The 72,089-nt window shown below is 43.9% G+C and overlaps 1 long non-coding RNA gene across 1 annotated transcript; it reads left to right on the forward strand.

Moving 5' to 3' along the window:
* The first annotated feature begins 7,703 nt into the window (after positions 1-7,703).
* Positions 7,704-23,426, forward strand: LOC131485779 (uncharacterized). The gene is made up of 2 exons (XR_009249011.1): positions 7,704-7,801; positions 22,914-23,426. It is a non-coding gene; the product is annotated as an uncharacterized LOC131485779 (long non-coding RNA).
* Positions 23,427-72,089: the final 48,663 nt, after the last annotated feature.

Consider the following 72,089-nt stretch of genomic DNA (forward strand, 5'->3'; position numbering starts at 1 on the left):
GTGATCTTCCCTAGTTAGAGGGCTGACCCCCTCATGCCAGTAATACTGTCATATTTTTTTTCCTAAAGCCTCTTTCTGCCCTCAGCCTTTCTGTTCTCCAACCCATACTTTAATCTATTTTCAGTGTCTTGATGGAAGCTGTCCTGTTAGGACTGGGCAGTGAAAGGTGAGTAGAACTTTATCTGGTGGAAATTGGATGCTATTTTGGTTAGACTTTTATTAAATAATGTTTGGTCCATGGACCAGAAGCTTTACCAACATTTGGGAGCTTACTAGAAATGCCAAATCTCAGATCTCACCTCAGATCTAAGGAATCAGAATATGCATATTAATATGTCTAGGTAATTCATAGGCCCTATTAAAATTTGAGAAGCACCAACATCAAGTGAACAGGATGAGAAAGAACTGAGACTTTTCAGGGAAATATGAAGAGAATTATTTAGCCATATGGGAAGGGAAAGTAAAGATTTGAGAGCTAGAACTCTGTGCAAGGTCCAGGTCATTATTTTGTGCATGTTAACTTCCATACCCTAGGAGGTATTGTATTCCTTGAAGAACTAGGAGCATCTAGAAAGAGATTATTATACCCATTTGAACATGGGAGAAACTGAGGCTTACAGAGATTAAATCATTTGCTCAAGATCCCATGGATAAGTGGAGGGATAGTAGGGTCAGGACTTGAACCCAGACTTCTAAACTGCATGGTTCCAGCTGCCTCAGTTCAATGGATATAGCCCCTCTCCTAAACACCAAACTTTATACAGCCATGTTCTCAAACTTGAGTACATCAGAATTATCTGGAGGCCTGGTTAAAACCAGATAGCTAGGCTTTCCCTCTGGGGTTTCTGATTCACAGGATCTCAGGCTGAGGCTGAGAATTTGCATTTCTAACAAGTTTCCAGGTAATACAGATGCTGCTCATCTGGGGACCACCCTTTGAGAACTGCTGATCCAGAGAACTTCCCTTCATGCTGCATGGACTAATCCAAGACTCCCTTGCAGCAGATCCAAGGCCTAGGGCTGGGTCAGCAGGCTCTCTCTCCGGAGGGATTAACAGTGATATCTGCAGCCAGTAGTCAAGGTGGGCATCGTTAATGGGATGATTATTTCCACTCTAGTTGTAGCTCAGGGCGATGACCAAGCATGTTAGAGTTCCCTAGAGAAATAGCACCAATGGGATAGATAGATTTATTATAAGGAATTGGCTCACATGATTATGGAGGCTGAGAAGTCCTGAAGTCTACACTCTGCACATTGGGAGAGTTGGTGGGGTGGTATCATCCAGTCCAAAGGCCAGCAGACTGGATAGTCAAGAAGAGGCAGTGTTTCAGTTTGAGTCTCAAGGCAAGAAAAGACCAAAGTCCCAGCTCAAGGTAGGCAGGCAGGAGGTATTTATTCTTATTTGAAGGGGAATCAGCCTATTCTATTCAAACTTTTGGCTGATTGGATGAGGCTCACCCACATTGGGGAGGGCAATTTGCTTTACTTGATTCTACTTGATTCAGATGTCAATCTTATTCAAAAACATCCTCACAGACACACACAAAGAATAATGTTTCAGCAAATATGTGGGTACCATATAGCCCCTTTAAGTTGGCACATAAAATTCACTGTCACATACAGAAACAAGGCCTCAACCCAGAGCCAAGAGCATCATGCCTTGTAATTCAAGGCCCAGAGTGGGGCAGAACTTCTTACAAAGACCTTGGGTATGAGTTCAGCCATTCCCCAGGTGGCCTGAGGTCTTTGCCCCATTTCTCAGAGGGGAATCTGGTGTGGCTACTTCTATCTCAATGGAGAAGTTGTTAAATATGGTAACCCCAATATGGTAACAAATTGGATCTTCTTGGTAATATTTCACTGGATTTGTGATTTGCCCAATCCTGTCTTATGACCATAGACTCTAGAACCACAGCATGCTAGGGAATGGGGAGAAAGGGAATATACAGTTGTTGTTTGCTACCTGTCATTGGCCTGCACATCTCAGTTCATGTAATCCTTAGAACTTTCCAGTATAGACAAGATCACTTCCCTTTTGCAAAGGATGCAAGATTCATTGTATTTTCTGGATTAACACATTCCCTGCACTAAAAGATAGGCCTACTGAAGCCCACGTGATGTGGGTTTGGAGTGGTGGGGGTCCAGAGCCAAAGGCCAAGAAAGAATTCTTCTTGAGACATCTTTGGTGCAAAAACGTAATTTTATTAAAGCATGGGGACAGGACCTGTGGGCAGAAGGGACTGCACAGGGGGTTGTGAGAAGTGACTGGTTATATACTGTAGAGTTGGGGGAGGGAAGTTTCCAAAAGGACATTCATATGCTAAAGAGACTCAGAAGATACTGGAGGCCTAGCTGTTATCAAACTAAGGTTATTGTTTTCCACGAGTAGGGTATTAGCATTAGGAAGGTAGGGAGTTCCTGGAGAAGTGTTATACTCTGTATTTGCCTCAAGTATTTGTCAATGGGCTGCAGGTTATGAAGAAATTTAATTTTACCTACCATTTCCTTTTTGCCTTTGTTCCCCCACATCACTGTGGAGGGGAGGGTGATGTTAGGGTTCCAGGAAACTGAGTCTATGGGTTTTGGTGGTTAGGCTATTGATAAGATTGCCTTTTTTTTGTTTTGTAAATCATTAAGGCAGTTGCAAACTGATGCAGACTCCTGTCCTACATGATTGTGATTTCTATCAGTTAAGTGTTGGTTTTTCCCTTTTCTTTGTTCTTGGGCAGCCAGGAGTGCCTGAGAAACGTCACACATAACCCACCTGGGGAGGGGGTGTGTAGGGGGTGTCAGCTTGCCTTATGTTCCCTCATCACCTATATAGCGCCAGCCGTAGGGTGTACTATCTCCAGTTGAGAGGCCCTCAAGGAACTTCTCACTCTATTTTCAGTTAACAGATGGTAGCAACAGAGGTCTGGAGAGCAAAAGTGTGCTGTCTGGAGTTGCATTTGGAGTGGAGGTAGAGCCAGCCAGAGAGCCATTTTTCTTGACTTGGGGTCTGGCCCTTATCTGCTATATGAACTCCTGTGGACCCCTGTGGACTTTGGGGTCCCTAAATATTTACAAAGCAACATTTCTCAAGGACTTAGAAGTTTTTCAAGGCCACACATATTAACAGACTATAGCAATAAGAGCCAGTAATGATCGTGTACTTATGACGGGCACTGTTAAATCGTGTGACTTGGAGGGACTCATCTAATCCTTGCAGCAGGGCTATTGGGTTGTCCTGTGCTGGCTCACTAGATGGATAGAGAGATCAGCTACAGTTCTTGCTCTTCTGGGTTTCAAAGTGTAGTGGTGGTGTGGTGGAGCCCCTCCCTAAGGAATGTGGTAGAGGCCTTCTTAGAACAAAGGAAGGCAATGCGCAACATGGCCCAATCACCTCCTATACACGTATGCATAATTGACATGATTCTGTAACTTGGACTGTGTCCAATCAGACTATATGTGTCACCCTATATGGGAGACAAAGAAGTAGAAATTGCATAAAAGGCTACGCCCTGCTGTGCTCAGGACTCAGCAGTTTTGGAGTCTTAGCCTGCTGAGTCCCTGCCGGCACGAATAAAGCTGCTTCCTGGAAAGAAGAGTCTCCATGTCCGTCTCTCTGTGTGAGAATCCTGCTACACTGGAGACCCAGCAAGCACACAGAAGTCTGTATTTAAACACAAGTAATACTAATAGGAAAACTTAGGTGAGGATTTGCTAACTTGTTGAATTGTCATTTGGATTATTCGATTTTTCACAGCCACATTATGACATAAGGAGTATTTTTTTTTTTTTTAACAAATGAGGAAACCCAAGCTTGAAAGAGCTGGTGTATCTTTGAAGGAGAAGGGTTTTCAAAGGAGTTGAGCACAAGTCATTGGGATTCCAGAGCTCTACTCTAAATCTCCTCTTCTATCGTACTGTGTTATGCGTGAATGTGGGTGCCCACCTTGCACAAGCAAGAACATCCCTCTTGGTTTGTGGTGAAAATAAAGGCCAAGGGCAAGAATGATATTAACCCAGCCTGAGAATGTTGTGGTCTTTCAAGTACATTGTTTCAAAAGAAGCCAAGTTCAGTCTTGGATGGGCCACACTCTGATGTGCTCATTATAAATTAGCTTTTATCTGCTCATTAAAGCCGGGTCTGTTCTGGGCAGTCCTCTGTTAAATCCATTCCTGTTCCTTTATTCTCTGGCAAGCAGCACTGACAGCATTTCTTTTTAAAAATATTTTGTAAATCAGAGCCTTACACTGAACTGATTTAGCCATCACATCTCATTACATATTAGACACCCTTGGTCTTCTTCCCATCCTTTCCTGTGGTTTCTGAGTGGGGGTATCCTCCTCCTCAATCAATGAACTCCTCTAGCTGGACCCTGTATCCCACGGATTACAGACGATTAAATGAGATAATGCATATGGCATGGCTTTAAAACCATAAAGGGCCGCACAGACGCGAAGGGTTATTATTATGAGCCTTTCCTGTTAATGAGTATTAACGAGCTAAGACTGCAGATTCTTAATGCTACAGAGACCTAGTATTAACCATATGGAAGCCTAATTTTCAAAGAGAATTAGAATGAACTGGGAGAAGAGGCAGAAAAAAAACTTGGATTCGATTCCTTCTGCTTGTTCTCAGTATCTTCACTGCAATATGCATGGAACTAAACAGTTGTGTGTTTACATAATGGTTTGTCTTTGTTTTTACTAATTGCTTTAGGATATCTACCCCCACATTATTCTGCATTTTCATGGCCCTCTTGAAAGGGACCTGGATTTTCTCTGACAGTTAAGTAGCATTTCTAATTTGAGCTTTGGGGTACATGGATGCTGGAATTGAGAGGACACATCAGAACTCAGCCTATTGCAAGTTTTTGGAAGTCAAGGATCCCTTGGAGACCTCCAACTGAGCTGAGACTTGAGGTTCCATGTAACGTTCTTGCACAGAGCATGGCAAAAAAGCCAGCAGTTAAATGTTGAATTATCATCATTATCCATTTTGAGTCTCTGACAGACACATAGGCAGGGTTTCAGATCACAAAGAGACTCAAAGGGCATGTTCCAAATTCAGGTCATTTTTTTCTGGACAGTAGGGAACCACCAAAGGTTCTTGAATAGAGAGCGGGTGTTGAGCATTTTGGGGGTTTTAAGTGGCAGCTGGTATACATAACTGGAGGGGGTATGTATGACAACTAGAGTCAGGAAACAGGAAGCAGTTCCAATAATCTAAGAGAGCACTGATGGATAGGGTCCTGAAGCAGGCAGGAGAAATGGACTGGAGAAGCAGGTTGAACCATTAGAGATTTTTGTATAGTTAGACTGGACAGGACTTGATGATTCATCAGCTATAGAGGATGAGGGAGGCTGAGGGCTCTTTTTTTTAAAAAAAATTTTGTTTATTTTTAATATATATAGAGAGAGACAGAGTGTGAGTGGGGGAGGGGCAGAGAGAGAGGGAGACACAGAATCCCAAACACGCTCCAGGCTCTGAGCTGTCAGCACAGAGCCTGATGTGGGGCTCGAACCCATGGACCAAGAAATCATGACCTGAGCCAAAGTCAGATGCTTAAATGACTGAGCCACACACCCAGGCGTCGCAGGAGAGTGAGGGCTCTTAAGAGTCTAGGTGATCCACAGGTTTCTGGTTTAGGTCACTGGGTAGATAGAGCCAATCAATATGGATACAGGAGGAAGGGCTATTTTGGGGGGAAAACGATGACTTATATATACAGAGCCAGAGCCTCCATTCCAGTGGTTGGCATGACTGTTGGGTTTCAGGACTATTTCAGGATAATTCTGCCTTATAGGTAATTGTAGCTAATTGTGCCCCAGAGACCCAAACAGAATATGACCAAGCAAAATGGAATTATAAAATTAGAAGAATCTCTTCTCCATGTTTTCCAGAAGTTAGACTTTGCCAATTTCTCCAACCGGGGAAAAATTTCAAGCTCTGAATATAACTTGTTTCCTTTTTAATGAGTCCCAGTGTAGACATATTGCGCATGAACACAGGCACCCGGAGAAGCAAGTGTATGGAGTGCGGAGTGGGGGGGGGGGTGGGTGCACACAGGGAGCTTGAGCGCCTTGGAGGAGAAGGGGAGTAGGGCAGAAAGAGGGAAGTGTGGTGGGTGGGGAACAAGGCAGGTTACAAGTGCTGTGCTGAGGTACAGAGGGACCCTCAGAGGGCTCATTGAAGAGATTTTGAGGAAGGGGCAGGCCAATTGAGTGGAAACTAACAGGAGCTGGTGGAACACAGAAGGTCTTTAGTGGGAGCAGTTGCCAGTACCCAAGAGAGAGCTGTAGCTTTAGGAGAGGGCTATCTGCCAGGGGCCGTGGCCTTGAGTAAGAGAATACAGCCATGGCCCACTCTGGTCCAGCAGGGAGGGAACTGGAAAATGAGTACCTTGACTTTTCTTTACTTCTACCCTTCTGTCTCCTGCCTATGTCTCCCATTGTTCAAGCCCAGCCAAAACTAGAGAGAGAGTTTGGTGATAGAGTCCATAGAGATCATTCATTCTCTAGGGATTCATGGCAGAGTAGAGAGTTGGGGGCAGGGGTGGGTAAGCAGAGAATATCCCCCACAAGACCCAAGATCAGACCTCTTCCCTTACTTGATCTTCTTGGTCTTCTAAACCAAACTATGAAAGCTTATCTTGTTTTTGAACACTTTTTGTAGCCCCAGCTCTTTGGGGCTTTAGATTCCCCATCCATTTTTACCAGTTAGTATCACCCTCATGCCAGCCACCCTTTGGTGATATGCCAAGTTTTCATCTTTGCTTGACCTTCAAAAACCCACAGTCCCTGGGGAGATCCCTATCTATACATGTTCTACCTCTCTCTCCAGGGCCGCAAATGATCAGACTGGGGCTCTGAGAACTGCCCATCTTCTCTGTCACAGCCTACGCCAATCTTTGTCTGGACTTTCTGAAAGCTTCTTTAACTTTTAGGGTATGTGTCCAACCTTTTCTTGGCCATTAGGAACTCTGAGCTGATATGGTCACTTTCCCTCAAGGCTCCTGTCACTTACACTTTGCCAACTGGTTCCTCTTTGCTGGTAATAATTAGGGCTGGAGAAGCAGGTCTCCTGGGAGGTGGGATAGTGAGAAAGAGAAGCCAAGAGCTTTTTCAATTCTCTGTTCTTAAATGAGATGTGAAGCAAGTTAAGCTTCTGTCACTTCTAGAGCTGGTCTGAACTGGCCCCTGCCTGAGCTCTGTTGCAGTCCCTGAAGTCCTGTCTTAATTTCAGCCAAACCACAGTACCTGCTCTCAGACTTCCTGAAAGCTATCACAACCTGTCCACCCATGTGCTCAAATCATAGGAACTCCCAATATTGCTTCTTTGCAGCCCATAGTCATTGTGAGAACCCAGACCAGTTCCAAACATCAACCACCTAACCACCATATCCTTAACCATTTCCTTCAGGCTTACTAATCCCTGGTGGACAAAGAATATGATATACCCCCACTCCCCAAGACATCCATGGCCTAATCCCTGGAATCTATGCATGTTACCTAACATGGCAAAAAGGGACTTTATAGAGTGATTAAATTAAGGATCTTGAGATCAGGAGATAATCCTGGATTATCCAGATAGGCCCAATGTCATCACAAGGGTCTTTATAAAGGGAGGCAGAAGGATCACAATCAGAGAAGGTGATGTGATAATGGGAGCAGAGGTTGGAATGCTGGCATTGTTGGCAGAGCCTCAAGCCAAGGAATGTGAGCAGCCTCTAGAAGCTGGAAGAAGCAAAGGAAGGATACTTTCCTGGAGCTTCCAGAAATAGCAGAGTCTGGCTGACACCTTGATTTTAGTCCTGTAAGACTTTTGACATCCATTAACTGCTGTTGGAGATAGATTTTCAGACTTTTGACCACCATTAACTGTAGGAGATAGATTTATGTTGTACTACTAAATTTATGGTAATTTGTTATAGCAGCAATAGGAAACTAATACACATGACCACTCACAGTGTGGTCTATGACATCACCATCACCTGGGAGCTCTTCAGAAACAAAGAACCTCAGACCTACCAATCAGTATTTGCAGTTCAATATCAAATCCAGGTGATTTCAGTGCATATTACTATGTATGCTGTAATCTTTTCCCGGGGTCCCTGCCTACAGATTTACCTCCGGTTGAAATCAGTCCAGATTTGGTAGGACCCAGCCCAAGGGAAGGAAATAGGTTTGCTGAGAGACAGAAGCAAAAATGAGCCCATTCTCCCGTTTTATTGTCCAGATAAAAGCTTAGACTTTTATTTAAGTCTAGCCAATAGAGGACCTGAATTTTGAAAATCATTTTAACTTTTTAATTTATCTTTTAAATGTCTTACTCTTTTTTCATGGTTCTGAGGTTAGGGTAGAAGTAAATCTTTGATTCTGGAATTATTGCCATCAATCATTAACCTATCCTCAGTGCATTTGTTAAGGGACCAGCTGTATTACCAGCCCTGACTAAACAATGAGCAAGAGGCAGCAGAATTTTACAGGAATGATAAAGTAGGACTTATTTCAGCTGTGAAAATTAGAACTGGCTGCCCAGCTGGCCCCAGTGTGAATTCTGATTCCCACTCTGGCTGTGGTCTAGATAGGTAGATGGATCCAGATCCATCAATGGCTATGGAACAAAGGGGGAAAATACCCACACATTATGGGAGGCCAGTACCAGATCAGAATATGATATGCTTCCGTGGAATATCTGTGTGAAATGTAACAAATATCTCTCAAGACAAGAAGGTTGTTCTATTCATTTTTTGGCAAGTATAAGAAGCTATCATCCTGCAGTCTCGAAGGAAGGATAGAGACCCTTCCGTAGATAGTGGTTGGGAGTAATTTTCCTGCTGCCCCACTGAATGGGGGCATCTGGTTCCAGACCCAGCCCCTCCTAATTTTATTTCCATTTGCCTGTTGAACTTGGAACTCTTGGTCTTGGATTGCTAAGATATCCTGAATTCTCCACCGAAGTTCTCTTAAGAGGGAAACATTGATAAAAATCCTGGAGAACCATGAGTGTGAGTTCTCTTCTCCCCAAGATGTTGCTATAACAAGAGATCCCTGTTGATAGTCAGCCAGCATCACACTGGTTATCTTCTTGATCCTACATGGGAGGGAGAGCCTCAGCCCTTTGAGTGAGTCTCTGGGTTGAAACAGGTTTCCATAATAATTGACACCAAATGAGCACATAGGTAGAGCTTTTTGTCTTTCAAATTTGAAACCCACATTAGGTAATTAATTCTAACTAGAGGCTGACAATTGCATGTATCACAGTGAGCATGTAATAAGTGGGATTTTCCCTTTGTGTCTTGATGAGTTAATTAACAAAAATGGGCCTGGGAACTTATTTCCAGGCCTACGACCCATCTAGGCACTAGAAGGTACTCCTTTCCTGGAAAATAATTTTGGTGTTGTGGGAAGCTTGAATGGTGGCCCTATAGGAAGCCCACCCGTTGACAACTATGCCCTGATGTGTTATTCCACAAACATGTAGTGAACTCATACATTGGCTAAGAATTGGCCTAGGTGCTCAAGGAGACACCATCCCCACTCTTTAGAATCTCAAAGTCTAGTTGGGGAAGTGCAAATAAACCAACAGAATCTAATGGCATCTTAGCCAAAGCAGTAAGACAAGAAAAAAGAAACATACAAATATTAGGAAGGTTCAAAATGTCATTATCTGTACAGATTAATTTTTTTAAGAATATAATTTATTGTCAAATTGGTTTCCATACAACACCCAGTGCTCATCCCAACAAGTGCCCTCCTCCATGCCCATCACCCACTTTCCCCTCTCCCCCACCCCCATCTACCCTTGGTTTGTTCTCAGTCCTTAAGAGTCTCTTATAGTTTGCCTCCCCCATCTCTGTAACTTTTTCCCCCCCTTCCCCTCCCCCATGGTCTTCTGTTAAGTTTTTCAAGATCCACATATGAATGAAAACATACAGTATCTGTCTTTCTCTGCCTGGCTTATTTCACTTGGCATAATATCCTCCAGTTCCATCCACATTGCTGCAAATGGCCAGATTTCATTCTTTCTCATTGCCAAGTAGTATTCCATTGTATATATAAACCACATCTTCTTTGTCCACTTGTCAGTTGATGGGCATTTAGGCTCTTTCCATAATTTGGCTATTGTTGAAAGTGCTGCTATAAACATTGGGGTACAAGTGCCCCTATGCCTCAGCACTCCTGTATCCTTTGGGTAGATTCCTAGCAGTGCTATTGCTGGGTCATAGGGTAGTTCTATTTTTAATTTTTTGAGGAACCTCTGAACTGTTTTCCAGAGTGGCTGCACCAGTTTGCATTCCCATCAACAGTGAAAGAGGGTTCCCGTTTCTGTGTGGGTTAATTTATATGACATTTTGGAAAAGGCAAAATTACAACGATGGAGACCAGGTCACAGGTTGCCAGGAGTTGGGGATGGGAGGAAGTGTTAACTAAAAAGAGGCAGTACAAAAGAATTATTTGGAATTGCTCTGTAGCCTGACTGTGGTGTTGGTTATATAAATCTATATATGTGTTGAAACTCCTAGAACTGTGCACCAAAAAAGATCCAATTTTCCTGTATTGTTATTTTAAAAAAATACAATAAAAAATAGACTCTAGCTACATGTGCAACACTTATTTATCTTGCAGTGTTTAGGGAAAAAACAAATTTGTTTTATATTGTTTGAGTTTTCAGGCTATTTTGAAAAATGTCTTTAAAAAGTAATCCGTAGCTAAGTATGTGTATATGTGTGTTTTTATAACATGAAGATTTTTTGAATTAATGCATAAAGTAATTGAAGCAAACCAACAAGGAAAGGATTGTACACTTTAATCCACTCAAAAATAAATTAACATAAAAATGCTGATTTTAAGTTCAGCATTAGAGACAGGTGGAAGGACAGAATTCTCATGGATTTGAGACTCTGATTCCGCTTGTTCCTGAGCTCCTGGGCTTTGTGAGGTGCCTCGATAGCCCGATCATAAATTTACCATGCTTGTTTAAACTCAAAGTCATGATTAACAGATGATGTGGCTTTCTTATAAAATTCAAGAGATTCAGCTAAAAGCAGTTGATGCTAATAAGAGAGTTCAATAAGGTCCGGATACAGGATGAACATGAAGAAAAAATAGCATTCCTATTGATCAGAGACATGTAATTAGAAAATGTAATATATAAAAGGATCTCATTCGTAATAGCACAATGACAAAAAAGATAAAACTCTTTGGGATTACTTAGAAATATGCCAGATTTATGTGAAGGCAATTATAAAACTTTACTGAAGGCCATGAAGAATGGCCAGAATCAGTGAAGAGACGTATTGTGCTCTTGAATGGGAAGAGTCAATCAATAGCTTAAAGAAGTCAGTCTTTCTCAGATTAATATGGACATTCAATGCAATATCAGTAAAAATCTGCATGAATAAAAGCAAAGATGATGTGAGAGTGGAATGCTTGGAACGTAAGCAATCTGGGTAGACTGTGGAATTGGTGGTGAAGAGTAGTTAGATGTTTACCTGGGACCTGGGTTTACTTGGGAGCAGATCATGAAGACTCTTGGCTGTCAGACCAAAGACTGTGACCTTCATATGACAGCCAATGAGAAGCTCTTGAAGATTTTAATCAGGCCCCAGTAGGATCAGAACTTTGTTTGAGAAATGTATCTTGGTTGATCTGGAGGACTGAAGGAAAGTGTGGATCCGAAGGCGAGGGACTCACTAGGAGACTACTAAAAGGATTGGTCTAAAATTACTACACCTTGGCCCAAAGGAGTTTCTCCATGAATGTTAGTGCCCTTCCTGCCCCTCCCATATCCTCCCCTTTGCCTGAAGCAGAAGTCCAGAGAAAGGATGAACTAGCACAGTTGTCCTGAGAGGGGTGGGATATTTTCTGTAAACCTGGCATCTGTAGCCTTGGTTTGGTCAATGGGAAGAGTTTTTAAGGAAGATGCCAAGGTTTGGAGTCTGGAAATCTGGGTGGACGATATTGATAAATGCTAATTTCCATTGAGCATTTACTCTCTGTGCAAGAAAAACTAGCATCATCCCCATTTTTTTCCCAAGGAGGTAACTGAGGCTTAGAGAGGCTGTATGCATAAGGAGCTGAGACTAGATCTAACCTGTGTGTCCCCCACATCACTGCTGTCCACGCACCTGGCAGAGAGAGTTCAACAAATGTTTGCTGTATTAAGGCAAATTACCAGATGTTATTTCTCTGGGAATTTACTGGCTGTGGGTTGGCTGATGCCTTATCCTTATCAGTAAATCCTCTTTCCTCCCATAAATAAGTCCCCATTTGGCAAAGAGGAGCAGAGAAGGGTCTAGTAGAAGGGGTGGGGGAGATGGGAGCAGGAAGAAAGGGCCTGAGTAATGGTTCTCGATGTGTTTCTATAAATTAGGAACCACCCAGCTTGCCACTGACCCAGGCATCTTTATCAATTTGCTCCTCCATACCCTGCCAGCCTAGCACAATAAAGCTTCCTGTCCATTTCAGGCCTAATCACGCAGAACGTAAATCCCTCAGCAAAGAGGCAGCTGCGAGGGCTGGGGTGCCATCAGAGGACCGTTCATTTTTATCCTCTGGCACATAATGAAATCAAGAATGCACGTCAGCTCACCAGAGTCACTTTGGTCCAAATTGTTAAGTAAGCATCTCTCCTTTACTCTCATTAGGCTCACGAGGGCTTCTGATGAAAGACGACGCAAACGAACACTTATTGAATGATTCCAGCGTGCCAGATACTTTATATGCGATGCAATCTAAAAAGCCCTGTAACATAGGTAGTGTTATTCTCATTTTACAGCTGGGGAAGCTGGGCTCAGAAAGGGGAGTCACCCAAGATGGCAGACAGAAGTGAGGGGTGGGTCTTGACGTGACACATATGGGCAATTTCAGTCCTACACACCAAGCCTTGTTTTGTTTTGTTTTGTTTGCAGTTACTAGGTACAGGATAACTTTTATATAACATTTTTAGGGAAAGGGAATTTCTGGCAGAGGAATGAGAGGATTGAAGGTTATATTCCCTTCTGTAATTTATTTTGGTTGTGCACATTTAAACATTCATCAGTTGTCTATTTCACATTCACTCTGGCTGCTTTTTAAATATAGCTTGTTTAGGGGTGCCTGGGTGGCTCAGTCGGTTAAGTGTGGGACTTCAGGTCATGATCTCAGAGTTTGAGCCCCGCGTCAGGCTCTGTGCTGACAGCTTGGAGCCTGGAGCCTGCTTGGACTTTGTGTCTCCCTCTCTCTCTGCCCCTCCCCCGCTCATGTGTGTGCACGTGCTCTCTCCCTCTCTCTGAAAAATAAATAAGCATTAAAAAAAATTTTTAAATATAGCTTGTTTGTCCACATTTCACATTTCAAGCTAAATAGGGACAATAGCTCCGTCTTCCAGTTTCTGCTCCATTTTCTTAGATACCCTGGCTTATAGTGTAGTCCACAATATCTGCCCTAAAATCTTCATTCTTGTTTCAGAAACTACACTTAGCTCCTCTTATTTTTATTTTTTATTTTTTAAAATTTACATCCAAATTAGCATATAGTGCAACAATGCTTTCAAGAGTAGATTCCTTACTGCCTTACCCATTTAGCCCATCCCCCCCCTCCCACAACCCCTCCAGCAACCCTCAGTTTGTTCTCCATATTTATGAGTCTCTTCTGTTTTGTCCCCTTCTGTTTTTATATTATTTTTGTTTCCCTTCCCTTATGTTCATCTGTTTTGTCTCTTAAAGTCCTCATATGAGTGAAGTCATATGATTTTTGCCTTTCTCTGACTAATTTCACTCAGCATAATACCCTCCAGTTCCATCCATGTAGTTGCAAATGGCAAGATTTCATTCTTTTTGGTTGCCGAGTAATACTCCATTGTATATTTATACCACATCTTCTTTATCCATTCATCCATCGATGGACATTTGGGCTATTTCCATACTTTGGCTATTGTTTATAGTCACTTAGCTCCTCTTCTAATATTACTCATTATCCTGACTCACCCAATTCTTATTTTGCTTCCATTCTATTTAGGGACACTTGTGTTTCCAGGTTAAGAGACATAATAAATGCTAGTTTTGACTCTATGGGACCCAACAAATCAGTTTAGCTCCTAGCTTTTCCTTTGGGGGAGAATTGAACACTCAGTACTGTGGATGTAGTGATGAGCGAGACACCATTCTTGTCCTACGTGAACATGGAGCCTAAGTGGAAGATGGATACACACCCAAGTCACGAAAAACATAAGTCAAAATTAAGTACGTGTTAAAGCACATAATGGCAATTTTAGGAGGCTGTATGGTGAGGAGTAAAAAATAATGTGTTCTGTAGGTCATAATAAATTGCAAAATTTCTGCTCACATCCAATCTTTGTTCCTATTGTTGTATGAACTCTTGGTTCCTGACATAGTAATTAGTTGAAACGGGAGTGTTATTTTAATATTTCTGTTTATTTTTTATCCAAATCTGGGTCAACATCACAGGATGCTGAATTAGCAGGCAACTCCACAACAGTCCCCTTGAGTACTAATGATATGTTGTGGGAACAGCAGCATAGAGAAATGGGAAGTGGGCTTGGGCAGACCCCATCCTCTGAAGGGCTGGGCTGGAAGAGGAGCCATGGGAAAAGGAGGCATGAGGCCTCCAGACCTGGGGCAGTTTGATACTGACCTGTTAGGCGGCAAGAGTACAGAGAGGGTAATGTCTTGATGTCCCCTTTGGATAGGGACACCATGGACCAGGCAGGAAAACCTGGAGAGGGGGAAGAAAATGTGTTTTTCTTTTTAAATGTTTATTTTTGAGAGACAGACAGACAGAGAGAGAGAGAGAGCAAGCAGGAGAGGTGCAGAGACAGATGGAGACACAGAATCCAAAACAGGCTCCAGGCTCCAAGCTGTCAGCACAGAGCCCGACGCGACACCTGAACTCACAAACCGTGACATCATGAGCTGAGCCGAAGTCAGACGCTTAACTGAGCCACTCAGGTGCCCCAGGAGATGTTTTTTCAAAGAACATGGATGGGATTTCCAAATTGAGGTGGCGTCTACCTGTGTGGCACTTGGCTTCTCTTTTTCCTCCACCATCTTCCTCTGAAAGTACTCAGGAAAACACCACTGCTTTTCAATGACAAGGATTCTAGACTTTGGGAGGAATTTTTGCTTTAGTAAAGCAAGGATGATACTCTTGGGTAAAAGAGTAGGAGACACATGAGAGGAGATGTTCAATTATTGCTTCTGTCTACTTCCCACCTCAAAGACACAGGGTCTCCTCTGAACAAAAAGGAGGGAAACTTCTACTTCTTACCCAAAAGTTGATTGGTTCTGAGGCCATTTGACCTCCACCACTCCTTATTATCCCCTCTGTGTATTTAGCCATCATGGGACTACAGTTCCTGAGAAATTAAAAAGATGGAAGGGATCATGGCAGAAGTCTGTCAAGCCGAAAGGATGAAGGAAGAGCGAGATCACTGGTTAGTGGAGAGATCTGTGTACTGCTTTCCCCGAGGAGAGGGTTGCATAAAGTTATCCTGGAATCAATTCCCTTCTCCATGTTCAGAAGGCCAGGCTGTGAAGTCAGAGAATCTGTTCTGGTCCAGCATGCACACGAGACTCTTAGGAATTTAAGAGTCTGTACATATGAAGCAGCCCTTAGCTTAAGGTCTGGATGTGGATTCTGGTCATTATCATATACTAATGATAAAGAAGATCCATCCAGACTCTCTGCTGGCACACACCTGAGTAGGTCTTTCCTTTATCAAGCACGAACAGTAAGAAAATCAAGAGATCTCTGAAGATTTTCTGGGACATAAGATGGGGGATATTAGATTCAAAGGAAGAACAAACCTTTGGGGAAAAAAATGGAAAAGTCACTAACACCATTTACTACAATGAGGCTTCTTGGTGCTCTCAGTAAATTTGAATGCTGAGATTTACGGAATGACAGATGAGACAGTAAGATTAAAAGAGTTGCTAGATGCAAGCAGAGATGATCTGAAATAAAAATTAAGAAATGGAAACTCAATAGCCTAATAAAGCTTGCATTAGAAGCAGTAAAGAAATAACACTGCAGAAGATAGGATTAGTGTTAAGGAGGGCAAAGTTAAGACGCTGTTTCTGGATGCAGAGGAAAAGCCCAGAGAAAGGGGACAGTGACAACAGGGAAGGAGATCTAGAGGGCAGAGTGGAGAGAGAGGGGTGGGGGAGATAGGCTGACTTCTTGTTCCTTCTGCTGCCCATGTCTCCCACTGGCCAAACGTAGCCTAGAGCCAGCCTATGAGAGCCACGGGAATATGCAGCCCTGCAGGGTCAGGACAAGGGCAAGGGATGGACGCGAGGACAAACAGGTATAGGACTGGCCCATAAAACTTGAAGGAAGCGTTTTATCACAAAAAGCTGATTAAGTTAAAAGCTGATTTGACTGATGTGAGTTAAAGCTATCAGTTACATACGTGAGAGCCAAACATCAGTGACAGCAAATGGCGCTAGATTAGATTCCCCTATTCAGAGACAATTCCTCTCCCATTGGGTTCAAAACGCGCCAGAAGCCAATTACAGCTATTTGTCAAAGCTTCACCTAAAAGGGAGAGGAGGAAAAAACCATTAAAGTGAAACTGAGAATAGGAGTGGCAATATTAATACCAGGAAAAGAAAAATATAGTGCAAGGCAAATGCAGTTGTTAAGATGCAGGAAGTCATTTTATATTGGTAAAAGGTAGAATTCACAAGAATACTATGATACTAATTTATGCTTAGTGATTCTCAGCACTAATGGTATAAAACATCTAAAAGATCGTATTAGAGTCTCTGCATAGTCTTTTTAAAACACACACGCGCACGCACACACACACACACCCCTGATATTCAGAGAGTGATCCCATTTCTACATGATCCAGAATCACCGTTGATGGGCATATATTGTATGCTTCAGCTGTTGGGGCAATAAACAGACCAAAAACTCCCCCAAACCAAAACCTCAAACCCCTAATCCAAACAAAATAGGAAAACCATCACATAGTCTTTGGCAAAAAACAGAAAAAAATATAGGTGATTTAATCACATTGATTTCAGTTTCATGGGTTTGGATTAAATTTTGTGTTCTGAAAATGGAGAGAAAAAAATAGTCATTGTTCATGGAGTATTTACCACAATCAACCTATGCTAGTTTATGAAAAAAAAAAAAAAAACAACAAAACCCTGCCAATCTGAATATCAGAAATGGTTAAGATTAAACTCTCTGATAAGAATGAAATAAAATAAAAATTAAACTTAGTATAAAATGTCAATGAAAAATTCTGAATCCTTCATAAAAGTATCTTCCATATATCTTTTAGGTCCAAGAAAACATCAAAACGACAATTAGGCATTATTTGAAAATTAGGAAAAGAGGAGTCCTAAATTTAAAAGCTCATAGAAAGTGGTCAGGGGTGTCTGGGTGGCTCAGTCACTTAAGCATCTGACTCTTGATTTCAGCTCAGATCATGGTCTCATGTGACTTTGAGCCCCATGTCTGGCTTTGTGCTGAATACACCCTGATGCTGCTTGGAATTCTCTCTGCTCCTCGGCCTCTGCTAGCACATGTACTTTCTCTCTCTCTCTCAAAATAAACTTAAAAAAAAAAAAGAAAGTGGCTAAAGGTGTATTTGAAGGAAAGTTATGTTTTTAATATTTTCTTTTTTTAATTTTTTTTTATTTTTTAAAATTTACATCCAAATTAGTTAGCATATAGTGCAACAATGATTTCAGGAGTAGATTCCTTAGTGCCCCTGACCCATTTAGCCCATCCCCCCTCCCACAACCCCTCCCATAACCCTCAGTTTGTTCTCCATATTTATGAGTCACTTTGGTTTTGTCCCCCTCCCTGTTTTTATATTATTTTTGTTTCCCTTCCCTTATGTTCATCTGTTTTGTCTCTTATTTTCTTCATATGAGTGAAATCATATGATTTTTGTCTTTCTCTAATTTCACTTAGCATAATACCCTCCAGTTTCATCCACATAGTTGCGAATGGCAAGATTTCATTCTTTTTGATTGCTGAGTAATATTCCATTGTATATATATACCACATCTTCTTTATCCATTCATCCATTGATGGACATTTGGGCTCTTTCCATACTTTGGCTATTGTTGATAGTGCTGCTATAGACATGGGGGTAATGTGTCCCTTCGAAACAGCACACACACCTGTATCCCTTGGATAAATACCTAGTAGTGCAACTGCTGGGTCTTAGGGTAGTTCTATTTTTAGTTTTTTGAGGAACCTCCATACTCTTTTCCAGAGTGGCTGCACCAGCTTGCATTCCCAATATTTTCTTTTTTTTAATGTTTATATTATTTTTGAGAGAGAGAGTGTGTGTGCAAGCAGGGGAGGGGCAGAGAGAGAGAGGGAGACAGAGAATCTGAAGTGGGCTCTGCCCTGACAGCAGAGAGCCCCAAGTGGGGCTCGAATTCACCAACCTTGAGATCATGACCTGAGCTAAACTCAGACACTTAACCGACTGAGCCACCCAGGTGCCCCTGTTTTAATATTTTCAATTTAAATAAGAGAGAATTCAAAACTAATTCAAATAAATCAGGGAAAGAAAATAGTAAAGATAAAATCAGAAACTAATGAGAAAACAGGAAAAACATAAAAATGACGAGTAAGTCCAAGAGCTGTCTTTTCAAAATGACAGTAGAATTAATAAACTTCTGGCAATTATAAATGAGAGAAAGCTAGCATAAATGTATAAAATTAGGACTATGCTAGAAGAGGAATAAGTGGACAGTGGGGGAGATTATATATTCTAAGAAAATATGAGAGACAATTGAATTCTAATATATCTCAAATTTTGTTAGAAATGCATGCTTTTGAGAGCAAATATGAATTGCCAAAAATGAACAAAGGATTAGATCAGTTGAGATTTTCTTCATTTCAATGAATACATCATTGCTTAGTATATAAGAGGATTTATTTTAGTTTTAGACTTATCTTGTTTTGTCATTTACTGTGTAACCTTGGGCACACAACTTAGCCTCTTCTGGCTTCATTTTCCATATCCATAAAGTGGGAAGAGAAATTGTCCTTTCATGGTGTTTTTTGTGACCATGATATTAAATGATGCACGTGAAAGGCTTAGCTCAGTGCTGGCCCATAATTGTCCAATAAATGATGGCCATTGACATTGAACAGAAATTGGAAATAAGTCTTCAAACACTTTGTATCCAAACATATTTATGAATGCACTCTTTCATGCAATTTTCTGCATATATATTATAAAAATATAAGTGTATCCTTTCCAACTTTTAAGGCATAGTTTTTTTCCAAGTGATACAAATACACAGAAAATAAGATGTTTCCATTTGGCACACAGTGAGGAAGATCAAGGCAACAATTCTAAATCAAATGCCAGTGAATTAGATCCATGCATATATTAAATGAATGATATGCCATGACCAAGTAGGATTCACTTTGGAAATGGTGGGTAATTGAACATCTATTGTGGGATCATCAGTGTGTTAGACATGTCATACAAGCAAGACTAATTAATTAGTGATTGTGGAACCTTATGAGTTGTTATTTTATAGCTAAAGGAACTAAGCAGGGAGAGGTTAGATAAACTGGTCAAGGCCAAGGTGAACACTAGAACGGACATTTAACCCCGTGTCCAACTTAGTCCAAATTGTAAAGTATGTTTCACACATCAACCTGAGTCTGATTTAATAAATGCCTAAAGTTGCATTTGATAGTACTCAACCCCATCATTGATGGAAATTCTTCAGTTACTTAAGGGAGACACATTGTATATACCATGTTGAAAAATATGTATATTAAACACTCAATTTCATGCTTAGTGGTAAAATACCAGAGTCATTTCCAATGATTTCTTTTATTTCTATTTAAAATTTTTATAGAGGTGCTAGTTGATATAATGAGTCATGGATCAGAAATAAAATGCATAACAATGGAAAAAAGGAGACATTATTTACAAGTGATGCAATTATTTGTACAGCTTACCCCAAATAATCATCTGAAATACTAATAGTACTAATAGGATAGATCTATAAGTTAACCAAATGTTTAAGAAATATTAAAAACAGCTTTTATATAGACTAACATTACCAAGTAGAAGATATGAGGGAAAACAACTCAGATTCCCATTAACAATGCCAATACAAAATACTAACTTTAATAACAATTGTAGAGGATTTACACGGACAAACTGACAGTGATCAATTGGGAAGAATAAAGGAAGACTTGAATAAATGGGAAAGCATACCATAGTACTGGTTACAAACACTCAATGTTATAAAGATGTCATTTTTTTTTTGCCCAGATTAATTTATAGGTTTGAGTTAATTTTATTGTAAATTTTATTCACTGTAGGTGGGCAATGTCTTGGAATCCAATGAGGTAATTCTAGAATTCATGTGGATGAATACACAGGAAATATTTAATAGGATTTCAAGGGATTGGGATGGGAGGGGAAAAAAACATTCACTAAATGTATTCATTGATTCTAAGACTTCGAAAAACATTAAATTGTATATCTCAGAATGGAGGGACTATGATAATCAATCCATTCAAAATCTTCATGAATCCTTAAATTAAGACTTCTACTACAGCATATACTTTCCTCCCATAAACTGCAGTGAAATTTAACTGAATAATGCATGTTTTTCTTCAGAGCCTTAATGATTCTATAAATACATGCTATAGAAATGTATAAAGTAATTGGCTTTTTAAACCAGGAAACAGAGCTCTTAGCACTTCATAAGAGTTATTTTGAGGATAAAAAGGAACAGAAAATCACAAAGCCATGTTGAGAGGTGAATGCTGGTGGTCCCTGGGGCTTGGTTTGGCCTGCTGTTTAATGGCCCATCCATCTTCAAAAGGCAGGTGACTAGAACCCAGGTCTTAGCACAGTTAAAATGTTCTCAGTCATTAACCTGCAGTAGGTTTCTTGCAAAGCAGACTCTAGATGAGATTTCTTGAGCAGCAAGAAGTGGAGGGACACCTCTAAGGAGGTGATAAAAGCAAGGCAGGGGAGGAAAGGAAGTCAAAGATGCCCTTTCAACTAAAGTGTACCTGCTTTTATAGGAAGCTTGAGCATAACAAGCTTTCTCTGCCTTGAGGGAGAGGATGCCGAGCTTTTATAACTCAGCTGTAGTCAGTCTTTGGCTGGTGGGGTCCTGAAGCAGGTGAAACCTCCCAAGCATCTGGGTGGGGGCAGCTGTGAGCCATCAGCTAACACTCACGGCAAGTGGGGGATGGGTGGTCTGGTCTGTTGGGATCTGGGCTGCTCTTACCGAAGCCATGGCCCTTGGCTGTACTTGGCGGATTCCTCAAGACCTCAGGTGATTAAAGGGCACATGCCAAATATCTATCATAGATACAAAGAAAAACGGCCGAGAGGAAAACACAACATTTTGGTGATGATTATTGCCTAGTGATGACCATTCTCATTCTTTAACATGCTGTCCACATTCTAAAAATAGGTCCAAAACATAAGAGACTCTTAAAAACTGAGAACAAACTGAGGGTTGATGGGGGGTGGGAGGGAGGTGAGGGTGGGTGATGGGTATTGAGGAGGGCACCTGTTGGGATGAGCACTGGGTGTTGTATGGAAACCAATTTGACAATAAATTTCATTTTAAAAAAAATAAGATATCATTTAGTAAAAAAAAAAAAAATAGGTGCATGCATAGCTTTTTAAATCAGAAGAGAGAACAACAGATCTGGGCAGTAGATTTGACCAGATGGATCTGGGTTAGTGTTTGGCTTTGCCAGTTTCTAACATGTGACCTTGGGCAGGTTACCTAACCTGAGCCTCAGCTTTTTCCTCTGTAAAATTGGGTTCATAGATATGAAGTGCTATATTAGTTACTGGTGTTTGCCCAGATTCTGTCCCCACCCCCCCCTTTTTTTCCCCTGATGTAGCACTTTCTGCTTGCTTTGGAGAACCGCTCCTGTCTTAGCTCATGTGGCTCTGTGGGAATCCCAGTAACCCCCACATTCCTGTGCCCACAGTGATGATGTGTAATGCAGATTCAGATAATCCCGCCCTCAGAACTACTCTCCAGATTTTTCTAAGTTGGAGAGCAAGTTCATTCTCTTTTCCTTGGATCGCAGGTTTTAAGACTGTGGTTCAGCCAGGACCTTGTACCACCTGTCTCACCTTGTTACATGCAGGCCCTCTGAATGGAGCACAACTAAGAAGGTGGAGACAGAGTCCTGGTGGCCAAGTCTCCGGCTCTGTCCTGTGTCTTCAAGTCCGTGTCTCTGCAGCTGTTCTTTCAGCAAATCTCCCCCACCCCTTTTTCCTTCGAGCTGGTTTGAGTTGGGGTCTTGGGACTTACCACTGAAAGAGCCCAACAAATCCATGGGCTGTTGAGAAGGTATGGGCTGATGTCATTTCCCTTACCTGGAATACCCACCCTTCACCAAGTCCTGTCCATCCTGCTCCTCCAGCCCTTAGAGATCTGCCTTTCCACTGCCATGCTTTCCAGTGCCCAGTTTACCCCTTGCTTTATTATCTATCACAGGCTGTTAGATCATACAATAAACATCCCTTTGTTCACTTACATTACCTACAACACATAGTAGGTGCTCAAAGTGTTAAAAATCAGAACTTAAAGGGATCTTGCAAATCAAGTTAGAGAAAGAAATCACCAAGTTCATAAAATGAGGAAACTGAGGTCCAGGTTCACGCAGCTCCTTGCCCAGAGCAGAGACATGACTAGAAGCCAAGTTCTTTACTTGTAGTCCAATGTTCTTGACTCGTTGCAATGCCTGGACACCAAATAGCAAGACACAGTAAAAACCCACACCAGGGGGTGGATTATTTCTGTCTCAGCTGAGTTTTAGAGCTGGCTGACAGGATAAAGGACGCTGAAGAATTTTGTGGTGGCTGCTGCTGCTGTTGGTTCTCTTTTAGCTTTAGCTTTCTAACTGGATCTCTGATTTCCTTCCTAATGGTGCAGTTACAATCACTGAAGCTCAGGTGGGAACTGGAGCCCATCTTGTCAGACCAGACTAAGGATCAGGGAGGCAGAGGAGACACTGGCCTGGAACTGGAGCTGTCCAAGAGGAATAGCTCCCACCCTTGAATCAAACCAGTGGTGATGTCCTTCTGCAGAATGCAGAGAGCTGCTCTCCAGGCCCGTAAAATCCAGCATCAACTCCAAAAAGGACTCTTACCATGGAGGGGGTTCAGTGCTTGAGTCTTCTTGCTAGTTGGGATGTATGAGGTCTTCACCTGGGGACCAAGAAGATATCTGTCCCCACCAAGAGGAAGTCCCTCCCTGAGATCAGCTTAAACCAATTGCTGCCAAGCCCTGAAGACTCCATCATTACTTCCATATTAGACCTACAAATTACACCCAGACTTGTAGGCCCAATACCTTGGACATTCATGATGTCTTATCCTTATTTTCGAAATCATGTCTAATTCTGGCAACAGGGAAAAAAAAATTAAAAAAAAAAGTTATCCACAACCCTTTGCAAACTGCTTGGGATCTGTTGCAGGACATAGGAAACGTACAAAGGGCTCATTTGAACCCTAAGAGGAAGTGTATAGTGTCCGGGAAGGGAAACCTTTGGAATCAGAGTGGGAATGCCAGAGAAGCCCTCCTGTGTGCCCCGGGGCAAGGCACTTGACCTCTCTGAGCCTGCTGTTAATCTCCTGTTGTTATTGTACTGTATAGAATAATAATGTTCCACGAAGTGGCAGGTTCTGCAATCTGACAATGCTGAAGTGCTGAACTTGACTGGTTTTAGACCCTGGCTAGCATGTTTGCTGGGAATAAAGACCTCGATAAAAACAGTCGAGTTCAGCCCAAGTGGTAGCAACCGAAGAGGCATGCGGGTAATCAGACCCCGTCTTTCCCCAGGCAGAAAACCCTGCTCAGCTTTTCTTCTGAAGCCACTCAACACTCTCATCCTTCCACATCCTCTGGAAACCATAGCTTGCACTATGTAACACTTCTTCTTGCTTAACCAATGACTTCTTTATCAGAATCTGCCTGCCAGGGAGGCCCTTACTGACCACCCTTAAGGATTTGCCAATTTCCTCACCCTTTCCTCTTCCTCCTTTCCTTGATGCCTCTCTGGGCTTCAAGTGCATTATTTTTAACTTCTAAGAAATATTTGAAATACACACAAATTAAAAATATATACATCCAGGTATAAGAGCATGTTTGTTTGTCTTTTTATTTTTTTGGTGAGGTATAAGAGTCTTATGTATTTTGCCATATTTGTTTCATAATTTTTTTTTTTAAGAAAAGATATTGCCAAGATAGTTACCCTCCTCATTCCTTCCCTAATCGTCTCTTCTCAGAGGTAACCAGAACTCTGAAATTCCTCTGTATCTTTCCTCCCTTGGGTTTGTACTTCTGTTCATATGTTTGAATTCGTTAACAGTATAAACCGTTGGTGGTATTTCCAAAACGTACAGATTTGGTATCTACTGTACCTATCAATTGTGACTTGCTCCCCTCCCCCACGCCCCCCATCCCACGTCCCACACCCTGGACTGTGTTCTTCAGATTTATCCAAAAGCTAGCCCCTTTACTTTAAGTGTTGTGTGAATAAGCCAGTTTCTCTGAGAAATATTTAGGTGGTTTCCACCTTATGATATAAATGGCAGCATTGAACACTGAGTGCATCTCCATGGGCGCAGCTGTTGAGAGTAGTTCCTTAGTCCTGGGCTAGACACCCAAAAGGAGAAACGCTCTGACGTGTAGCTCTGAGCGCACTAAGCTTGCTACTCTGATCTCCAAAGGATGGGGCCGGTTTACACTCTCATCAGCAATTGTTTTTTTTTATTTTTATTTAAAAAAAATTTTTTTTAACGTTTTATTTATTTTTGAGACAGAGAGAGACAGAGCATGAACAGGGGAGGGTCAGCGAGAGGGAGACACAGAATCTGAAACAGGCTCCAGGCTCTGAGCTGTCAGCACAGAGCCCGACATGGGGCTCGAACTCACGGACCGCGAGATCATGACCTGAGCCGAAGTCGACCGCCCAACCGACTGAGCCACCCAGGCACCCCTCTCATCAGTAATTGTAAACACTTCACATTTGCTCCTTCTTCACTGGTTATTTATACCATCAATCTTTTAAAATTACAAATCTAATGAATAGCAAATATACTCTTCCTTTCCAAATTTGCATTCCTCTCTTTACCAGCATGGGAGATGTTTTAATATACTTATTGACTCTTAACGTTTCTGCTTCTGTGACTTGATTATTCATACCCTTTGTCTAGTTTTGTTATTCATTTGTCTTTCGTTTATTGATTCTGGATTCTAGTTCTCAGTTATCTGGGTTGCGAATACATTCACCCAGGGTTTTAGCTTTGTGGTGCCTTTTATACATCTTGTTTTAGAATTTTGTTTTTGGTAGGAATTTTTGTTTTTACCATTTTTGTAAGCACTCTTTCTATTGTTAATGATTTTTACCTTAGAAATGATGTATCAGCTATTCATACAGCCACACCAGTTTTCTTTTCCTTCGCAATTATTAGGGGTACCTTTTGCTATCCCTTTATTTTCAACCTTTCTATGTCATTGTGTTTTGAGTGTATCATTTGTGATTATCTTATAACAGGGTTTGTATTAAAATCCAATTTCAGAATCTCTGAATTTGAACCATCCCTTTTTCCTTATGAACACTTCCTATCCTTACTGATACATTTGCATTTCTTTCTGTCCCTTTGTGTCTATAGTTGACTGTGCTCCTTCTCCATTTTATTTCCCCCCCTCCCTTTGTCACAAGAATACAGTGGTTGGTCTTCATTACTCTTTTGTACCTTAGTAGTTCCCCTTAATTTTTCTCCATTTAGTGGCTATTACCCTTAATATTTTAATATTTATTCTTGACTTAAGACTAAAGGTAATCAAAGTTTTACCTTCTGCTTTACTTTGATCATCCCTCCCATGTTGCAAGTAATTATTGTCTAAAATGTTGCACTTTTTCATACCTTCAAATTCATCACCATCATCATCATCATCATCACCACTACTATAATTATTTTATACATTCATTGGTTCTTTTGTTTTGCTGATCTGTTTTTAGCAGTTTCCTTTCTCACTCTTGGCATCTTGCATTTCCTTTCTTTATCTTTGTTATAATTTTTTTCCCTGATTGCATTTTTTTTTGCTAGTTCCTTCAGTGTCCCATTCCCTGCATGAGCATTAAATCTGAGCCCCCAGTGCATAGGACCTGTGCTGCAGCCCCTCTCCCTCCTAGTTCCTGCCCTTCCTGGTAGCTCAATGCCATCTCTCTCGCTTACAACTAGTCCATATTTCCTCCTTCAGTTCTGGCATCTGAAAAGTTGCTTTTTCTTTCCTTTAAGCTCAGCTGTATATTTAAAATAGTTATAGCTCACCTCTTTTGTGTGTGCGGGATGGGTGGAGGAGAGGGATGTTTAATGGACTCAGCAGGACAGCTCTAGGGATACTGATATGATTTTAGACTCTTACATCCAAAGAAGGAGGAAGTACAGATGTGTGTAGAATGATAATTCCATTCCACATGTGTAAAACATATCAACGACTTCCACCTAATATTCATTTCACCATAAAATGTAAACTATAGATTACTAAGTTTTTAATTTCTAAAGTTTGACTGCTGGTGAATTTATATATTGATTTATTCAATTTTCTTTATTTTATGTTAAGATAGTTCTGAGGCTCAATTTCCAATGCAAATCTAGTGGGGGCAGTTTCCTCCAAGTAACTTGTGTGTGTGTGTGTGTGTGTGTGTGTGTGTGTGTGTGTGTGTGTACACATGTATGTGTATGCACATGTGTGTGTGTGTGTGTGTGTGTGTGGGGTGGGGGTTACCTCCAAGTAATTCTCCACACACCAGCTGGGTGTCCTACAGTGCAACTCAATTCAGATACTATGTACTTAGAGATAGCATCAATTTCACAGGTTGAGGGCTCAGTCCTACAAGACTGTTCCTTGCCCCTGCTTCAGATGCCAGTTATAAGCCCAGCTGTTACTTGTGCTGACCCACTGGCTACAAACTGGAGGTTCCAGCGACCCCTCTCCAGCTTAGGATGACACTTAGAAGTTCAGGTTTTTTCCTGTACTTCTGACTGACTGCCTATGAATCAGAGGACCCATGAGCTCCTCCCTAGCGTTGATGAATTTGCTAGAGGGGCCCACAGAACTCAGAGAAGTATGTTACTTACCAGATCACTGGTTGATAGAAGGTTTATTGTAGAACTCAGGAACAGCCAGATGGAAGGGATGTGCCGGGCAAGGTATAGGAAAGAGGCATGGAGCTTCTGTGCCCTCTCTGGGGGCCCCACTCAGCACCTCCAGGTGTTCACCAACCAGGAAGTTCTCTGAACCCTGTCCTTTGGGTTTTTGTGGAGGCTCCATTAGCCATGATTAATGAAATCATTGATCATTCATCAATCTCATGGTTGCTTCTCCTGGCAACCAGTTCCCATCCTCAGGTGTAGTCCAAGTCACTTCATTCATATGGCAAAAGACACCTTTAAAGCTCCCACCACTTAGGAAATTCCAGGAGTTGTAAGAGCTCTGTGCAAGAAATGGGGATGAAGACCAAACACATAGTTCTTCTTATAAATCGCAGCATCACATATGTTTTTTTTTTTTTTTAAATTACAGAGCACATGTTGGCTATATAAAGGGAACACTAATTATATCCCTGCCATTCTCCAAGCATTTCCTCTCTGCCAAGATAACCAGTGTTGCCAGCCTGGTGAATATCCCTTCTTGCAGTTCTCCTTGTGAGAAAACATACACAGGCATATCTATACAGATACAGAGAGTGTGTTTGTTTGTTTAACCAAAACAGAATGTGCAACTTGCTGTGTTCAGTTAGGAATACTTTATTATCCAGAATTCCTGAGAGTTGTGAGCTTGAAAGCTGTCAGATTATTTTCATCCATCATTTTTCAGGACCCCAACTCACCTGTTTGCTTTCCATCTTTATGGATTCCAATCTTGAGCCAATTTTCCCATTTTCAGCTTTATTCTTTAGCTTGAGCCTCAGTCCTGTTTTTCAGGTTAGTCCTTTATCATAATCCACAAAAAATTCAGGTTCAAAAATCCCCCCTTATAAACATAGGTCAAGGGAGAACTGATTTAGCATCTACTCTCATAGAAAAGGGCTGAGGCTCAATGTGGTCACTACAGGCCCAACATGAGTCCACAATGTCACAAGGTTGCAAGGTGGTAGGCCTGGAAAAGATGTGATTCTGAAACCAGGTACGTTGTAGTTAAACTGTCTGTGATTGCTAAAACCCAGACCCGGGATCTATTTGTCCAAAACTCAGTCTAGCACAGTGATCCTCAAATTGTTTTGATGCTATTGATGATTGATTCTTTGATGCTGAGCGTCAGAATCATTTGGGAAACTTCAAAAACACTTATTTCTAGACCCAATCCTTAGAGGTTCAGATTGAATTTGGATGGAGGCACAGGCATTGACATGAATTGAGTTTAGCATTTAGTCCATGTTGAGACAGACAAGGCCAAGGATAGCAGGAGAGTCACATGGGAACTTTACCTCCTTAGGACCACTGGTTCTCAGCCCAGCCCTTGGAGCCATCTAGATTTAGCTATGGCACAATGAAAATAGCTCTGGATGTGGAGTGAGACATTCTGGGGCCCAGCCCCAGTTTGTCACTTTTTTGTCATGTGACCTTGAACAAAACACGTGCCTCTCTTAATCTCTGTTTACTCATCTGTAAATGTGGAGATTATGGTCCGTCTTTCACACAGTGATTGTTAGGATCAAAAGATAAAGTGTTCTTGCAAGTATTTTTTTTTTTTTTGTATAAGTTGTAAGTTTCTATCAAAATGTTGAACATATGGTTTGTTTGGAGTCTAAGATTTTTTTTGGTTGTCTAAGTCATTGACCTTTTCCATCACATGGGCCTGTGAATCCAGTGGAAAAAAATGTTGTTAAATATTCCTTGTGTTTTGATTTTCTGAAACAACTCGTTCAAAAGCTCTCCAAGGCTGGTAATTTAGGCCAGATTTAGCAGACTGACTTAAATAATGAAGGTAATTATCTGGGTCATTCTGGTTTTTGGGTTATTTTCCCTCAGAAATATCCAGATGATTTAATTCAAGAGCGGTTTTGAATTAAAATGATCTACACTGTTGCCCTGTCTCCTCTTTTCGGATACAAATCAGACATTTGAAAAGAGAATTTAGACCTTTGAATGTGGGTCTGTTTGAAGGGCCGTAAATACTGTAAGTAAACTTGCCTTTGCAAATGTTTTAGTCTCATAGTCAAAGGACTTCAATATTATGAAAGAGAGTAAAAAACCCATGAAAATTTAAATATCATTGAGAGAATGCTCTATTTTGACATACCATATAATTTTAACACCCCAAATATTTTTTAGAGTAACAATTATATTCTTCACTCAGGCATAAGATCACCAGAGTGTGCGCGTGGCCATTTCTCAAGAGCTAGTTGCTGTGGCATATTTGGTGGTGGAGTAGGCAGCACCTGGAAGGTGGTCATTTCAAAACTGGAAGTCGCCCAGCCTTGTCAGTGACATCTCAAGTGGAAGGAAATTACCAAAAACAGAGTCTGGTCTTTTCTCTGTTCTCACAAGGGAGGTTTCACTTTTGGCCCTCGTACATTTAGCTATGTAAATTTCTCTCACTATTTCCTTAAAAAAATAAAAATAAAAAAAAAATAGAGGTGGAGTGTTTTTCTTCTGTTATAAATTGAGCCACAGTCCTAAATTGTCCAAGTGAGGTAAATGGACAAAGCTATCGTTTCATCCTTGTCTGAGGAGATAGGTTTACAGCATGAGGAGATCAGTCTCCCGCCTCCTCCCTCTGCCACTGTTGTGTTGAACACTAACTCATGATGGAAGGAGCAACTGAGGAGAATTTTCTTCCTCAGATGAATGTAAAGGACGTGAAAGACGATCATCCAGAAAATAGCAGAATGGGTTTTCTTTTTTTCCATCTCTGTTGTCTCTGTGCTATCATCCAGGGAGGAAACAAGTAATCTTGCAGCTCCTGCTGTGGCGCGTACTCACATTGTGCTGGGAGTTTACCTGGATCATTCTGTTAATCTTCACAGTTGTTCTGGGAGGTATGTGTTGCCATGTCTGTTTTGCTGAGGAGGGAACTGAGGTTTAGAGATGTCACATCACTTCACAAAGCCAGCAGAGGAGTGGGTTTGTATGACTGTAGGGCCTGTGTTTTGCCCCTTACATGAAGCAAGGAGAGTGTGATTTGGGAGCCCAAAATACAGGTACGATTTTCCTTTGGCCAAAAGGGTATTTGTACCCTGTTGGATATTTGTAACAGAGGCTTCTCTAGCAATCCAGGAAGTAGGTGAGGTGTATTGAGCTCTGGTTTTATTTCCAAATTAAAAAGTCTTTGTCTTTCTCATCTGAGCCAGGCTGGGTGTTAAGACAGGTCCCATCTGTTAAGTGCAGGGCAAATCTGACTGCAAAGGTGAATGTTCATGGAAACACCCAAGTAGCAATGAGGCAAATGTTATGACTTGCTCACAACTCAGATTTGATGGAGATGATTGATTATTTCCATTATTCATTCAACAAACATTTTCTAAGCATCTACCATGAGTCAGGTAATCTCAAAGGTGCTAGAGAGAGGGTGAGGAACAAGACAGAAATCTTTACATTTATTGAGGGCAGGACGGATGATGTGAGGATAAAAAGACAATACCCATCCTCAAAGATTTTATAATAGGGTTCAAAAATCAAACAATGTATCAGTTACCTTGGGTCATAGCTGATAAGACTAAGAACTAGAGGCACAGGCAGATAGCTAGGGGAGTATGGAATAGGATGGTGAAAGTGGTGGTAAATTTTCATAGTAGAGATTTAAGAAATTCGTTGAGTCATACAGAGAAAGACAGATACCATATGTTTTCACTCTTATGTGGATCCTGAGAAACTTAACAGGAGACCATGGGGGAGGGGAAGGAAAAAAAAGGGAGGGAGCCAAAATCATAAGAGACTCTTAAAAACTGAGAATAGGGGCGCCTGGGTGGCGCAGTCGGTTAAGCGTCCGACTTCAGCCAGGTCACGATCTCGCGGTCCGTGAGTTCGAGCCCCGCGTCAGGCTCTGGGCTGATGGCTCGGAGCCTGGAGCCTGTTTCCGACTCTGTGTCTCCCTCTCTCTCTGCCCCTCCCCTGTTCATGCTCTGTCTCTCTCTGTCCCAGAAATAAATAAAAAACGTTGAAAAAAAAAAAAAATTTAAAAAAAAAAAAAAAAAAAACTGAGAATAAACTGAGGGTTGATGGGGGTGGGAGGGAGGGGAAAGTGGGTGATGGGCGTGGAGGAGGGCATCTGTTGGGATGAGCACTGGGTGTTGTATGGAAACCAATTTGACAATAAATTTCATAAAAAAAGAAATTCGTTGAGGCTAAGATACTTGAAGTGTGCCTTGAATCGTGGGAATGGTGAGACAGAAAGTTCTGGACTCTGCCACAAAATCCTGGAGACCCCTGAAAGTAGTTAGAAGGATAATCCTAAATATATCCCAGGGTTCCAAATGGACCAGTCTTCATGGTGACATTCCCAGAAACACTCCAGGAACCGAAAATTAATTATGAGTACTTAAAGTCTACACTCAGTTTCTTAAGGAAATACCAAAGACGGAGGACATCCTTATTGCAGAGAAGACATGACCCAAGTTGCTGTCTACAGATGACTGCCTTTATGCCCTCCCACCTTCTACCCAGACAGCAGACGCTCCTGCAAACCTTCCTTCTTACTCTAACATTCACTCCTAACTCTTAAGCTCTTTCTAATACCCAGCTCACATGGATTTCCTGGTTCTCTTCTGACCTTCCAGCTGTATTGTCTTGATTCTTTTTTATGTATGTTGTTTTAGCCCCTTTGACTTCTATTAATATGTTCTCTCACTGGCCTCTTATCCAGATTCCCCTCAACAAAGGACATCTTAGGGATATTCTCAGAAAGCAAGAATCATTTTTCCTTAGAATCTAGGGGGAGAACAGACAATGACGTATAGTTATATGATGATAATATTTTTTTTGTCCTTATTACATGGGCACGATGTGAAATGCTTTGTGATGGGTCATCTTTCAACAGAACCCCAGGCACTTGGGAATTTATGCAGAGCTGTCTTCTGGGAATTCTGCTTCTGGTGGAAGAGGCCTTAAGTCCTGTTGCTTTGCCACAGGTACCCCCAGCTCACAGGCCCAGTTTGTGTGGGATCCCTAAGGGCCCTACCTGGGGGGTGTAAATGGTTTCCTCAGCTGCCTTTCACCCAGTCTAGGCTTCACTGAGGGTTAGAATAAAGTCACTTTCTATTTTAGTGTGAGTGACGCTAGCCGCCATGACAAATATAAATATTTCAGTGACTTAGCATGGTGGAAGTTTATTTCTCACTTTGTCCAAAGTAGAGTTCTGGGTTGGCACATATCTTTCTTCCATGCAGTACTTCAAAGATCCAGGCTGTTGTAGGTTCTGTCATCATCAATAAGCGTCTTCCGAGGTGACCGACCCTCTCGGTCATTTCTGTTCCCTTCAGCCTGAGAGAAAAGTGCATGGAGGAACATAGGTGGGCTTTTGTGCAAGGCCAGGAAGTGCTCACTTTCTGCTGGCCTAAATGCAGGCACATGGTGCAGGGATGGGGTCCCCAGAAGCAGGCCCTGAGTGAGGACTGACGTGCAGGTGATTTCTTTAGGAAGCGTTCCCAGGAGAAGCCAGTAGAGAGGCAGGCAGGACTGCAAAAGGGGAAGAGGGTAAACATGGGTGTCATTTCAGACAAAGTCACCAAAGTTGGGATGATCGAGGAGGGAGGTCATGGGGTGGAAATGACCCCTTGGAGTAGGTTCCCATTTCAAGGCAAGGGGTCCAGGCTTTCGTACACTGGCTGAGGGCTACCCCGGGGACACGTGAGCTCCCAGGCATTTCTGGATTGACAAGTACAGCACTCCATTAGCCAAGGACAAGCTTCAGGAGAAAGTGGCAGGCACAAGCGCTTGGAATGAGAGCACTCTGAAACAGGAGGACGGACGTGCGGGAATAGGAAATAGAACCCAAGGGGATTGGGCAAAGCACAGATAACATCTACTACGTGTGGCCACACTTAATGGCCAGGGGACCTGGGAAGTGCAACCTGGCTGTCTCCTCCGGAAGAAGAGAAACGTGGATCCAGGTGAAATGAAGCAGTGCCTCCCTCATGGGGGTAGGGAGGGTAGATGCCCCCATTCTGGGCATAATAAAAACTGTACAACTTAGCTTCTGTCTAGGGTGGCAGAAACGTCAAAAAGAACTACAACAAGTACTTACTGACTGTCTTCTGGTCTGCCATGCAAATCCCCCCACCTATTAACATGATGAGCTTGGAGAACTTTGTGGGCTGGGAGCATGGGCCCCGGGGAAGGGCTCCACACCAATGACACAAGGCCAGAGCTCCTTGTTCTGGTTCCTGAGGAGCTCCGTGGCCTCACCTCCCACAGTCCTCTCACTCCTAACATTCCAGCCACTCCCGAGCCTAGCTGGCTGCTCATTTAAAGGACCTCCTCCCTCTACCTGGAGAGCTGATATCCTTCCTTGGGAACTCTTCATTCTTCAGAGCCCAGCTCATACCACCCTTCCTCTAAACGCACTTTCCCAAGTCTGCACAGATAACCACACTTTGAGTGTTTTGCAAACAGAAATAGTAATGATAGCTCCTCTTTAATGAGCATGTACTCTGCACTATTTATATACACCATCTTACTTTGTTCACACACTGGAGAAGGGAGGGTTATCCTCCTTTCACAGAATGGTGGGGAGCAGGCTGAACAGTTAAATAGGATGGTGGTACTCTGCTCAGGAGTCATGGGCTGAGTAATCCAGAATATGATCAAATTGACCTTTTAAGGTATCATCAAGATGAGACTATATACATCTATGTGTGTATGTGTATGTTTATATATGCAATATACATATAATATGTACACACACATCTCTCTCCCTTCCTACCCCCACCATCTCTTTCTCCCTCCCTCCCTCTCCATTTCTCTCTGTCTTCTGTCTCTCTTTTTCTCTTTCACTCCCCAAAGAAGTCAGAGAGTTTAGTTTAAGAATCACTTCCCTGGCACATCACCTCCCTCTCTTTTCTGCTATGCTAACCATCTTTCTGTATCTCTGTTTTCATTGACTTTGTCTCCCTCCCCTTCTGATGCTTCCCTCCCTTCTCTACCTGCTCCTCTCTCTCCTTCTGTGGCCAGAAAGCCTGCATGTTCCTTTGGCCCACACAGCCTGTTCAAACTCCCAGCAAGGTAGGTCGTGTCATTGGCCCTGGATTCTGCAGAGAAATGGCTTGTTTAAATCTCTAGCCAGACTCTGTCCCCTTCCGTGGGCCAGGGTGATGGATGGAGGCAATTATGGCCAGCGTGCTTCCATTAGGGCCTTACCAGCCCCAGGTACTGCGGACCCTCTGCGGGGCTGGCTAATTATGGTGTGGAGCAGTAATGGAAGGGCCCACAGCAGTGGGGCTGGGCAGCAGGACTTGGCAGTGGCCCAGGTCCAGCATATTCTAGCTGGGCCTCCTTGGCTCGTCCCCTTCTCTGGGGCCTTGCACCTCCAGAGCCATGCCCTGCCCTCTCTGGGGGACCTTGTGCCCAGGCTGCCTGGCTTCAGCTCCGGAGCCTGTCATTTGCTAGCTGGGTGAGTTTGGGCAGGGGCTGACTCTTCATGCTTCTGTTTCCTCATCTGTAAAATGCGGACAAAAATGGGACTGACCTCAGAGAGTTGTAACGGTCAAATCATGATTCAGGAGAAGTACTTAGCAGGGTCGCTGGCACATGGTTAAGAGCTACGGCAGTGCAAACTATTATCGTGTCAGTAGACCACTTTGTTCAGCTCTCACATTAAAACTTGGCAGATGGAAATTGAGTCCATTTTACAGTGGAGGAAACAGAGGCTCAGTCATATGAAATGACATTGGTGGAGGGTAGGAGAGCCAGGATGGGAGTTGAAGGATTTAAAATCTAAGCTCAGTGCTCCTTCCCCTGTCCTCTGTTGGGTACCTTCTGGTCACCCTAACCTTTCCCTCCTCGTGCCGGGATTGCCACATTCTCCTTTGCCTCTGAACCTTTATTCCTGTCTGCTCAGTACAGAGCCTGAAATCTTGCAGCCCATGGGAGCAGACTGGGCATGACCAAATTCATGCCCAGTCATGAGGGTGGTGTCACAGGGGTGCCTGGCCTGGCACTTGGGACCCTTAACTTCTGCTCTCAGTTCTGCTTCTGGTGTTTTATGTAACCTAGAGAAACTTCTTCCCTTTCTGGGCTTCAGTTTCCCTAAATGGAAAACCACCTCCACAGTTCCCCTCCAAGATGTGTGTTCATCCTGCAGAAATGCTGCGGTGCTGGTACAGAGCTGGAGGGACCAGCAGTGTTTACTGCAACATTGCTCCAGAGAGGGAAAAATTGGAAACAAGCTAATTATCTATCAAATGATTGTAACAAATAAAGACAATGGAGGGGAAGCTCTGTATACAGACATGGAAATAGATGAGAAAACATGGAAAGATACATTGTTGAATGCCAGAAGCAAGAGGTGGGATTGTGTATATATAGCACAATCCTATTTATTTAAATAAAGTTGCCCTTAAACTCTGCACAGGTGTATGGACATATAAAAAAGTGCATTAAAAAAAAAAGTCTGGAAGGCTGCACAGAAGGCTTTTATTAATAGTTACATTAGGGGGTGCCTGGGTGGCTCAGTGGGTTAAGCGTCTGACTTTGGCTCAGGTCATGATCTTGGCTCAGGTCATAATCTCATGGTTTGTGGGTTTGAGCCCCGTGGGTGCTCAGGTCATGATCTCACCTTCATGGGTTCGAGCCCCGGGTCAGCTCTGTGCTGACAGAGCAGAACCTGGAGCCTGCTTCAGATTCTGTGTCTCCCCTGCTCTCTGCCCCTCCTCTGCTCACTTGCACACTCTCTCTCTCCCAAAAATAAGTAAAACATTTCAAAAAAATTAAGAAAAAAGTGTTACTTTGGGGAGAAGAAAGCAATGGGGTCATGGATACTGAGCAGACTTTCAATCTTTATTTTATACATTTTGGCATTGCTTTAATTTTTGTGATATTGTATTAATATTTAACTTGTTCCTTTTTGTTTTTGTTATTTTGGTAACAGAATACAGAGGCATGACCTCAGGTTTCTCTGAGCTTCAGCCATACCCTGCGGTTCAGAGTGGGGACTGAGTGCATGCACATCTTAGGTCAGGGAGGGTCTCGGGCTGTAAAGAGCCTCCCAGATGTTTGCCACTCCTGTCTCTTCTCAGGGGCCCAGGCTGGCTTGACAGACTGCCTCAGGGCTTAGGGAAGGAGTCTGAGGGACTGGGGAGCACGAGACGACTCTCAGGCTTTCATGCCATGGCCCTTTAAGCCTGGTGGATCCAGAACTGGTTCTGGCCAGTTGCACGCTGGTGGCCACGCTGACCACAGTCTGAGATGTCAGGCCAGATTTATTTATCTTCCCCGGTCCCCAGCAGTTCCTTCTGCTTACGTTTCCTAGAGGGCTGCAAGGGCCTGAGCTTGGGGAGACAAAAACGCCTAAGGAAAAATTCGGAGGAGGATGCAGCTCCATCAGCTAGTGTGTCTGGTTATCTCTGTTCCCCAGGAAAACCTGCTGGATTTCAGAAAAATCAGTTGGTTTCTGCTCTGTTTCACTTCAATCACTTCTTAAGACCCGACTTGGTTGGAGTTGTTTTTGAGGTCCTAGAGCTTAAAAGGGCCTCCAGAGCAATGGGTCATTGACCTGGCCTTCCAGGAAGTATCTTGAATATGCAGTGAAATGATTTTCTAATAACACCTCAAATTAGTAAGCTGGGGAAAGTCTGGCTCTCTATTTAATCTCACCCAGCTCTCGTCCCGGGAATAGTTTTCTTCCTTGTAAGAGGTCCTGCTGTGTAATGGTCCTTTAAGGAACAGGGAGGTGGAAGAACACAGAATGGCTACTTGGCAGGCAGGAGGGGAAAAGGAGGAACAGGTGAAAGCCATAGCCAAGTGCAACTTCATCAGCCAACTTGAGCCTCTCTCTGGGAATTTAGTTTCCCAGCTCCCTCTTTCTGGTTCACTGCCTTTCCTTGCTTCCTGACCCTCCCACGTTTTCCCTCTTGATGTGGTTTCTCTCCCTTTCTCTCTGGGTCTTGTCTTTTTTCAACTAGGGCGGTCCGTCTGTCTCTTCTCTCCTCTCTCAGACTCTTCCTCACGTTGTCTGCTTTGCACACTTGCCTTTCGGTTTTACTCCTTTCCTTTCCTCTATCTTAATTTGTCATAATTGGAAAATTAACTACATTTACATCCTTGCTGTATTTTTAGTATTTGGTGCTTTCTGCTCTGAATTTAAAGGCAGAGGAAATAGAGTGTGTATTTCCTCTTCTCAGCCTGACAGAGAAAATTACAACCCAAACACCAGCCCTAAACTAAGACGCTTTCTGTATGAGATCCCTGAAGGTTTTTTGGGGGAGGCTGGGTGGGGGGAAGGGGAACCTGTGATAAAGGGGGTTCCTATAACCTCTGGGAATGTTGAAGTTTTAATTCTGACTCTGATTTTAGACTTTGATTATTGATTATATATTAACTGCATTGCAGAAATAGGAGTTCAGTTAGCAGATCTGACCCTTCCTTCTTTAGCAACCCAATAACTTGTGCTGTCTTCCTGTCAGAATGTTCTAGGGGGCACAACAAAGACAGAAGTGGCCTTAGAGTTGAGAAATCCAGGTGTGAACCTTTGATCAGCTGTTTCTCAGTTGTGTGACTCTGGGCAAGTCAGCCTCTCTGAGGCTTAATTTCCTCCTATGTAGAATGAAATAAATAAGGTTGCTACTTTGCAGGCTTGTGAGAATCAAGTAAGAAAAGTTATACAAAAATATATGATTCATCCTAGGGGCTTAATGAGTATGAGTTAATTGTCCTTCCTTCCAGACCCTTCTGTGCCTCTGTCATTCCATCTGGAACATGTGGAACTACATTGGGCTCTGGGGACTTGTGGTATTCTAGGCAAGAATCTGGGCAAACAAAAGAAACTAAAACCCAGACCATTCTCCAAGATTTGGTTTAAATGTCACCTCCTTCAGGAAGCTCTCCTTGACTTTTTACTTCCCAGGCTGGGTTGAGTGGGTTCTCTGTCCCTGAAGCACTCTATCCTTAGCCTGACTCAGTTTTCTGTGTCTGTCACAAGACTGTGCCTTCCCCTAGGCATGGGTGATGTCTCCTTCATTGCTGTTCAGTCCCCAGAGCAGAGCCCACTGGGAGCCCACAGGAAAAATGGAAACCTCTATCAAGCCTGGCACTGTGTTGAGCACTTTACATCTTTATGCATCCTATAATTTTGACCTCATAACTGTATGAAGTGGCCACTATTATTATGCTTGTTTACAAACAGGGAAACTGAGTCTCATAGGGATTAGGTAATTTACCAAGGATCACACCTCTGGCAATCAGCAGAGACAGTTTTGAACCCAGGCAATCTACTTCCAGAGCTCATGAATAAATAAAAGAATAGATGCATGAGTCACATGGCCTTGTAGAACCACTCAGGGCTTAGTGATATAATTAACTTCAGTTTGAACTTGGTCATCGTGAAGTTATAGCAGCCTGAGAGACCAAATCCTTGAAACTTCCCTCCTCTCTAATAAGAGATTCGAATAGCCTGAAATCCCTTACCTGTCTTGATAAATACAAATACAAAGAAATAAATAATGCAGTAGCTTCCCCCCCCCCCACAACTGAGACTTTGCAGTCATAACTCTGTTCCAAGCCAGCAAATTCAGGGAGGTGGGGAAGGGGGGGGCTGAAGTGGCTTTGTAAGCAGTCCAAGATAAATTTCCCAGGATAATTACCAACCAGAGTAAATTCCATAAATTTGATTTAATTGGCATCAGGCAAATGAAACAGGAAAGGAAAACATGCATCTCCTTAAAGTTGTTGTGGGTATCTCAGAAGCAGCAGATGGGAACAGCAGGATAATGTAGAAGCTGACAGCAACCACCAGACCAACTTCACATTCAGGGTAAGGGAAGAAAGGGTCTCCATTTTCTGGCCTTCTCATATATGTCAGACATTGTACTCGAAGCTTAAATATTGTCTAATGTAATTTGTGTGACCAGCTTGAGAGGTAGGTTTTATTAGCTATTGCATCTGTTAGCTATTACTGTGTAACAAGCCACCCCACAACCCATCATCAGTAAACAATAGTTTGTTATCACTTACATGTCTGTGGATTGGCTGGAGCTTGACTTGTTCAAGCCAAACTTGGCTGGGATAGCCTTGCTTCTTACTTCAAGTCTGTAGGTTGGCTAATGTGACTCTGGTCTACATATCTCTCTTCTTGTCCTATTATCAGCTAGCCAGACTATGTTCATCCCATGTTGATAGCATGTCCATTCATATATCATTGGCCAAGAAAATCACATAGCCAATATAAAAGCAAAGGGCAGGGGAGTATACTCGACCCATGATGAGGCTATGGCCAGGGTGTGGATGCAGGAAAGAGTGTTGAATTGAGGATAGCAAGTCAATAATACAAGTATTATTACCTTCAGTGTGTGGATGGGGAATCTTGAGTTCAGAGAGGTTGAACTATCTATCACACAGATAGTAAAGTATGGAAGTGAGATTCAAGTCCAGGATTATTGGGCACAAAGGCCATGCTTTCCCTCTTGATTCTGATTCTTACAGAGAATTCTATGAATCCTAACTTCAGGGGGTCACTGAAACTCTCCCTGACATCAATCCATGTCCTCCTGTGGCCTAGAATTCATCTCTCAGGTGAGTAAGAAGTTGAACAAAATCTAAGATTCATGTCCTATTTAGATCTCCCACCCTTTCCACTTCACTCACACTTAGGCCTTTCTTGAACTCATTGCATGCAAAACCAATGTCATTTACCACCTCTGCTACCCCTGCCCCTCACTCCACTGACCTTCAACTGGGAGATTCATCAGGTGAGGTCCCCCCTGGATCGCATCCTATTCTGGATGGTGATGCCTTCCTGGTGCCCTTTCTAGGCTCTGTGAGGGGTCCTGGAGCTGTCCAGCATCCTGAAACAACCCACCGTGCGCCTGGCTTAGTGAATCCAGCTGTAGGCAATTAAAGACTCATGCTTCACAGGCTTCATTTGGTTTAGGAAGCTTCTGTTCTGGCTTTCTGCCTCAGGTACACTTGGGAACATGAAATATGTGGGTAACTGTTAGCAACTGTAAGCAAACTCTCAAGGCTTGCAACATTTTGCTGTGTACAATGTTGGAAGCAAGAGGTTGATGTGGCAATTTCACAAAACTTCACAAGGGAAGTCACTAAGATTTTGGTATGGTATTTTGCAGTTGGTGAACTCCTTCCACACACACCATCTGCTCTGTGGTATTGTGCCCAGATCATTGTGCTCATCGTACAGATGATGAAACTGAGTCTCCGAAGACATTTCCTATTCCATGGTCATAGACTGGCACTAACAAAAGACGCAGAGCTTCTGGATTATCCATCTTTCTCCTTCCATTTGTCCTCTCAACAAGTAGGTTTTGATTAATTGATTTAAAGTTCTTTGAGGGCACAGGGAGGGAAAAACATGTTAGTATACCTAGAAGATTGCAATTATGCATGTCTTTGGTGAGGGCAAGGTAGGTGAGTATACAAGTAGGGATAATGGAAGACAAAGTGTATCAGCTCTTAGCTTCATCCTTTCATTGATCCAACAAATATATATCAAATGCCTCCTATGTTCTGGGTACTCTGAGTAGCACAGGTTATATAAGAATAAATAAAGGAGATATCATCCCTGTCTAGTCTAGGAAGGAACATAGTGTTTAGAGAAGCAAACAAGAGTGAAGCTCATAATCACAAATTTTGATAAGTGCTATTAAATCAGAAAATAAATAAATTATTGAGATGGAGTAATGAGGACAAAGGGAGGGCCCTACCTAGGTAACATGATGAGAAAAGACTTCTCTGAAGATGTGACACTTAAGCTAAGACCTGAAGGCTGAAAAGTCACCTGGGCAAAGGGATGGGATAGGGTGTTCCAAGCAGAGAAAATAGCATGTGCAAAGAGCCTGTGGCCAGAAAGAGTTTGCCTTGTTGGGGGAACTGTGGAAGTGCACATATGGCTGAAAAAAAATGTGAGTAGGGGAGTGATAGGAGGTGATATGATAAAGGTGGGCAGGAGCCAGACCATGCTGGACTTTGTGGGCTCACTATTTGGAATTTGTATTCCTTCTTTGTATTATTAGTTGCTTGGCAAAGAATCTGGCACAAAGTACATGGGCATAACTGGATGTCGTAGATTGGATACCCTAGAAGCAGACCCTGAGACAAGAAAGTGAGTGGTGGCAGTTTATTTGGGCCGTGATCTCAGGAAGCACCAGCACATGAGTGGGGAAAAGGGGGAAGAAAGGAACCAATAACAGTAAAACGTGGAACAATGGAACAGGTTACTGCTTTGGGCAAGTGGGGCTCCCCAGGAAACTTCTAGGACACAGTGTCCAACATTGTTAGTTATTCTAACTGAGGGGCAGAGGAGCTGGGGTATTTATGCACCAACTGTCATCAGTCACTGGTTGAGGGCTGCTCCTGGGGACTCTTACTTCCAGCTTGCCTGAGGGCCGAGCAGGCAATGTTTTGGGTGTTCTCATTTGGAAATGTTCAAGTTTGTGCATAGGAGCTGGCAGTGCTGAGTCACTATTGGTAGGGCATTTATGGTGTCTGCTACAGTGGGCATCCAGTATCTCTTCTAGAAACCACATATGTGGGGGAGGGGTGAGGACAGCAAGGACAAAGGAAGGAGGAAATGGCACAGATATTGGCAGAAAGGAGAAGAAAATCCCCACACTTCGGCAGACACCCTCCCCAGAGATGGCATTGGGGAGCAGCTGGCTTGGGCTCGCTGAGGCCAGAGGAGCGGGCCATATCCCCGAGGGTCACATTTGCACCTTCGTTGGAGTGGACTTTGCTTCTCTGCTCTCCTGCTGAGGTCGAGCACCAGAGGCTTCTCCTCTGTGAGGCTGAGGAAGGAGCCCCCAGCTCTGTTTCCTTTTAGCAATGAGGGCTCTTCTCAAGATCGGGCTGAAACATCCTATTCCACAGATGTCCCATGCCAGGCATTTGCATCCCATTCTAAGCAGATAGGTGGGATTTAGGGACCAGACCAGGGATGTTGGAAACACCTTCTGAAGAACATTGAAAATAAGAACTTGTGTTCTCTACAGAATCTTAGGTGATTAATGAGGAAAATCATATACTCCTCCCTCGGCTATATAGGTAATAAAACCAACAGTACTGAACTTGTTTTTGTAGCTTGTGAAAAGGCTAGCTAATAAATGATCTCATTTGCTCCTACAGCAACCTAGGGAGGCAAATAATACTGTTAGTCCCACTTAACAGATGAAGGAGCTGAGGTTCAGGAAGCATTAGTGCTTTGCCTTAAATCCCACAGGCAGTGAATAGCAGAGACACCCTGTGTTTTTCTTCTGGTGACAGCGAGCTCTTTACCTTAGGGACACCTCAACGTTTTTACAATGGCATGACAACTGATTCACTGTATATTGTTTATAATAGGGATATTGGAAATGAACTATGTGTACAATAATAGGGCATCAAATGCCATGGAGCCAGTAAATCTGAGCATTGAGGTCTGTGAACTTAGATGGATACATGTAAATAAAGGAAGCAGCTTACGCAACTGTACAGTGGGGCAGGGTCAGCAAATTTCTGTAAAGGGCCAGGTGGTAAATGTTTTAGACTGTGCAAACTGTACTGTCACAGTCACAACTACTCAACTCTGCCTTTGTTTTTAGTACAAAAACAGCAACAGCAGCAGCAGCAACAAAACAGCCATAGACAATTGTAAATGAATGGGGGGGGCTGTGTTATGATAACACTTTATTTACAAAGGCAGGCAGGGGACAGATTTGGCCTCCAGGTGTCGTTTGTACTGACCCCTGTTGTAGTGGACATTTAAGAGACGGTGTTGTTATTTCCGGCACTAGATGGCGCCCTTCTATTAGTGAGGTGAAATGGAGGGATGGTTGGTGGCTTTACTTGGGAATTTGGGCAAGAGTGGATTATGCCAGGAATTACCCTAGGAGGGTGGGATCCAAGAGGAGTCTTAGAATAATTCGAATGACAGCGTGTGTGTGTGTGTGTGTGTGTGTGTGTGCGCGCGTGCGCACGCATGTGTATTCTGCGTGTGTGTGTGTGCGCGTGCGCACGCAGAATGTTTACTGTGTTCCAGGCACAGTTCTAGGCAATAGTGTACTGGCAAATATTTTTCTCTGAAAATGAAAAAAGAAAAAAAAAACCCCAAACATCCTTGATTTGTAGCTTTGTTGATTTCTGTAGTGAAATATTCACATCACTGTTGTTTTCAAGCTACTAACTTGCCATCAATCTGTTCACAAAGTTTCTAACGTTAAATAACATTAAATAACAGAGTCTGGGAGTCTCGTGAGTGGATACAAGCCAGCTTCAGCACACCTCTGGCACAAGGTCTTTTATTTTTGTTGTTTTTACACTCACCTGCTGAGGTAGGTAATACGTAATGATAACAACAACCACTAACATTTGTGGAGCAGTTACCCCATGCAGATGTTCTGCTATGTTTTTTACGTATATTATCTTATTTAGCAGTCCTCACAACTCTACATAGCTATAACTGTCAGCCCATTTTCCAGATGAGCAAATTGAGGCCCAGAGAAATTCAATGATTGGCTCAAGGTGATATCACCAGGATTCACCTCTTGCAGTTTGACCAAGCAACCCTTACTGCATTGCCTCTGCTGTGGTCGGCAAGGTGTAGGTGTTTGTGTCTCTGTTTTATAGCTAAGGAAAGAGATTTTAAAAAGTCATTCGCAAAAAAAAAAAAAAAAAAAAGTCATTCGCCTATCAGACAGCTAGGTGCTGGTCACATTAGGACTAGAACCCAGCTTCCTGACTGTAGTGTCTTATGTTTTTTTTTTCCAAGTGCTAAGGAGCTAGAGAGTTAGCTGAGTTTAACCAGTTATTATTCCCAGGGAAGATGAGTGTGAGAGAGGATTTGAAGGAGGAGAGGAGCCCAGATGGACAGAGGAAGGGGAGACAGGTATTTTTATTGAGACAGATGCAGACCCAAAGCGAAGGTGTAGAAAGAAGCAGAACTATATGCCATCTGGAGGGTTGTGTAAAGGTTTTCTTGGCTGCGTCAGAAAGAGTGAGCTGGAGATGATAGGGAAACAAGAGAGAGGGGTCTGGTTTTGAGTTGCTAAATTACAGGTGGACATATAATGCTCTTCCAAGTAGAACAAGTGTGGAAAGTTGGAGGCAGGGAGGCTGATGGGGAGCAGGACTCAGAGCTGACCACTGGGGATGCACCAAGCGATGAGGTCAAATGTCTAGTGTGGAAGAAGGTAAAGGGGAATGTGTAATGCTGTCCCTCCCTCCAGTCTGCCTGCATGTGGGAGATGGGATTTTCAGGCTCCTTACAATATTGCATGTAAAGGAAAAGGTATCAGACTTGAAATAAGAAATGCAGAGTTGACCTTCAGCTCTGTCCATTGCCAGCCACATGACCTTGGGCGATTTCACTAATTTCTCTGAGCTTCTGTTTATTCATCTTTAAAAAATGAATTAATGAATGTTAAGACATCTAGCCCCAGTGCTTGGCACACAGTTGGAACTCTAGTAATCATTGCTCATTCATCTGTTCTCAAACACTGATATCTTTGGGGATGGTGTGGGGTGGGGCCGCAGTGTTTCCATGGTTTTCGTAACACACACACACACACACACACACACACACACACACACACACACACAAACGAGTGCTGGTCCAGGCTATGGTTGTTCCTGTTGTACTGAACTCTTCTGGAAGGGCTTGATTGAGCACAGACTATGAGTGGAAATGAAGCCAGATTTTACCTTTCAAGCATTGACTGTGTTTAGAAGAGGCATAAAAAATAATATCAGTTATATATACAGACTTTTCACCTACAGAAGAAACACCCCTGAACATGGACATTGGGAAAGCTGACCTCATATTAACATGCCATTTATTCCATGCAAGATGGGAGCTGAGGAGTATTTGCAGGGCAGCAAAATTTGAAATGTCCTCATTTCCCTTAACTGTCCATCCTGGTGAGGTCATCTAGAATTTCACTTATCCAGGAGTCACTTGTTCAGCAACCTCAGTTATCCAGAATACAGCTCCGAACCGAGAAAGAAGCAAATGGCATCCACTCTGTTCCACCATCAACACAGGCATACAAACATATTTGTGGCAAAAGTCGATGCCATCAAATTCACAGACTCCTAATGGGTCAGTCAATTTATTCATAGAACAGAACCTCAATTCTTCATTCAGAGCATATTTAGTCTTATGTTAATATAATTTTGATGAGAAGGGTTATCAGGTTTTCCATCCCAGAGATTAGAAGCAATTGGTTAGAAGTGATTGTGGGTCTAAATTTCCTATAAGCAGATTCTTTGAGGGCAAGAAAAAGGATCCACTGATACCTGATCGTGGAGTGAGAAGGCGACAAGGAGATTGCAGGAGTGGGATATTTGGAGCTGTTTGGTGCAGGAGGAAATAGTTCTCCACACTTTACTGGATTTGAGGGTATTGCTGTATCTGGGCACAGTCATTCATGTTTATCGCAAGCTCGTTCAAGTCACCCGGAAAATTTTAAATGGTGCTTAAGAAGGCAGGGCATTGGCCAATTCATTTTAGAAACACTTCTCTCTAGCATGCTTTTTTCCCCCTAGTTGTCCTTCAAAGAAGTACATCTTGTCATATGGAAATTTTATATGCATGGAAAAATTCCTCTCCTGGTAGGGTCAGATGACTGGGACATTGCCGTAACATCTTTAGTTCCTTCTGATTAGTCGTAAAAGGTGACAACCCTTGGTGTAAAGCAGGCCTTTTCTCATCTGCTCTAAAACACTCTCTTCTCCCTCTTTGGTTTCTGGGATTTGATGAACAAATTCATTTCCACCCTCTCCCTTTATGAATTTGTGCACTTTGATTAAGACTCCTTTTACGTGACCTCCTCACAGATTGAGGCAGTTTGATTTCTGAAATCTGTTCTTCCCTGTAGACCATTCCATCTAGTCACCCACTTCCTGCCCATTTATTCCAGCCATGATGCCTCAACACTTTAACTAGGGGTCATGTCCTCTCCAGAGACTTCTTTGAGGTGCCATCATTTGTCCAAGTAAGTTAATGACTCATTCCTCTCTGCTACATGTGCCCCTTCTCATATTGTTTTTGTTGTTCACGATCTCCTTCCTTTAAGAGAAAGAAGCTTCTTCAAAGGGAATTAGTGAAACTTATGCAGGTCTGTGATTCTGGGATTTAGGAGTACCTGTGGCTGCCCTCTCCAGGAGAGCCTGTTGTAGGGCAACAGGCAGCCTCCTGGTTGTACTTTTGGACTCTCTCTGGCATCCAGGCCACAGTCAAGCTTCCCCTGGACTGCTTCCTGCCCCAGACCAAACATTTCAAGAGTCTAGAGCCACATCATTCTTGCCCCAAATGGAGCTCCTCCAGGGGACAACTTTTGCTTGGGTATTCTTCCTTCACCTGGATGGCACTGTCTCAGAAATGCATGTGATCTGAACTTTTCCTTCCTGATTCTTCCTTTCCTCTCCCACAGGTGTCAGACTTGCATCTCCTTCTGAGGACCCTCCCTTTATCCTTCAGACGAATTTCCCCAATAATATCTTGCACATCTAATCCCATGTTGTATCTGCTCCTCAGAGAACCCAAACCAAACTCGCAGAGTATCTGTTGCACAGTGGATACCAAAAAGTGTCAGTTGAGTTGAATTTATTTGGGTTTTACTGGTCACCAGACATGATCTTCGGCAGATCATCCCTTCAGTATGGAGGTTGTATAGTTAACATGACTAATCATACAGCACCAGCCAATGCCTCCTAGACTGAACTATACTCTGGGGGACCTCAGTAGCATCACCATGGACATTTGTTGAACAAGTAGTGAACCCACTGATACTCTCAGATATCTACTGAGATATTTAAGCCTGTTTATTCACGTGTGAGTGGCCCCAGATAGCTGCACATTCAGTTACTGTGTCTGTTTTTTGGTAGTTTTAGTTTTCTGTCACTGGTTTGCTATCAACTTTTTAAAATACTGAAGCTGGGAGAGACTTCAAAGATCATTCATAAGGAGCTCTTCAGAGCATATAATCACTAGGCACTAGTCAGGTGCTGGGGATTCAGGGTTAGATAAGAGACAATCGTTTCCTTCAAGGTGGGAGCAAGTTCTAGTTCCTTATTTTACAGATGACAAACCAATTTAGCAACATATCTCAGCAGAGCCATTATGAAAAAGAACATACAGGAAGTCAATATATAATGACAGCAATGGATTTCTTCAAGATGGGCAGGTGTGGATCCAATCTGAACCTTTATAGTGCCTTCTGGGCCCTGTGTCTGAGCCAATTCATGATGGCATAGAATCACCTGCATACCAGCCCTCACAGGCAGCTCAAGATTTCTGTGACTAATCAACATACTGAGAAAGATGTTACTGTGAGCTGACTCCATCAACAGGGACCTCATGCTGCTCATTTAATTGTTGATTTACCCTTACAAGAGAATAAGATATGCAGTGACTTGAGAATGATGCCAGGCATTAGCTTGGAGGAGTATCGGCTTTCCTGCATGGTGCAGAGTAACTGGGGTTGAGACACCTGGGTCTACTCCCAGCTCTGTCACTAAGTCTCTGTGTGACCTTGGGCAGGACATTTAACCTCTTTATGCTTCAGTTATCTGCAAAATTGGATAATAATAAATACTGCTTCATTGCAATATTGTTCCTAATAAGGGTGAATCTCTATATGAAGGCGTTTTGTAAATAATTCAGCACTATATAAGGATAAGAGATAGTAATTATTAATTTTATCCCGGCACATCCTTTGGCAGGGTCACTTACTTGTTGGGCACACCCTTTTGTAATACTGTATGTCAGGCACCGTTCTAAGTATTTAATAAATCTTTCTGACAACATGAGATGTGTTATATGAGATATGTATGCTATCATCATTGCGATTTTACAGAGGAGGAAAGTGAGGAACAGAGAAATTAAGTAACTTGCCTAAGGTCACACATGTAGTAAATGGCAAACCTGGGATTCTAACCTAAGCAAGCCGATTCCATAGTCTATGGTAGTAACCACTACCCTGAAGGACAAAAGGTTCTGGCTTTCCTTAAAACTGGGAATTGGGAAACTGTATGAACAGACACAGTCTTCCCCTTAAGGTACTTGTAGTCTGGTACCTGGGGGAAGGGAGGGAGAGAAATGAAAAAGTGTAATGTTTTCCTCATGAGAAGTGATTATGTGCTAGGCAAGCTCTGAGATCCACTTCCCATGATTCCTGTCTCTTGGTATTCATATCCTGGTGTAATCCCCTCTTTTTCAGTGTGGACTGGATTTACAGACTCACTTCTCATGAATAGAAAATGGCGGTAGTGATGGATGTCACATGTGACACATCTCTCTCTCTCTCTCTCATATCACTTATATTGAAGGAGACAAGCTGCCATGTTGTGAGCAGTCCTAGACCCCTGAGGAGTAGTGAGGAAGTGAGGCCTTCTGTACCACAGCCCGTGAGGCAATGAAGTCTGTCAACAGCCACATGAGTAGGTTTAGAAGTGGATTGTTCAGCTCTAGTTGAGCCCTGAGAGAACTGTAGATCCTGCTGACACCTCGATTGTAACCTCAAGAAAGATCTTTTGCCAGAAGAACTTTTCCAGAACCTGTGAGATAATAAATAGTTGTTATTTTAAGCTGCCATCTGTGGGTTAATTTGTTACACAGCAATAGATAACTAATACATGGCAGTACAAAAGCTTTTCCAGAATAGCTTTATAGAGGAACATAGAGTCAAGTTGCAATTTAATGTTTATTTATTTTTGAGAGAGACAGAGAGACAGAGCATGAACGGGGGAGGGGCAGAGAAAGAGGGAGACACAGAATCTGAAGCAGGCTCCAGGCTCTGAGTTGTCAGCACAGAGACAGACACAGGGCTTGAACCCATGAACTGTGAGATCATGACCTGAGCCAAAGTCAGAAGCTTAACCAACTGAGCCACCCAGACACCCCCTTGTTAATTTTTAAAAAAATGTTTATTTATTTTAAGTTGCTATTTAAAATGACAGATGTTTACCAAGTAGGGAAGAATATTCTAAATAGTGGAACAGAGAGGCCAGAGGAAATAGCCAATGTTTGACCAACTGGAACACAGAGTGTGAGTTGGGGCAGAAATGGGAGATGAGGCCAGAGAAATAGTAACTGTATACACTAGGCTAAGGAGGCTTGATTATAAAGTCAGATTCCCCCTGTAGAATCACTCTCTAGGGATTTTTGTGGGTTATCTGAATGAACAAGTATAGGAAGGCCAAGAATCTGAAAAATCCTTGGAATATTGGACCCTGTAAGCCTATAAATTCAGCAGTCTTCACCGCAATTGATTTCAAGGCTACAGTTCTCTCCGCCTCAGGGGTTTTTATTTTATTCTTCTTCTAATCATTCTTTATTGTCATTAATGTTCTAATAAAATGCAATGCATGTAGCTTATTGCATGATTATGGGGCTCACTGAAGACTTACTGTGCTCCACCCCCCAGTCTCAGGCACAGGTCTGGAAGGGTCCCTGTGGAACTGCTGCATTTGGCGTGGATGTGGAGACTGGAGTGTGGGGTGGGCCCTTGCCCTCATTCTCACAGCCAGTAGTGACCCTTGCCCTGTCTGCAGCCTGGTAAGGGTTATATATACTGCAGTGGTTAAGAGGGTAGGTTCTGAAGTCAGAGAGGCCCACGTTAAAATCCTGATTTCCAGCACTCTCTGTGTGAGCTTGGATAAATGACTCCACCTCTCTGAGTCTCAGTGCATTAGTCTGTAAGGCAGGGAGTGGAGCAGTGCCAGCATCCCAGGCTGCGGTGTGGATTAAATGAGATGGCCTGCAGGGTGTGCATGCACAGGAGGCACTTACTGGCAGTATCGCTTGCTGTTGTTTGTGATGCCTCAAGTGCTGTTTCCCACTCAGATTCCTGTCCTCTGTCTTACATTTCCCCAGTTGCTGTTATGGAATGATTGCACGTATAAACCATGACCCTAAGTCCTCATTATGGTCCCAACACTTTGTCGGTACCAACCCATAAGAGCTATGTAAGTTTGTGTGTTCTCAGAATCAATATATTGGGTTTGTTAGTTATCTACTGCTGTGTAACAGTTTACCCCAAAACTTAGCGGCTTAAAACAGTGCACATTTGTTATCTCATAATTTCTGTGGGTCGGGAGTGTGGGCCCAACCCAACTGGGTCCTTTGCTTTTGGGTCTCTCACAGTCCCATTTGAAGGACTGACTGCATAGGGACCCTCTTACCAGCTCACACGGCTGATGGCAGTATTCATTCCTTTGAAGACTGTTGAACTCATGGCTTCAGTTCCCTGCTGGCCCTTTACTGGAGGCCGCCCTCAGTTCCTTGCCACATGGGCGTCTCCAGTTTTCTTCATTGAGCAAGTACACAAGAGTCAGAGCAAGAGTGCCAGTGAGAGGGAGGGAGGGAGGGAGGGAGGGAGAGAGAGAGAATGCATGCGCCAGCCTGCCATTCATAGTCTTTTGTAACCTAACCTCAGAATCAATATCCCATCACTTTGCAAGTTACCAGATCCAGCCCACACTAATGGGAGGGGATTACACAAGGATGGAAATACCAGAGAATTGGGGCCACATCAGAAGCTGCCTACCACACCAAGGGGATCCTATTTGCATAAGTAAAACATACCGCCAGACTGGTAAGAGTAAAGTTGGCATCTACACTAATACCAGCCTATTAGGATTTATGGGGGATAAAGGTTCACAGCCCTGTGATACTTGTTCCCCTGGTGGAAACTCATGCTCTCTCTTAGTTTCCTAATACTTGAATAAGTTTCTCTCTTGTTACCCTCGTGGAAACTCATGCTGTCTCTTAGTCTCTCTCCTCTCTGAGCAGAGACTCAGAGGCTCTGGACCTCATGTGACAGAGTCTTTATGTAGGGTCCTCTCCACAGTGATGGCTTAGAGAGAGATGCTATGAGGGGATTATCTCAGCACTCACCTGGGGGTTAAGCACCATGGCCTCCTACTCCAATGCCCACCCTCTCTTCCCACCACTGCCTGATTACGTGTGCACTGTGTGAGTTAATAGGAAAGATTGTTTCAGACAGATGATATGGTTTTGTATTGGGCGATCTTCTGTTGAAAACTTCTGTGAGAAGTTTAAGTTTAAATATTTGATGAAGCTACTTCTGTCTGGTGGTTTCTACCCATTATATCAGGACCAGTGGAGTGAGTGCCATGAGGGTCACTGAAGATCTTAGACACTTCTGGAGCTTTGACGCTGATCACTCTCTGTGTTTGGAATCTATGGTCACAGGCCCACATAGCCCAGCCTTGGGTCCTCGATTCCCACAGCCCAATCAGAGCTTTAGGACTTTGATGGGGGTCTCTCCAGAGCTGGCTCAGGGATGGGAGTTCACTGAGGGACTCATGGATAGGGGTTCATTGAGAAGCTGTGACCTTGGAATCCAAAACAGGTTTTGGAGGGCAAGTCGAATCCCTGCCACCCAGATGCCACATCCAGCATCCCTCTTGAATGCATCTCTCAAGAAGCCCATGCTCAGATTTTCACTCAGCACTTTCCTGCAGTGCCCACTGCTTTCTCAGGTCCTGGTCACTGTGTGTTGACAGAATTTATTTCATCTCATCTGCACGACAGCCAGGAGAGATATATATTGTTGACTTCGAGTTATTAAGTATGAAGGAACTGAGGCCAGATGGTTGAAGTGACCTAGGTGACAAGACACTGAGCCAGGACTGGAATTCAGGCCAGTGACACCCCGAATTTCAGGCTGTTTCCAACATACAGCTCAGTAGCAGCCCCTGGAAGCCAGAACTTCTGAGCAGTCCTTCCCGTGGGGGAGGCAGCATTGACATTTGTCATCCTTGGCAGTGGCTTTCGTGGAGTCGCTAGGGTCTTTGCAACAGAGACCCTCCAGCCTAGCACCCTCTCCTCCCACAGCCCAGCCAGTGCTTATCCACCCCCCAGGCTTCAGCATGGCAGTCCCATCTTATGACAGTGTCCATATCACAGTCTCTGCACAGGTTCCTGCTGCAGCTTTCAGCATGTTGAATTGTAAGCATTTCCTGCTTTCCCCAGGTCGGTGAGTTCTGGAGGATAGGAGCTGGGTACTATTGCTGGCACCTGGCAGAGTGCCTGGTAGCAAATAGGCACTCAGTAAAAGTTGATGGTGCTCTGGTATGACTGTAGCCATTTCCCAACGGGAGCTCCCAGGACTGGTTATTTTTATGCAGCCCTTAAACTGGAATAATGCCCTTAGTTCCATGCTCTCTCTATCTTCGTGCAGACTGCACCAGCTTGCAATGGAATGTTCACTCATTTTCCCCTCAGTGGTTTGTGTTCTTTCTAAAGTAGATCTTGAAACAAGGGTTTGGGTGTGAGTAGTTTCTGTGGGAGGGGATAGCAGAGCAAACTGTGGTTGACAGAGGCAAGTAAGGAGGAGCAGGCTGTGGGCTCAATCCCACTGCAGCTTTCCAAGAGGTGGTGTGGAACAGACCTCAGGATGGTTCTGCTGGGGTGAGGGAGCTGGGAAATTCATCCACCAACTCCTGTCCCTCAGTGATTGTCCTGCAGGCACTGGTGCACACAGAAACTTGGCACAGATGTCCTCTGGGGTAGGATATGGGACGGCACAAGTCAGGATGCCAAGAGCATCTACTCATCTCCTTGTTGGAGCAGCAAGGTCTTTAATGACACTCCTAGCCAAGGCTTATGGAGAACTTCTATGTACCTAGCATGTATATGATCTTATGTAGTTTTCACAACCATGGGATTACCAGCATCAGCCCCAGTTTATGGATGGGGAAACTGAGGTTCAGAGAAACTACCTAACTTGTCCAGGTTGGTGAGCGGCAGAGTCTGGCGTCCTCCGTGGGTATGTCTGATTCCTCAGGTGGTGGTCATTCTGCTCCATCGCACCTCTGATGGTGCTTTACAAATAAGATGATGAAGGGGTTTCAATGTCAATAAAAGCAGGAATCCCAGAGATCACTTACAAGTGCAGCATGAGAAGATGCAGGCCTGGGCTAGCCACAGACTGGGTGAGAAAGAAAAAGCAAGGAAAGGGGAGAGTAGAAGCTCCAGGTGGCAGGTCCAGGTCAAGGGCAGCAGCAGAGCCAGACGACGTTGTGGGTCCGGAGACGTGGGGAGTCTGCAGCGTGTTTCAGGGAGGGCAGAGAACACACTGCAGCTCCAGATACACCCCAAAGCACCTTGCAAATCAGCAGAAAGAAGTTTTGACAAAATGCATCAAATGGAAGAGGCAATAAAGAATCAGTGGGACCCCAAGATCTCCAGCTTGAATGAATCATTTGGGCGTTGCTCTGGTTTGCCAAACCTCTGGGATCACCCTTTTGTGACAACATGCCAGAGCTCAAAGGACCCTCCCTTGGAGATTATTTGGCCAGGTCTTCACTGTTCTGACCGGGAAACAGAGTGGCCAGGGGAAATGGCTCCCCCATGGCTACAGAGCAGAACCTGCTGGGCATCCCGGTTCTCACCCATGGATCAGTCGTTGCCATTTACAAATTGACCCTTGCGCCTCCGAGTGAACTTACAAACTGGGGCAAGTCAATTACCCCAACCCAAGCCTCATCACCTTCTGTAGAGAGAAGCAAGATTCTGCCTCGCTATGTGGCTGTGAGGGTCACAGGAGGTTACAGAGGTGAGTCTGCACTCCCCGCCCATCCCATGGCTGGTGCAGGTTCATGTGGTGCCCCCTAGCCCTGCCCAGCCCAGTCTGCAGAGGATGCTGGGCTCAGAGCTGGAGCCAGCACTGTGGGAGGGCCACAGTGGACCCCGGTACCACCTGCACTTCAACCAAGGACAGAAACCTGTCACATCAGACCCCTGTCCTCCTTGCCTTTTCTTTTCCTGGGAGAGGAGATGTAGTTGCTGTGTGATTCCAGGGGAGTTCCTTAGCCTCTCTGTGCACTCCATCCCCATCTGTGAAGTGCACAGCTGAATGAGATGGGTAAATGTTCTGGTTTGAAGATAGATGATGGAAGGACATGGGAAGCATGTGTGTTTTATGATTGTGTCCCTGCAAGCTGGAGGTGTGTGGCTTGGAGGAGGGGTGAGATGGCTGTTTGTGGTTTGACTCCACTCATCTGCTGTACAGGCTTGAGGTTGGGCAAGGTGTAGATTTCTAAGGTGTGGGAGGCATGGCCCTTCCTTCCAGGAGGAAGTGAGTGACTGTTCTAAACACCCTGAATGTGTTAACTAACTGCATCACTGCCACACCTCATAGGTGGATTCTATTCTTGTTCTCATTTTAAGAGCAGGAAACTCAGGCACGGAAAGGATGAGTAGCTTGTCCAAGGACACACGACTGGAAAGTTACTGAACCAGGGACTGAATTCGGATGATCTGGCTCCGGAGCCGGTCTCTTAAACCCTAGAGGATGGAGCTTCACTAACATTCACTGAATGACTTGTATACTTTCCTCTCCCCAGCAATTTGGAAAGTAGAGATGATAGTCCTCATTTTATAACAAGAGAGACAAGCTCAGAGAGGGAAACTGGCTTTCCCAAGGCCACACAGCTCACATGTATGGGAAACCTGGATTGGAATATAGGTTGCTCTTACAAGTTCCTGAGAAGAAAACAGCCCAGGTTATATTCCAGATCATTAGGAATCCCAACAGGAGTATCAGGTGTGATGTCCAGCTTGGGGGGATGGGGGAGGGAACTGTGGAGGAGATGGGCTTTGAGTGAGGCCTGGAAGGATGGGTAAGGTGGGGTGGGGTGGAAGAGCATCTGCGTGAGGGCAGATGCACAGAGGCAGGTGAGTGGGGCAAGTGGGTGCAGAAGGGCGAGTAAGCTAGGGCAGATGTGGAGAGCCTTGGGTTCCAGGGGAGGAGCCCTGACCTGATTCAGCAGCAGCCGACAGTGGTAGTATGGTAGTACGGGAACCACGGGTGGGAATTAGGAAGGCGCTTCCATAGCCCCCTATGTGACAGCTTTTCCAGAGCAGCTCCTCCCTGACCCTTCCCATCCCCTGCCCTCCCCTGGGTATCAAGTCCTGCCTTGTTTGGGGAACTGGGGGGACTCTTGGGGGTTGGCTGACTGCTGAGACGTGGTATGCCTGGGGTCAGTCACCTGGTGGTTCCCTTTGCCTCTCAGAGGATAGTCTTCCAGGAGCTTCTTTGCTGGTCAAGTTCACAGCACTTTATTCTTACCAGAGAGGCTGCCACAGAGCTGCCTTCAGACTAGTCATGGACCGGCTGTGCCAGTGGGTTCCTCCTCCTGCTGGCGGCCTTGGCAGATCCCATAGGACGTCTTCGTGTTCCACACACAGAGGATGAGTGGGATCTGTCGGCCGGCTTGGGGTCTGCTTAGGAGAATACGCTTAAATTGAGCAAAGACCCCCAACCCCCACCCCCACCCTTGGCTTTCTCTGTGATCCCAAGCATTTCCTGCCAACGAAGGAGGCCCCTCCGTCTACAGGATGGCTGCAGGGATCTTGCCGTCTGTCGACAGCTCCAGGAATGCCCGCTTGTTTCCCTGTGGGTAGGAATGCAGTCAGGGCTGGCTTCGTGGTTCACGTTGAGATGGCACCAAGATATTTTAAGAAAATGAGTGCAAAACAGTGTAAATTGAGAACTCAGTCTCTTAGCAATAACATGTATTTAGTGTGTTGGGAAGGAAAACAGCCTAAATTGTAGGAAAGTGTGATGAGCAAGATCTGACATAAATACATCAACAAAGATGAAATGCAGACCTGGAAGTCGGGAAAGCCTGCCTTGCGCACTGCGGGGGATGCTGCCTGGCAGAGATGCAGGGACACATCCTGTACCTGTCCTGGGCCTTATCTTGCTGGGGAAAGCCTGAATCTCTCTGATCTTTGGGCCCAGTGTCACTTGGAGGAGGGGTCGTCTGTGCCATGTTCTAAATGCCTGGCAAAGCCTTTGTGCCTGAAACTGGGGGGGTTCCAGTGGCTGGGGCTCTGCAGCTTTGGACAGACTGTCTGGGGCTGGTTCCTGTGTTCCTGGCTGTGCTCACAGAGATCCCCCAGATTCTGACACTCACCCCTTCATCCTTTCCGCATCTCCTGGTGACCTCTGTACTGGTCTGTGCTAACTTCCCGGCTGTAACCAAGACTGTCCGCTGCTCACCGATTGCCGGTACTGAAAAGGCCCAACCCAGTACTGACCCTCTGGGCTCCTCTTTTGTCTTCTCTGCCCAGGTCTGTGACTTTCTGGGCTTGGACGATGCCTCATCTGGTCCAGAGCGTTCCCAAGGATTGACTGGCTTTTATTTTTACTTTTGATCTGCCAAAGAGAAGTGCCTGGAACATTTGTTACCGAGAAGCAGGGCTGAGGTGGTGGGTGTGGTTGCCGCACACCTGGGAGAGGGCCACGGGTTACGTGGGAATATCCAACGTGCAGTTGAAGTCCTTGATTCTTGGGTTGGTTTTCGATTTCCTTTGTTTTAATATCTTTTGTCTAGACATTCAGGAGCCTACTGATACACTGCATCGCTCAGCACTTTCAGCGTTATTTAATAAAGTACTTTTACATTTATTAGAGAGCACTGGCTTAGAACGTAGACGTGGAAGCCTCGCTGTCTGAATTCAAGTCATGGCTCTGCTCCTGCAGGCTGTGTGACCTCAAGCAATGTGCTCTTCCCAGATTCTGTTTTCTCATCCATTTGGGGCAATCACGTCTCTAAATCATAAGTTGTGGGGATAGATAAGTTGATAAATACTACTACTGCACGCAGTAGGTCTACATAAGTGTTAGCTACTGTTGTTGTTATCATTGTTAATACGTTTACTCTCATGGCCACCTGTGTAGGTTAGTGGCATAATCCAAGTTCCCCCGTCTGAGCCCTGGGAGTTCACCTTGCCCCAAGTATTTGGAGAGCTCCCAAGTATTGGCTGTCTCACCTGCCTTTAGCACCCAGCTCCCCTCCTCTGTAGCAAGCTAACAGGCACAGTCTTCTGCTGGTCATTGCTGTCACTCTCACCCTGACCCTGGCACTGCTTCCTGGCTTCCCTGGGTGTTACTGCCTCTTCCTTGGCTAATGCGGGTCCAGCAGTGCTTCTAAGACCACTTGGAGGTTCCAGAGCCTCTCCTGCAGAGTGACCCAGAGTGAAACAGGGAGAATGGCTCATTGTCCTTTGATCTGCACCCCTGACATAGGACTCAGCCCTCCTGTCTGGTTGAGCTCCCTGTCCAAACCCAGAGAAAACCCACTCTGAAACATTAGTGAGCAATGGAGCTTTTACTGGAGGTCGTTGCACACTATCCAGTTTCATTGCACACTATCCAGCAAAGCACATAGTGAACACTTTTCTAGCTTACTAGGATCCTCTGCCCATTACCCCGGACCCTCCTCCCTCCTCCCTCCTCCTTTCTTTGGTGGTCTGAATTTTTCTATCTTTTGCTGGATCCCTGGCATCTTGCTCACCTCAACCCCCAAGGTGCTGATCAGGGATACTTTTTAGCGTGGAAGTCCTCTCCTTATGAATGAGCTCTCACACCAGCTGTTGAGAAGGTAAATGTTTCTTCATATGTCACACAACACAGGGTTACCACTCCTTCGGGTCATAACCTACCTTCACTGACCAGCCTTCCAGTGAATTTGTGTTTTCACTTCTACTCAATTCCAGACTCTTTTTTTTAATATGAAATTTATTATCAAATTGGTTTCCATACAACACCCAGTGCTCATCTCAACAGGTGCTCTCCTCAATGCCCATCACCCACTTTCCCTCCCTCCCACCCCCCCATCAACCCTCAGTTTATTCTCAGTTTTTAAGAGTCTCTTATGGTTTGCCTCCTTCCCTCTATGTAACTTTTTTCCCCTTCCCCTACCCCACGGTCTTCTGTTAAGTTTCTCAGGGTCCACATAAGAGTGAAAACATAAGGTATCTGTCTTTCTCTGTATGACTTATTTCACTTAGCATAACACTCTCCAGTTCCATCCACGTTGCTACAAAAGGCCATATTTCATTCTTTCTCATTGCCGAGTAGTACTCCATTGTATATATAAACCACAACTTCTTTATTCATTCATCATTTGATGGACATTTAGGCTCTTTCCATAATTTGGCTATTGTTGAAAGTGCTGCTGTAAACATTGGGGTACCAGTGTCCCTGTGCATCAGCACTCCTGTATCCCTTGGGTAAATTCCTAGCAGTTCTATTGCTGGGTCATAGGGTAGATCTATTTTTAATTTTTTGAGGAACCTCCATACTGTTTTCCAGAGCAGCTGCACCAGTTTGCATTTCCACCAACAGTGCAAGAGTGTTCCTGTTTCTCCACATCCTCTCCAGCATCTATAGTCCCCTGATTTGTTCATTTTGGCCACTCTGACTGGTGTGAGGTGATATCTCAGTGTGGTTTTGATTTGTATTTCCTTGGTGAGGAGTGACATTGAGCATCTTTTCATGTGCCTGTTGGCCATCTGGATGTCTTCTTTAGAAAAGTGTCTATTCATGTTTTCTGCCCATTTCTTTACTGGATTATTTGTTTTTTGAGTGTGAAGTTTGGTGAGTTCTTTATAGATTTTGGATACCAGCCCTTTGTCCGATGTGTCATTTGCAAATATATTCTCCCATTCCGTTGGTTGCCTTTTAGTTTTGTTGATTGTTTCCTTTGCAGTGCAGAAGCTTTTTATCTTGATGAGGTCCCAATAGTTCATTTTTTCTTTTAAATCCCTTGCCTTTGGAGATGTTTCAAGTAAGAAATTGCTGCGGCTGAGGTCAGAGAGGTTTTTCCTGATTTCTTTTCTAGGGTTTTGGTGGTTTCCTGTTTCACATTCAGGTCCTTTATCCATTTTGAGTTTATTTTTGTGAATGGTGTCAGAAAGTGGTCTAGTTTCATTCTTCTGCATGTTGCTGTCCAGTTCTCCTAGCACCATTTGTTAGAGACTGTCTTTTTTCCATTGGATATTCTTTCCTGTTTTGTCAAATATTAGTTGGCCATACTTTTGTGGGTCCAATTCTGGAGTCTCTATTCTATTCCATTGGTCTATGTGCCTGTTTTTGTGCCAATACCATGCTGTCTTGATGATTACAGTAGTAGATGATTATGTAATAGAGGCTAAAGTCTGGGATTGTGATGCCTCCTGCTTTGGTCTTCTTCAATATTACTTTGGCTATTTGGGGTCTTTTGTGGTTCCATACAAATTTTAGTATTGCTTGTTCTAGCTTCGAGAAGAATGCTGGTACAATTTTGATTGGGATTGCATTGAATGTGTAGATAGCTTTGGGTAGTATTGACATTTTAACAATATTTATTCTTTTTCAACCACACAAGCACATGCTGGAGAATTTGCTCCTTCCAATGCAGTAGCTCTCCTGACTTACAGAAATGCCAGAAGTGTGGTATCAGGCACATCCCTAGGGCTGTGTGGCTTCATGTGGCTGCAGTTGGCTCTATAATAGGTTTTCCATGCCATAGGCTATCTTTACCCATTGGGAAGACCCAGTGAGAGCATGCTATCTCTCCTTAAGACCAGTCCATCCAAGTCTGTGCCTTCAGGAAGGTTACAAAAACTCACAGCCTTCAGAGCGTCTGTGAAAGTGCATAACCTCAGAGAGTACTCAGGGGTAAGACCATATCTGGCACAGGCAGGGCCCAGCTATTTAGATGGAAATGGCATATACGTCTGGATCCAGTTGTGAGACATTTTTGAGAATGTGCTCATCAACCACCTGCGTCTGAATTACCTGGCTAGTGTGCAACAAATACACATGCCTGGGCTTTCCTAAGACCTGCCGAATCAGAGCTTCAGGAGGAATGGATGAAGAATCTGAGTTTTTAACAAAGGCCCTGCTAATGCTTCTGCATCCTCAAATTTGAGAATCACTGCTCTAAACTGTGAGCTCCATTCAGGCAGGGACCTCAATTTTATTCTTAAAGCAGACAATCTTGGCTCCCCTCTTCCTCCTCCTGGACACAAAGAAAGAGTCTGACTTCTAATTCCCTTGCAAATAGGTGAGACATGTAATCATTTCTAATTAATGGGCTATAAGTAGAAATAAATTTTATTACTTTTGGGCCAAAGTATAGAAAAGCAGGAGGGTCCTGTCTTCTCTTTCTGTGGTGACCCAGGAAGCCAGGTTTTCCAGCTGGTACAGCTCCAAGATGGCAGGACCCCCATCCTCCTGGCTCCCCGAGTGGCTGTGTAGAGCAGAACCCTATAGCTGAGCTACTGATATTTCAGGATTAATTTATCACAGCATCACCTAGCATTATTCTTTCCTATATACAAGGTAAACTCAACCTCTTTCAGTGATGTTGGACAATTGATTTATGTATCATTGAGAAGTTTAATGAGAGGTGCCTGGGTGGCTCAGGTCCGACTTCAGCTCAGGTCATGATCTCATGGTTCGTGAGTTCAAGCTCCATGTCGGGCTCTGTGCTGACAGCTAAGAGTCTGGAGCCTGTTTTGGATTCTGTGTCTCCCTCTCTCTCTGCCCCTCCCCTGCCTATGCATGCGCGCGTGCTCTCTCTCTCTCTCTCTCTCTCAAAAATAAATAAACATCAAAAAAATTAAACAAAAAAGAAGTTTAATGAGACTTGCTTCCCACTCTGGTAATAGCTGGGGGTGGAGTAGTATCTGCAGGGGACGGGGCTGGGGTGAGGTGTGACCAGTGAGGCATGTCGGGTATAAAACTGAAGGAGGTGCTCATTCTCAGGTCAGCCCCAGAGAGTGGGCACCTCCTTCAGTTTTGCACCTGACGTGCCTCACTTGCCTCATCCGAGGTCTGGCACTGGCAATGGAAAAGGCCCAACCTGTTAAGCTAAGCAGAGCTGTGGAGAGCTCCTGCTTTTTAAAGGAGAAAATAAAAATGATTTGTAATCTCAGCCCCTCCATCATGCAACAAAGACGTGCTGAGAACCACATTGCAGAGCCAGGCACTGGCCTGGCCCTCAAGGAGGTCATAGTGAAATAAGAAGGCAGATGATTGGGGACAACATGGGGTGGTTGGCTCCCAGGGAGGCGGGGAATGCACCAAGAGCCTGGGAACCCAGACGAGGCAAAAGCTGGGAGGGCAGTTCAGCTTCCCTGGCAGATGACGATGTGGAAGATGCTAAGCAGAACAGTGCCTCGTGCTTGTGTTTGGAGAATGGGTGATCATAGCTGAGGACACTTGTTCAGACGCCCCAAGTGGTGATGATTTGCAACTGGGATCTTACAATAATGTGGACCCAGACTTGGTCTGGTTTTCCAGGGGTCTGGTTTTCCAGGGGACGTGGTTCCAGACACTCACCAGTGGGGAGGGCATGTGCCAAGTGCTGGCCAAGGTGCCTGGCATGAGGCCCCATCATAGGAAATGTTCAGGAAAGATCAGTTCTTCTCCTTCCTCCAACTCTCTTGGCTGGATTTGAGTTGTAGAAATGGTCAAAGAGAGGGAGAAGGCAAGGAGCTCTATAATGAAGAAGTTGATGACATTATAATAATCATAACGATATTAACTGAATACTTACGATGATGTTCCAGGCATCGGTCTAAGCATTCCACCTGGTAGAACTCACCTAATGCTCACATCCCAGTGAGGGAGGTACTGGTGTTCATCTCCTATGGCTGCTGTGATGAATCTCCACGAACATCGTGGCTTAAAAATGACACAGTTTATTATCCTACAGTTCTGGAGGTCAGAAGTCCTTCTGGAAGCTTCAGGGAGAATCCATTTCCTTGCCTTTTTCAGCTTCCTAGAGGTCACCTGCATTTCCTGGCTCATGGCCCTTTCCATCTTCAGTGTTGCCTGAGCTCTACTGATGCTGCATCACTGCTTTCCTCCTACCTCTGTCTTCCCCTTTTAAAGATGCTTATGGTTACATTGGGTCCAACTGGATCATCCAGACCTATCTATTTATCTTCAGGTCAGCTGGCTAGCATCTGTAATTACAATTCTCCTTTGCTAGGTAATCTGACATGTTCATGAATCCTGGGGGTTAGGACTTAGACATCTTTGGATGGGGGGCATTATTCTGTCTACCAGAGAGTACTGTTGGTGAAGGATGTGCTGTTCATGGAAAGACAAAGGCCACCATGGTGATTAGAAGAGTGAGCGCTGAGTTTACTTATTTACCAGCCAAAGGGAGATGTGCTGGGGAAGAAATTCACCAGGGAACTCCTTGAAGGGAGGATGTCAGGAAATTTTATGTGCTAGGAAAGGAAGTTTCATTGTGATTATGCTGATTAAGAATAGCCATTTTCCCTCTAGATTGGGTGGAATGAGTCCATTTGTTCATATATGGTTGGTTAAAAGAAGTCTCACTGTATACTAGTTAGGAAAGAGTCTTCAGTTAGGTCTATGGAGGGTCTCCTGTCGTGGGTCACTCAAGTCTGTAGATATTTATTAGCTGCAGCTAACAAATAAAAGAGCCAGTGGGTGAAACCCAGCACTCAGTGTTGCTTCAAGTGAAAAGGACTTTTTTTAAAAAAATCTATTTTCGCAGTTTACAAAGGAGGAAATTCTGGCTTGGAGAAGTCACATCCTCGTGAATAGTAATGCCAAGATGTAAGCCTGAACAGTCAGATGCTAAGACCCCCATCTTGCCCATTGTACTCCAGGACCCCGGTGCCAGACCTGGCAGGCGCCCTCCCATATCCATCCAAGTGAGGAGAAGAGGCCACAAGTGGGAATTCAGCAATAGCACTTCCTGGAGGTTGAGAGGCTCAGATGGGAAAATCAATGCGTATCTCTGCCAGGAGTTTTGGGATAATGCATTTCCTGAGTGAATGGGGACATTTGTAGATGAAACCCACCAACCATCAGGCAGTGCCTCTCACAGCAGAAAACATGATCAGCTTCTGACATTAACCCCAGGGCAGGAAGGAGCAGCTCATTAAGCTCTGGCAGGGATGCTGACAGCCGCCGACGTGCGGCCATGTTTATAAACGACTTACAGTGGGGACCAGTGACACCTCATTACAGGCACCCATCAAGGGCCTGTTCTGCCCTCTTCATCTCCCACCATCAGTCTTCCAGTGCAGAGCTCGTAATTAGGACCTGTATTGACTCTTGATCAATTTGTTTTCTTAGGCCAAGGAAGAACACTGCTGGTTATGTGTACACATTGAAAAGGTTGTCACATAAAGTGTGTGGGTGTGTTGGGGGTGGGAGGAGGTTGTGGTGGTGCATCTGGACACCTGGCTCTTCCTGCAGCCACAGAAGTGTGCCTAAGGGACTCCTTTCTTCTGGGGCCTCCATGGAAGCTGGGGCCCAGCCTCTCTGAGGATGAGCTGGGACATCTGATACCATCACTCATGTATCACATAGAATTGCCAACTGCTGTTTACCGAGTGCCTCCTGTGAGCCAGATACTGTGTTGTGCCATGTGAGTTCACTCTTGAATCAGCCCCACCAAGTGTCTGCAATGGAAACACGGAGGCTTCGTGTGAAAAAATAAGTTACCAGGGTAAAGGGAGCCCTACAATTATTTGGGAGGTTGTCTTAAATATGTAATGTCATTTAGACCAAAAGTGGGAAAAGATCTTTGGCACAGCCCAATGGGGGATACTGTCGTGTCTGAAGAAAGCTGTCATCAACTGGGCAGGAGAAGGGGGCTAGGATCTGTCCCAATACTAACAAACAAGGAACCCTGGAGGCTAAGTTGGCTGAGGATGTGTAACCCTCCAGGGTATTGCTGCCTAAGCTATCAGAGATCTTGTCTGTTCCTGAGAAAAGTACTTTCTTGAGAGGTAGACCATCAGGCCCTCTCCATCCAGCTTGTCAACATCCTGATCACATAGTTTCCTTGCTTTGAGCCCACAGTCATCTGACAACTGTCTCATGATGAATTGGCCTCCAGTGTAGATTCTCTGTGGATATATAACCGTTGATTTAGCCATTGCACTTCTCGTGGTGGATCTGGGTATATACATCAGCTTCTTATAAGTTTGGTAAATGTGAGTCTAGCCCCAAGGGATGGCTGCACTGTTTAGTTCAGGGCAAGGCCAAGATCCTGAAATTTGGAGCTACAACTAAACAGCTATACTTGGTGAGTTCTTTTGAAAAATCTGCCACCTTTTCTGGGTGACACTGGGTCCTTGTAGTCTATCTAAAAACCCATGGTCATTGACTTTTAGTATTGAGGGAAGCAGGAATTGATAGTCTATCTGCTGACTCTGTATTCAGTGCTCTCTCTTGATTCCCAACATCACCTTCCTCATCTTGGTCTCCTAGTGCAGACTTTCTGTAGCTAGGGTTCCGCCCTGGAGAAGTTGGGTGGAAACAGAGGTGGGGATGAGAGCTTTATCCCTCTCCCAGTTTGGGGTGCCTGGGTGGCTCAGTCGGTTGAGTGTCCGACTTCAGCTCAGTTCATGATCTCACAGTTTGTGAGTTTGAGCCCCACGTTGGGCTCTCTGCTGTCAATGCAGAGCCTGCTTTGGATCATCTCTCCCCCTCTGGCTGCCCCTCCTCCACCTGTTCTCTCTCTCAAAAATAAAATAAACATTAAAAAAAACCTCCCAGTTTGGTGCAGGAGAGGAAAACAACAGAAGTTGGGCTCTCTGGTCTGCTCGCTGGATTTCATCTTTTGAAGCTCACTGAGTCCTAGTTTTTCTCTCCAAGGAGAATGTCAGAGGCTGGGGAGGGCCAGGAGTGTCTTCAGGTGTGAATACCAGAAGAAGGGAGGTGTGAAAAGGCCCAAGAGGATTCCCTGACGCCTATGGTTCATAATAAAACTCAGATGTGGTGTTTTTTTCTTAAGGAAAAGTCAGTTTTTCCTGAATCTGCAGAGGAGCACAGATATAAAGTCAGAATTTGTGAATTTTACCGATGGTCCTCTTGTGGAAAGGTGGGGTCTGTGTCCCCTCTCTTTGAATTTGGTATTGCCTCAGTGACTAGATGACCAGTCAAGCAGGATGGAAGTGATGCTGTGTGGCTTCTAAGCATAGGTCATAAGAGGAGATACTGCTTCCTCCTGCTTCTCTCGGGACCCTGACCATCCCATAAGAATATGGAACCGAAGCTGCATTGCCATAAGGAAGCTTAGGACACCCGTAGGGGCCACATGTAGGTGTTGTGGCTGACTTTCCCAGCTTAACTCCCTACGAGCAGCCAGCATCAACCGCCAGATATGTGAGAAAGAGCCTCCAGATGATACCAGCCCCTAGCCATGAGTCACCCCCAGCCTTGGAATCTTTCCAGCTGAAGCCCCAGACGTGGAGGACATACAAGCCACCCTCCCACTGCCCTGCCTAATTCCGGACCCCAGAGTACACGAGCATAATAAAATGGCTGCTTTATTTCACTAAGTTTTAGGGCAGTTGTTTATGCAGCAAATAGAACTGCAATGGTCACTGGTTCTGTGGCTTGGAATTAAACCCTTATTTGAACCAAACACAGGACAATGACCTCCATTCCACGTGGTGTGAATGCAACAATATATGTATATTGAAGCTGCTGGCACGCAGTAGGTGCTCAGGAAATTGTGGTTCTCTAACCTTCTAGAAAGCTCTTTCCATGTCTCCTGGCCTCCCCTTTGGGAAATAGGAGCGTTTATTGTCAAGTTAAAAGGAAAGTTTTACATGGGCTCCACTGCCTGTTTCTAATTAAAATCATAAAAACCCTCTGTTAGCACCATAATAACTTCTGCCAGGCTGAAGGCAAGTTTCATAAACAGACTTCTTCAAGGGAATCTGAAGCTACTTCTGTAAAATAAAACTTTAAAAAAAGTCAACCCTCAGGGGCGCCTGGGTGGCGCAGTCGGTTAAGCGTCCGACTTCAGCCAGGTCACGATCTCGCAGTCTGTGAGTTCGAGCCCCGCGTCAGGCTCTGGGCTGATGGCTCGGAGCCTGGAGCCTGTTTCCAATTCTGTGTGTCTCCCTCTCTCTCTGCCTCTTCCCCGTTCATGCTATGTCTCTCTCTGTCCCAAAAATAAATAAAAAACGTTGAAAAAAAATTTAAAAAAAAAAAAAAAGTCAACCCTCAGGGCCCAAGCCACAAAAACAAAAAATAACAAAGTACCCTCATTCCTGAGATGGTGGCTTTCAAAGTGTGTTGGAATCTTGTGGGGAGCTGGCTGAATATGCAGATACTGGACCCCATAGAGTAAGCATTTTTGTGTAGCCCAGAAATCCAATTTTTTTTTTAAGGTAGGCTTCACACCCAGTGCAGAGCCCAATGCGAGGCTTGAACTCACAACCCTGAGATCAAGACCTGAGCTAAAAAAAAAAAAAAAAAAAAAAAAAAAAAAAAAAAAAAAAAGACCTGAGCTGAGATCCAAAGCTGGATACATAACTGACTGAGCCACCCAGGTGCCCCCATTTATTTAGCTCATTCACAGAGCTGGGCACTGATCGTCACAATCACTTAGAGAGCCTTGTCATCCAAAGAGAACCCCCATACACTTTGGAAGTCACCTCCCCCATTCCCCCCAACTCTCCCAACCCTTAGCAACCACTAATCCACTTTGTGCTTCTATAGATTTGCCTGTTCTGGACATTTCATATGAATGGAATCATATGATAGGTGGTCTTTTGAAAGACTTCTTTCACTTAGCATAACATCTTTGTGATTCTACATTGTAGCATTACTGGGACTTCATTACTTTTTATTGCTGAATAATATTCCATTTTATGAATATACCATGTTTTATTTATTCATTCATCAGTTGATGGTCATTTGGATTGTTTCTACTCTTTAGCTATTATGAATAATGTTGCTATGAACATTCATTCACGTACAAATTTTTATGTGAATGTGTGTTTGCATTTCTCCTGGGAATCTATTTCTAGGACTGGAATTGCTAAATTCTCCTGTTACTCTGTGTTCAATTCTTTGAATAACTGTTGGACTATTTTACAAAGCGGCTGCACCATTTTGTATCCATATCAACAATGTATGAGGGTTCTGGCTTTTCTACATTTTTGCCAATAATTGTTATTATCTGTCTTTTCAATTACAGTCATCCTGGTGAGTGTGAGGTGGTATCTCATAGTGGTTTTGATTTGTATTTCCTTGATGGCTAACGATGTTGAGCATCTTTTCATGTGCTTGTTGACCATTTTCCCATCCTTTTGGAATAAATATCTCTCCCCCCCTTTTTTTTATTGTAAAAACACTTAACATGAGATCTACCCTCTTAATAAATTTTGAAGTATAAAATACAGTATTGCTAACAATATGCATATTTTTATACAGCATATCATTGTAGAACTTATTCATCTTAAATGACAGAACCTTTATACCCACTGAACAGCAATTCCCCATTTCCCCCTTCCCCAGTCTTGTCTATTTTAGATACTTCATAAAAGTAGATACTTGCAGTAGTTGTCCTCTGTGACTAGCTTACTTCACATAGTATAATGTCCTCTAGGTTCATCCTTGTTTTTTCATATGGCAGGATTTCTTTTTTTTTTTTTTTAATGGCCAAATAATATTCCATTATATTTATGTATTGTACTTTATTCATTCATCTGCTGATGGGCATTTGGGTTGTTTTCACATCTTGGCATTGTGAATAATGCTGCAATGAACATGGGAGTACTAATAAGACATAAATAAATGAAGTGACATCCCATGTTCATGGATCAGAAGATGTAATATTGTTGAAATGTCCATACTATTCAAAGTGATCTACAGATACAATGCAATCCCTATCAAAATCCTACTGAAATATTTTTGCAGAGATAGAAAACAATCATGCAATTTATATAGAACCACAGTGGACCTTGAATAGCCAAATAATCTTGAGAAAGAAGAAAGCTGGAGACATCACACTTCCTGATTTCAAAATATATTACAAAACCACAGTAATTAAATCAACATGGTACTGGAATAAAGACAGACATACGGATCAACAGACAAGAATAGAGGTCCCAGAAATAAACCCATGCATATATGGACAACCAATTTTTTAAAAATGTTTATTTGTATTTGAGCGAGAGAACATGAGCAGGTGGGGCAGAGAGAGAGAGATAGAGAATCTGAAGCAGTCTCCAGGTGAGCTGTCAGCGCAGAGTCTGATGTGGGGCTTGAACCCACGAACTGTGAGATTGTGACCTGAGCCAAAGATGGACGCTTAGCTGACTGAGCCACCCAGGCACCCCCTATAGATAACCAATTTTTTAAAATTATTTTTTTAATGTTTATTTAAAAAGCTTTTTCTTACATTTATTTATTTTTGAGAGACAGAGCATGAGCAGGGGAGGGGCAGAGGGAGAGGGAAACACAATCTGAAGCAGACTCCAGGCTCTGAGCTGTCAGCACAGAGCCTGAGCGTGATGTGGGGCTTGAACTCACAAACTGTGAGATCATGACCTGAGCTGAAGTTGGACACTCAACCAACTGAGACATCCATGCATCAGAAATGTTTATTTATTTTTGACAGAGAGAGAGAGAGCAAGAGAGAGAATGGGGGAGAGAAAGAGAATCCGAGGCAGGTCCCAGGCTCTGAGCTGTCAGCATAGAGCCTGATGTGGGGCCTGAACTCATGAACTGTGAGATCATGACCTGAGCTGATGTCAGATGTTTAACCAACTGAGCCACCCAGGCGCCCCTGGACAACCAGTTTTTGATAAGAATGCCAAGGATGCACAATGGGGAATGGACAGTCTCTTCAACAAATGCTGTTGGGAAAACTGGATGCAAAAGAATGAAGTTTGACCCTTATCTTACACAATACACAAAATCCAACTCAAAATGGATTGAAGACTTACATATAAGACTTGAAACTGTAAAACTCCCAGAAGAAAAGATAGGGGCAAAGCTCCAGGACATTGGTCTTGGCAGTAATTTCATTACTATGACACCAAAAGCACAGGTAACAAAAGCAAAATTGGACAAGTATGATTACATAAAACTGAAGAGCTGCATAGCAAAGGACACAGTCAACAGAGTGAAAAGGCAACCTATGAAATGGGAGAAACTGTTTGCAAGCCATGTATCTGATAAGAGCTTAATAGCCAAAGAATATAAGGGACTCCCACAATTCAACAGCAAAACAACCAAACAAACCCCAAAACACAAAAAAACCAACCCAATTTACAAAGGGCAAAGTACTTGAATAGACACCTAAAGAAGACACACTAATGACCAAAGGGTATATGAAAAGATGCCCAACATCTTTAAATCAGGGAAATGCAAATCAATCATAATCAGATACTATCTCATGGATTTCTTGAAAAATAATGGCTACTATTGAAAAAATAAAGATAAGTTGTACATTATTTGTATGAATGTAAAATGGTGTAGCCACAATGGGAAACATTATGGAAGTTCCTCAAAAAAATTAAGAATAGAAGCATCGTATGATCCAGCAATCCTCTTGGGTATATATCCAAAAGAATTGAAAGCAACATCCTGAAGAAGTCTTTATGCCTCTATCACAATGAATTTTGAGACTCTCCATCCTTGGTTTCAGAGCTCAAGGGAACCTTTAGGAAGAGGAGGGCTGGCTGGCTCTGAGAGGGGATGAGGTCGTGATCCCTCCCTCTGGTATGTGAGTGGGGTCTGGCTGGTGTTCCAATGTGGTGCTCTGGTGTAGTTTCATTGTCATAGCTCAGATAGCTGGTGTCTCTCCAGTCTAAGGATGGGCAGCCTCTACATGGCACAGCTCTGAACCCCCATCTGCACATGGACTAAGCATTTGGTCCCTCTGGAAATCCTTCTGCGAACTTCAGGGGTGCTTGTACTCACAGCCTGAATATTTTCACTACCAGTCTGTGAGTCTCAGTGACGTCTATTTGTAGTTGCTAACTTTAGCAACTGTCCTCTGAGCAGGATGGACATTTCCCTTTCCTGGTCTCTTGAAGATGTGGTTTCTTACATATAAACAGAGTTGCTTCTTCATATCATTCTTTTTGTCTTGGTCGCTTGGCCTCCTTCAGAGGAGAGGAACATTTACTAATGATTATTATTGGCCAGGCCCTGTTTTAAGCACTTGACACAAACCCCCCATATTTGGATTCAAGTGCTGAGGCTCATAAAGGTTAAGTACCTTGCCCAGGGTCACAAAGCTTTTAAGGGGCAGAGCCTGGCTTTCAACTCAGGAAGTCTGGCCTGAGTCTGCTCTCAACCACCCTGTCCCTCTGAGTGCTGAGCCCAGCACACAGTGTGTTGGGATGCCTCCCCCATCAGATCATGTGATCCCAGGGACATTTGCCTCGCCAAACTCTTTTCTGTATCCCCAACACTGCTGCCTAAGAGATATTCCTTGTGAAGGAATATGTGTGCCTCAAGGTGTGAGTAGCAGCAAGGCTTTAATTCTACAGGGAAACTTTTAGAGTACAGCCACAGGAGCACCAGCTGGAGCAGGAGGAGATGCTCATGTCCTGAGTCAGGGAGGAGAGTGAGGGGCAAAGTTCTCTGCTCTCTTGGCCTGTTTGGAGGGGGAGCAGTGTGGGCTGCGGTGCCTGTGACTGGGTCACTGTGCTCCTCAGGGGGATTGGCTGTTACTGACATGTTAAAAGTGGAGCCCGGAACTGTGGGTGATCCCAAAACACGAATTTATGAAAATAGCACTCCCTGTTGAGAAGCATCAGCTCAACTAGGAAGAGAAAAGCCAGCATCAATGCCACCTACCAAGAACTAAATGGGAGGAAGATGGCTCAGTAGCTGCTGTAAATGCATTACACAGGAGAGGCTCAGAGATTATCTGCAAGATGCTGGGGGGTGCACCGATATCCCAGCACCACCACAGAGAGACTGGGGCATGGGCTTGGGCCGTAGTCTGAGTCGTTGCCTCTCACTCTGGCCAGAGTACCAAAGATGGCCACAGGCTGGATTCTTCCCCAAGCCCTAAAAGCGGATGGTGCCAGCAGGTTCATTTTGGTGGTCTGTACTAGGGGCCAGGAGTGGAAGGAGAACAGGGTCCCACACTCTCAGCTGGACTTCCATGGGAGTAGACTCAGACAAGGGATGGGTGCAGTGGTTGATTGCAGTGGCCCCAGAAGGCTTATGGGGAAATGGGGAAGTGAGACAGGAAAGGGACATAATTACGAGAATCCGTTCCTATCTTGCTTTGAGGAGTCTAGTCTTCATCGACCATTGCCCCAGCCTCTTGCAGTGGATTAATGTGACAATGGACACCTGCAAAAGCCAGGTGGGTCCCTCAGTGAGGGTGGCTTGAGGGGCAAGGGATAGGCTGATACTCGCAGTCAGAATGGGTGTCAGATCTCATGGAAACTGGGGATAAACCCACTTCTGATGCTTGAGAGCAGGGGAGAAGTAGGCAAGAAATGAAGGTGCACTAAGCATTCAGATCACATTCTGGAGTTCTATCTACGCCCACCATTGGCACACATGCACAAACAAATGAACATAGGTCTTGACACTGACATCATGATGAAGTCACAGTTTTCCCTGGGACTAGGGCAGAATTGCAGAGAATTGTTTTCATGTCTGAGGGACCTGGTGGGAGGCCACGTTTCCCAGCCTTTCTTGTGCGAGCAGCTATTTCTAGATACAACTCTCTGATTGTTTAGCTCCTGGTGGATCTGTTTGATCTGGAATTTCCCCAAGGCCTTGTTCCATTTGCCAGCTGAACAGATTACATTGATTGATGTGTGTGTTTCAAGTCATTTTTAAATAACTCAAATCTGCCTACACTCCCAGTACTGACAGCAGTGTGTTTCCCGACTTCTGGGATGGTGTGCCTGGGTGGGCATAGAAGGACAGTGGAAGGCAGACCTGGCATGGGCAGCTTCATTGGAGAAGCCTTACAGTAGGAGTAGTCTTGGGCTCGTGCATGCCCAGCCAGGTGCTCTGGTATCCATGGGGCCCAGGGACCCTTGTGCTCTGAGTGGACCCTGCTGGCCCCTGTCTACTTCAGACTTGCTTTCCTGGGCTCCAGAGAATTCCTGATAAGGCAGGTGGCTGGGGCGACAGTTGGCCTGGCTGGCCTCTTTCCCCTCAGAAATCCTGTGGGCCCCATGCTGTTCTGAGTTCAGTTATTTTGCCTGCTTATTTTTTGTGTTTTGGAGAATTTAGAGCCTTGAAGAGCTGCCCCCAGACTGCTTCTCTTTTTCCTCTCTCCCACACTTTCTTTCATCTATCAGGCAAGCCTTGAACCGAAGAGCATGGCTATGGGAATTTAAAACCAAGGAGCTAAACTCAGTTCTGTGCACACT

The sequence above is a fragment of the Neofelis nebulosa genome, chromosome 9 (assembly GCF_028018385.1).
Source record: "Neofelis nebulosa isolate mNeoNeb1 chromosome 9, mNeoNeb1.pri, whole genome shotgun sequence".
NCBI classification, from domain to species: domain Eukaryota; kingdom Metazoa; phylum Chordata; class Mammalia; order Carnivora; family Felidae; genus Neofelis; species Neofelis nebulosa.